Source organism: Rattus norvegicus, chromosome 7 (genome assembly GCF_021556685.1).
Source record: "Rattus norvegicus strain SHRSP/BbbUtx chromosome 7, alternate assembly SHRSP_T2T, whole genome shotgun sequence".
Classification (NCBI taxonomy): domain Eukaryota; kingdom Metazoa; phylum Chordata; class Mammalia; order Rodentia; family Muridae; genus Rattus; species Rattus norvegicus.
Window position 1 is genome coordinate 71,300,969 of NC_141540.1, and position 65,317 is coordinate 71,366,285.

General features: G+C 42.7%; 1 long non-coding RNA gene across 2 annotated transcripts; it reads right to left on the minus strand.

The window, feature by feature from the left end:
• Nucleotides 1-21,357: 21,357 nt before the first annotated feature.
• On the minus strand, nucleotides 21,358-54,465 carry LOC148004726 (uncharacterized). Of its 2 annotated transcripts, XR_015624746.1 has the most exons (5): nucleotides 54,401-54,465; nucleotides 50,553-50,708; nucleotides 47,622-47,775; nucleotides 24,916-24,966; nucleotides 21,358-24,031 (listed from the first exon to the last, which is right to left on the minus strand). It is a non-coding gene; the product is annotated as an uncharacterized LOC148004726 (long non-coding RNA). The 2 variants fall into 2 exon arrangements; XR_015624745.1 differs by lacking the exon at nucleotides 50,553-50,708 and having other exon boundaries at nucleotides 54,401-54,460.
• Between the last annotated feature and the right edge of the window lie 10,852 nt (nucleotides 54,466-65,317).

Below are 65,317 nucleotides of genomic sequence, written 5' to 3' on the forward strand. Positions count from 1 at the left end.
GATCATGGTTCGAAATTCCCTATGACAGTAGCACAGCAGATAAGACAAGCAGAGAATCTAACTAGGGATCACTGTATTTGAGCTAATAACATCCCACAAATAGCCCCCAGCTCACTGTAGGTATACACACACAGACACACACACAGACACAGACACAGACACACACACACACACACACACACACACACACACACACACACACACACACACCATCAGGAGTCAACTGATATGTAGCTGACTGAATCCAGTCAGTAACCTATTTTTGGAATGGCCCATTGGCTAAAAATTTCTTTAATTTTTATTCTTTAAGCGATTAAAAGAGTACACAAGGACAGAGATCTGTATGTCCCAAAAGATTTACAATTCAGCTATAGAAAAAATCCATTACTTTCTTCTAGAACACAAATGTTTGAGAAAATCTAATGGAATGAATGTCCCAGGAACTGAGGGCTATGTCAGTCACAGATGTTTACACAGTAGTAACATTCACCTTTGAAATCAAGAGAAAAATATTTCACTTAGGAATTTTGAGAAACAAAGAGATTCAATACTATAAAAACCTCTGTTTATTTTTACATAAAATATTGACAGAACACCAAGAATCAAGTTGTGTAATGGGTGTTTCAACAAATACTAGAGTTTAAAATTATCCTTTTATTTAAGATGATTTAATGGATTCATTGTATTTTTTTTCCTCATAAAAACCGTCAAACATTCACACATGTGAGACAGTCGATGGTTTTAATATTTTAAGTAATAAATTTTAAAATGTTGGGATATAGTGTTTTCTGTATATTGTTAGAATCCTGGGACAGATTCTGTGAATTGTTTTTACAAAATTCCACTCTAAGTATACTTTAACTTAGTAAACTGTTCAGGTTGTTTTTGAATGCATGTCTACATGTGTGCACATGTAAGTGCAGGTGCCTGTACAAGTGTATATGAGCACATGTAGAGGGTCAGAGTTGATACCCGTGTCTTCCTTCCCTGGTCATTCTCTACTGCCTTTTTGAGGTACCATCTCTCCCTGAATCCAGAACTCTGGCTGAAGGTACTCTAGCTGCCAGCCTGCTCCAGGGAGCCCCATCTCTGCTTCCCCAGGTTGAGATTGTAGGCGGCCACCAAGTGTGTGCAGCCTACATGTGGGTTCTAAGGATCTGAGCCCTTGTCTTCATGTTTCCCAGAAGCGTTTTATGCAAGGTGTTAGCTCGCGAGACCTTCCAGTTCATGATTTTATATAGCGCTCAGAAGTGCTATTTTCTTCTACTTCATGATCTTGGCTAAACTATCAGGTAACATTTACTGATAATCTTGATATTCACTTGTAATTTTCCTTTGATTCATGAAGTTGAGCCTTCACTACTATATCTGTTGGCAATTATGAATATATAAACTCATTAAATATCAAAGCAGAATTTTAATATGTGCTGCAAATTTGTTCCAAATATATTGTTTTTATTATATGTTTTACGTCTATACATTTTTATTTTAATGCTATTTAAAAATAAGCACACGTTTTTCTACTCATTTTTATTATGTGTGCTATTTTAAGATCATTTGTGATACGGATGTCTGGGGCTTAGCAGGAAATTCAGGGATATGTGTCCAAGAAAACAGCAATCAAAAATCAGTAAATGATCCAAATGCAAAAAGACAAGCACCATATGTTTGCTTTTATATGTGTGCACAAGTGTGTGTAAGTGTGTGTGCACGTGTATGTGCGCGTGTGTATACATGAGTGTGTGTTTATATATTGGGAAGGCATTGTAGGAAGAGTATCCTGAGAGGGGAGGGAGCATTCTTTGTTTTTAATTGGCTATTTTATTTATTTACATTTCAAATGTTCTTCTCCCCGGTTTCCCCTCCAAAAATCCCCCATCTCATTCCCCCTCCCCTTTGCCTCCTTAGGGTTCTCCCCCACCCATTATCCCCTCACCACCCTAGCATCCCCTTATGGTGGAGCATCAAACCCACACAGGACCAAGGTCCTCTCTTCCCATTGATGCCAGATAAGGCCATCCTCTGCAACACATGCAGCTGGAGCCATGCGTCCCTCCATGTGTACTCTTTGGTTGGTGGTTTAGTCCCTGGGAGCTCTGGAGTCCCATTAGTTGATAATGTTGTTCATCCTATGGGGTTGCAAACCCCTTCAACTGGGAGGAAGCATTCTTACGGCAGATGGGGAAAGGGGAAATGAAATATACCTGATGAGCAGGGAGAAAGAGATTAACAGAGAAGAAGGAGATGCTAGAGAGGTAGGGAGGAGGGAGCTAATGAAGACAATGTATTTATTACATACATATTTATGAAGGGGTCATGATAGAACCCACTACTTTGTATGCTAAACTAAGTAAATGATCAAAGGAACACTGAATAGTACAAGCTTGTGGTAACATTAATAAAAAAGAAAGAAGACAAATATCACCAACCACTGCATGGCACACATGCTCCTGTCCCTAAGTTATATTATGTGCACAAGCTTGTTCATTTTATCAAATTATATAATATCTAATTTATGTATCACCTAATTTACATAAATCTATTTCCTGGATGGGGGGAGATAGCTACATTTAGCTGTGGGTATGAGGACAAATGGTAATGGATTGTGTTAGGGATTGCATCCTAAACAAAGACCTGTAGGCAACTGAAGAAAGCTAGGGGAGAGAAGTAGATGAGCAAGGAATAGCACGTCAAATGTTATCCTATGTTAAGTGGTCAGTCCTGAAACATACAGACAAGCAACATTCTATGGGACTTGGTGGGTTATAAGGAGGAATACATTTCTATCTGTACACATACATGTGCATGTAATAACAGTTAATGGAAAAGGAGGCCATGAATTTGAAGAAGATTTTCAGAGGCTTTATGGGAAGTTTTAAAGAGAGGAAAAGGGAGGGGGAGATTTTGTAGTTGTAGAACAATCTAAAAAATAGCTTTCAAAAGATTATAATCAAAAAAATCCAAACAATTTAGTTTAGGACTAGAGAGGGAGTTCAGGGATTAAAAGCACTGATTAATCTTCCAGAGACTTGGGTTCAATTCCTACCACCCACATGGTGGCTCACACAGTCTGTATTTCCACTCCCACAGGTATCTTTTCTGGCCTGTGTAGGTACTGCGTGTGTGTGGTGGGAAGACATACATGCAGGCAAAGCACCCATATACATAAAATGTAACAATAAATGAAAAATTAAGTACTATAAATAAATAAAACCTTCGGGGATTACCTACACTGCCGCCTGCTGTCATTTTCATGCCTACACCATTGTGGGTGAATGATGGTGCTCACAAGATCTACACAGTGCTACTTGTTAATTAGATGTGTGAAATTCTGCGTTTTATATTTATTTTATTTATTTTATTGTGTGCCTATGGTGAACAGGGTACAACTTGCAGGAATCAGTACTCTCCTACCATACGGGTTCTGGAGATCAAACTCAGGTCATCAGGTTTGACTGAGAAAAGAGGAAGTGGCTCTTTTCCTGGGCAGCCACAATTGGCACTCATGGCTAAAGATGCCCCCCTTTTCACCCCCCCCTTCTCACCATGTGGCAGTTTGAATGACAGTGGTACCAATGGGCTTATGTATTTCAGTGTTTAGTTCTTCATTAATGGGAGAGTTGGGAGGTATGACCTGTAGAGGAATTTTCATCCAGCAACATGATTGCTCTGGCAAGTAATGGCCTCCAAAGGTATGATCCCGCTCAACTGCAGACACACCCTGGTTACAGAATGATCTGGCTGGAATATAGACATACCCTTAGTAAACACCTTTAATCCTTATCAGTGAAGGTAGGGTGAGCTTGTAGAAGGAAGCAGCCATTTTGAAAGTGACATCTAATTGAAGGACAGACAAGGTGATGAATCAGAGAAAGATTTTTACAGAGATAGAATATTCCCAACTCATACAAGAACAGCAGAGGAAGAGAGCCTACTTAAGAGCAGCAAGAGAGAAAAAATGGGTGGTTGTGTACATGTGTATATGGCAGTTTTACTGGGACAACTCTACAGTGGCAGGTTATAGAAAGAACAATCTAGACACAGGTGAAAACAGAACAAGACAGAGAATGAGAAGGAGCCAGAAGATTAGAACAAACTGCCAAAGTTAGTATGAGGCCAGGCAGAGCAATTCAATCAGAAGCTGAAAGAATACAGATTGAATCAGTCAGCTTGGAAAATTAGATTGTATGGAGGCTAGAAGCTTCCATTCCTAGGCCTAGGACAGTTATATCTGAGAAGGAAATGCTCTGGACTCAACCCAAGTCATGTATTCACACAGCTTGTGTACAATTTACATCCCATCCCTTCATCTGAGGAAATAAAAATAACATTTACAGAGACCTTGTTTGGGTAAATTTGGCCTTGTCTCTGGCACTGTGTTTTAACAGTTCGAAAACCTATGACAGGCCTAGTGTCTCTCTATCTCTCTGTCTGCCTCTATCTTGTAGATATGGTATAAACTCTCAGCTTCTCCCCCAGTGCCTGCCTGCCCCCATACCCTGTCAACCATGAAGATCACGAACTAACCCACTGAAACTGTAAACATATCCCCAACTAAATGCTCTCTTCTGAAAGCTGCCTTAATCCTGGTGTCCTTTCACAGCAATAGACAGTAACTAAGATAGTCAGGGAAGGATGCCAGTTCACCCAGTGATACCAGTACCAGTGGGGTAATGTCCTCTTCTTGATGATCTAGAACACACAGACTCCAAGGTTAAGAAAACACCCAAGCTATTCCTCCTACTAGAGGAGTAACTTCCAATGTAGTAACCATCTCCATGACCTGGGGCCTCTCTAGGGCATTGATGGACTTATCCTCAGAGTTGAGTCAATGGTCCCCCAACTTGTCTACACAATACAACCTCCAGAAGAGCTTTCCAAATCCCTATAGCTTATCCATACCCTGAATGAGGTACCCAGTCTCCAAGGCACAGCATCACTGTGCTTTGTTTTAAGATTAATTCCCAATGTACAAGCAAGCTCGAGATGAGAACCACTGACCTAGGGGTTGAGTTCAACAAAATATGCTAATTAATTGACATTATGTATTTGTCAAGACTGCAGTTAGGGAAGACTAATCATTCACTACGTTCCTGCACGACAAAAGAAACTTGTTTTCTCTTCTTACTGTTGTGTGACCTACATTTCAGATGTTGTATGAAGGCCTAGAAAGAAGACGCATTCCTTAAATTCATTTGGTGCACCTAAGAAAACTTGATCCTTTGTGGAGGCGAAAAGCGCGAACCTAACGGGTATTTTGGTTTCCCGTAGGCCGGTTGGTTTGTTTAGAATGGCTTATGGGTAGCTTCCAAGTGCTCAAATAGCTGCAGTGCTCAAAAAGTGTGAAATTCTTTTCTGCTTTTGTAAACAGTAGAGAAAATATCACCGTGGCATCCAAAGCTTTCCACCCTGGGATGAGGATCAGCCGGAGGGACACACGCATGCTCACCATCGCAAAGCGCTCTGTGTGCAGATACACAGATGCCAGGAACGCACGGCGCTGGTCCTGCAAAAGAGGATAAAATGAAATGTAAATTTTCATTTGAAACACTTGGGGAAAGCTAATTTCTGTTCACACAAACGTTTGAATGTTTGGGAAACAAGAAATCAGAATTTGAAATACCTTGATTGCATTCTCCTATATTCCGGTCCCCCAAATCAGAGAGAAATAAAGGCAGGGGATAAAGGCAGAGGATAAAGGCGAACTGCAGACTTCTTCCGTGTAAATGAGTTATTCTCCTTAATGAGCACGGCTCCTGCAAGTAATTAGCTGAGTGTGATCTCAGAATGAAGGAACAATACTAAATAAAATAAGAACTGACCTCGGTCCACAGCTGCTTATTGAAGTGAACCCGGTATGCACCTCTGTATGGCTGGGTCCTCCCATGAAAACAGCTCTGGGCTCTGCCTCGCCAATGCAAGCTGAAAATGCACTGCTTGGCTCAATTATCAGAACGTTCCAGGAGGAAATTATTTTTGGTTGTGCTTTCCATCCCATTTGCATATATAGCTTAAGATAATGTATTCACAGACACATCTCTTTTCTTTGTACTTACAGTTTTCATGGGATCTGAGTAAATATTTGGGAGGGGGATGTCCCTTGGTTAATCGACATTTTATTACTTCATTTCTTTCTGTTCAAAGGAAAATGCTGTGCGGTCTGTTTTCGTATTTTCTTAAGAGTCGTGTACATAGCGATCAATTCATTTGTTCAAAATCAGTTACTAAAATCCTGTTCTATGGTAGGCATCTGGATTACATTCAAGTACAACAAATGGAAATGGTGGGGACGTAGTGAGATGGCTTGTCTAAATAATTAGCTTAAGATTAGTCTCTCTATTTGTTCCTTTCTTCCACATAATAAGCAGTAGCCAGACCCACAGAATTTCCTTGCTCCTAGAGATTTTGCTGGTGGGAAACAGAATACTGGCTGCTGCTTCTGCAAAATAAAATGGTACTAGATCTTTGGGTTGTACTGCGTAGTTAGAACACATGACTTGGTCCAGTCAGTAGACAGAAATGACTTTGCAATTTGAGCTAATAAATTCCATTTCACAATAGATAAGCATGGTGGTACTTGTAGCAATGGAGTGACTTTGTAACGTAGAGAATTCTAAAATAGAGGCCAGTGAACTTTATTCTGTGAGAGACCGAGTAGCGTTCATAGTCTTCATGGACCATTAAGGCTTGGTTACTAGGACTCCATCCTGCCATCCCAATAAGAGCATCAGAGTCCACATGAATGAGTGCTGCTATGTTACAGGAAGTCTTCGTTTACAAAAGAAAAAAGAAAAAAAAGTCACTGGATCATAGTCAAGACCCTACAGCTCGGAGAGAGCATAGGAGGTAATGGAGGTAGAAACTGGGAAAGTGGGGCCGGACCTCAGGCTACCGGAGAAAAGGTGCTGGGGTGGATAAGTTGTCTCTCCTGTCCAGACTAGAGGAGGTTCAGTGTTGTGGGGCAAACCAAGGCACCATCTTCTCAAGGAGGCAAGAGGAGCGCGCGCTCGAGAAGGTGGGAGTGTTGGGGGTGGGGGGATGTTGACGCCCTGTTTTCCTCCCACCCCCAAGTTCCCTGGAATAATGACTTAGACTCAAAGTATATTTACAAATACCTAGGCCATATAGCTAAGCTCATTCCCTACTAGCTAATAATTGTTTAGAATAACCCATTTGTACTAATCTACATTCTGCCACGTGACTGATTGCCTCTGCTCAGGTGCCAAGTGTCTGTCCTGAGACCTTCCCCAGTCACTCTATCCCAGAATCCTTTCTGACTCCTGGATGTCCCACCTTCTATTCTCCCCTTTCCTATAGGCCATTTGTTCTTAAACTGACAGTTGATGTATCCACACAACATACAAGATATTCTCTTTACAGTGGTGTGTACTGAGTGAGGCATTGCACAGTGAGGCAGTAGTAGGTTGAAACTATGCGGTCTTGGGGTGTAGAGCCTCCCACAGGCATGAATAGTAATGAGTGCAAATGAAGCAGGAAGCAAGCACTAAGCTAATATTCCTTCTAATCTACAATGTCTCTCTAGCGCCCTCTGCTGACAAGGTCGGTGCTAATGCTGGATACAATGAAGGCGCCTGTCAGGCCCTCTGTTACAAGGGTAGATATGCAGATGACAGACGACAGATTAACGATTGCCACGCCGCATAACCACTCTATAAATGATAGTAGACAAACCTTTGAGCCGTAATTTCAGGTGGACTTTCAACAGCTGCACAATTTTGATCAGATCCTTCCTCCCCACACTGCTGGCCTGAAGAGACACTGAGGGTCATTTGCATAGTGAAACAACCTCTTCCAGTTATGATAAGCTCCCAGAAGTCTGACCTTGTGCTAAGCACTCCGTAGGGAACAAGTCCTGTGATCCTCAGTTTGCCAGTCACAAAGGTATTGAAAGACCCTCGGAGCGGGGAGACCCTCACTCAAGTCTCGGTATGATGCGACCCCCCAAGAACTCACGTGAGACCGTCCTTGCTGTAATAAACATGAGGTTTATTGATAGGAACCAGTGCACTGGGGTCGAGACTCATATCCCATGCAGGGGCAGTGGAGTTCGACCCCCAGTAACTAAGACAAGGGGAATTTAAAGGAAGGAAACTCAACCCCAGCAGGTAGGGAGGGCATCATTGGAAAATGTCGAGAATACCAGTGAAAAATCACAAGGAGGAGCTTCCTGTTTCTCAAGATTGTTTACTTTATGGTCCATCAGTTCCTGGGAGAAGCTTTCTGGTTCTCAAGATTATTCTCCAAGATTTTAATCTAACTTTATGGTCAGCTAGTACAGGTAGAGGGCAGGGTCTGGAATTTGAGCTATTTAGGGCTTTTTTAAACTTCTGACTTCTTAGCTGCATTTTTTATTCTTTCATTATCTGCTATACAACCCCAGCACTGCTCTCTTCAGAGTTTGTCACTGGTTCTGAGAGACCTTCTCATCCAGGTCCAGGATAACCCTGAATCTGTTATCAGACTTTGAAAATTCTGGATCTAAATTTGGAGGTAAATGTAAACATAGCAGCATTTACACTTACGTTTCTAAGGACCCAAGCCTCTCCAATTAATGACCAAAATAAAACTTTCTGCCTTCAGGTGAGTTATCTCGGGTGCTTGTCACAGCCGTGGAAACCCAGAGGCCTGACGGAGTTAGTGCTCGCAGTTTCAAATGGCAGTGACTGGGACCTAGGGAGCTGGGGCAAGCAGTGTTTGCTGTTATTGCTTGTATACGCAGGATGCATCTTTGTTTCTGGGAATCTGGTCTGACTCTCCATGTGGGTTTATTCCTAGAGGGAGTTCAGTAATAACACTACATATTTACAATACAGTATTGTAAACATATATAATTCAGCTATCTAGCCATTGTAAACATATATAATATAAACACATAGCATAGCTCAGGGACAGCTGCATGTTTCAGAAGACTGAAAGAGAAGCAACAAGGCTAAGCCCACCCTGGAACAATTAGGAGAGATTTGGTTGCGATTCTGAAGCATGGCCTCACTCTGCCTCACTTGCTTGCTCCCCCAAGACCATCCTGGAAGCCAAGGCTGAAGCAAGCATCTGAGCAGTCGCAGCACTTTGTGTGTCTCCCCCTGTCTAACTCATACCATGCCAGAATGGGGTAACTGAGCTCCAGACTCCCCCCAAACAAAGGGGCATCCTATGTGTGTGGAAGCCATAACAGCAAACGCTGTGTGACCCGGCTTTCCAGGTCCCAGCCACCACCATTAGAGCCTGCCAGCACTAACTCTGTCAGTCCTCTGTGTTAGTCATCTTTGTACAACTGTGACAAACACGGAGATAGCTCACCTGAAGGCAGAATGGTTTATTTTGATCATTGATTACAGAGGCCTGGGTCCTTGGTCATTTAGTTCTGTTGTTTGGAGGTCTGAAAAAAGTCAACACACCTTAGTGAAAAATCATGTGACCAAGGGTACTACTCATCCCATGGTGATTTGGAAGTAATAAGAGAGAGAAGAAAGGGACATGAGGAATATAGCTCAGTAAACTAACCTCTTTCACTTGGACCCATCTGTTATAGGTCACACCACCTCCCAATAGTCCCACAGACTGAAAACTGAACTATTCAAATGTCCCTTGGAGGACATTTAAGACCCAAACCATAGCATCCTCTTGGAATCCCCAAGACAGTTAATATTCCGACTTCAAAGAAGGTACAACTGAGTCACCCCCATTATGAGGCTTCCCCAAAATAAGAATAAATGCAACAAAGGCACCAAACTTTTAACATCTTTACCAGTGGTTCTGATAAGCAGATGGGATTGGAACTGATTTCTATTATGAAATGTATACATTAAATATTGGCTCTGTGACTATGCATTTGATTCTACTATTATTATAATTAATTCACTTTAGACTTGCAAATTTATAAAGATGGAGAAAATGCCCATGAGGGATTTTACAAAACTATTAACACTATCAGATCTTTTTTTCCGGGTGATGGTTTGAGTCTCACTATGTGCCATCGGAGGCCTTCATCTGGGCACTACTTGTACATGATTTACCTGAAGCAGAATATCTGAGAGGAATGAGGACTTAAGTTGCTGTAGGCACTCTTAATACCAACCAAAAGTAGTATCTCAGTGACTAGGATTCTATATTAATAATGATAGATGACAGATAAATAGATAATAACTAGATAGGTATAATGAGTTACATATATGTGCTATCTTATGTTATTTTTTTTATTATTAACTTGAGTATTTCTTATATACATTTCAAGTGTTATTCCCTTTCCCGGTTTCCGGGCAAACATCCCCCTCCCCCCTCCCCTTCCCTATGGGTGTTCCCCTCCCAACCCTCCCCCCATTGCCGCCCTCCCCCCAACAGTCTAGTTCACTGGGGGTTCAGTCTTAGCAGGACCCAGGGCTTCCCCTTCCACTGGTGCTCTTACTAGGATATTCATTGCTACCTATGAGGTCAAGAGTCCAGGGTCAGTCCATGTATAGTCTTTAGGTAGTGGCTTAGTCCCTGGAAGCTCTGGTTGCTTGGCATTGTTGTACATATGGGGTCTCGAGCCCCTTCAAGCTCTTCCAGTTCTTCTTATGTTATTTTTGATGCTATAACAAAACACCTTAGATAATTGTAAGAGTAGAAATGTCATCCTGGAGGTTGGAGACCTAAGATAAGATTTTGGTAGGTTCACTGTCTTGTGAGAGTTCCTCTCTGCTTCTCAAATGTTCTCTTAAACACGGTGCTTTCAAATAGCAAGAGCTGGGAAGACCAAAGAGCCTAGGGACTTCTTTTTAGTCTTTTTATACTTGTGAATCTCAATCACGAGGACTTTAATCAGCCCTAGAGGACCTACTTCTTAATTATGTAACACTGTTGATGGGCTCACATGTAAGTGCAGGACACAATGGGACCAGCATGAGTGCATGTGCACTGTGTGCTTGTGTGTGTATGTGTACATGTGTGTGCATGTACATGTGTGCTTGTGTATGTGTGCTTAGTGTGTTTGTATGTGTGTGCAAATGTGTGTGCATGTGCATGTGTACATGTGTGTGTGCTTGTGTGTTTGTGTGTGTGCTTGCATGTTTGTATGTTTGTGCTTGTGTGCATCTGTGTGCGCAAGTGTGTGTGTGCAAGTGTATGTATGCATGTGTATATGTGTGTACATGTGTGTGCAAGTATGTGTATGTGTATGTGTGCTTGTGTGTCTGTTTATGTGTATACATGTGTATGTTTGCATGTGTATGTTTGCTTGTATGTCTGTTTTTGTGGTGTGTGCATGTGTGCATTTGTGTGTGCAAGTGTGTGTGCATGTGTATGTGTGCTTGCGTATACATATGTATGTGTGTGTGTGTGTGTCTGCAGGTGTGCGTGTGTGCTTGTGTGAGGTTGTCACATACACTAAGTTTTACAGCTTGTTTCCCTCAGGAGTAAAAGTTCTTCAATATCCCCCTGTACTAGAATAAATGGATAATTGTTCGGTCGTTAATCAGTGGTTAATCTTTCCAAACAGCAACTCAGTTCTCTTCCATTATAGACACATCACTTAATGAAGATTTTCTTTCTGCTACTAAATTGAAAGGAATAATTTAGTAAGTAGAGTGCCTAGCATTTTATAATACTTAGTTATAAATGTTCAGAGTTTAAGGGAGGAGGTAGTAGCATCAGATGTTAGGAAGGTTTTGAATTTTCAAAATTATTTTATCCAGCAATGGTAACACTTGTCTGTTACCTCTGTATTCAGGAGACTGAGGAAGAGGGATCCCATGAACTTGAGGCAGTCTGGACTACATGATAAAGCCCCAAATCCAAGCAAATAAAGAAGGTACACTTTTTTTCTAAAAGGGGTACTGTTCAGGGATGAAATCATAGCTCAGGTGGTAAAGTGCTCCTTTAAGATTCATGAAGTTCTGGGTCCAATCTCCAGCATCATGCAAACCAAGGACAGAGGCGCCGGCCTGTAACCGTGCATGGGAGGCCGAAATAGGGCCACCTAGAAGGAATTAAAGGCTATCATTGGCTACCCAGGGAGTTTGAGGCCACCCTGTGATACATGTCATCTTGCCATAAACCAAACCAAACCAACAGCAAGATCAATAAAAAACAAGGCAAAACCTCTAGGACAAACAGTTGCGGAATAACTTTAGGTGTATTAACAGATTGTTTATACTCAATTGTTTCTTGAACAACATTTGTCTTCAGCCCCTCGAGAAGTCCAAGTTGGAACACTGCCTGGCTGCAGTCATCTTAAATAATGCCTTCATAATTGCCTCTGAGTAATCCTGGCCTTTGTCCTTCATATTTTCCCAGCACACTACAAATGAATGAAAGCAGAGTGCGGCCTGAAGATCTTTAGAACCAAGACTATGCCTGACATCATCGGTACTGGCTTAGGATAAAACACATGCAGCTGTGTGAAGTCCGTGTTGTCTTGATTGTTGTGTAATTCTCCTTCATCTGACTCCCATCCTGCTGCTCCCTTGACCTCGCTGTCAGTAAGTCAGCTGAGAGTCTGCTGTATACTCCTGGATCTCTCTCCCTGTTTCTTCAGTCCCAAGGAACTTGAAGTTGTCTGTTATAGCAAAATTTCACCCCAAATAACCCCAAAATCAAATCACAGGAAAACAGATCAAAATGCTGTCCTCTTAGAGTCTACAATTATGACACAGTCCCCAAAGGGGACAAATATAAAACTATGATGAAAAATGACATCAAGGTCTATGAAAAATGACATCAAGGTCTTATTCAAAACGACCACCTCCCTGCTGCAAGATCACACGGAGTCTTCGAGAACTAATATTTGACAGATTAATGGTAGAAACGCCGTGGAAAAATGTACTGCTAGGCACAAGGAAGCATGGGAATTATATACTAAGTATACACAAGTGGACCTCACAGAGGGCCACATGGTTGAGGCTTAAATATTCTCTTCATAAGGAAGAGGAAGACGGAGGCTGTGGAAGTTTTAGAGGGGCTGTAGATGTAGACAGAACTGTACTGCTAACAAGATGTTTCCAGAATCTGACCTATAGAAAGGAGTAATGAATGGTGAGTGATGTTCCCTGAGGAAGCTGAGAATAGCTCAGACACTGGCACTGGGAGCAGCACTAGCATTGATTGTAGAGCACTGTGGGCATCAGTGGGAGCATCACTAGGGACATCAATGGTAGCAGCCCTAGGGGCATCAGTGGGAGCATCTCTGGGGGCATCACTGAAACAGCACTAGGGGTATCAATGGGGGAGCTCTGGGAGCATAAATGGGAGAGCACTGGGGTAACAATAGGAGTGTAAGCATCATGTGTTTATCCTACTGCTAGATGCTAAGTCCACTAGGCAAACAATGCCATAGTGCTCTTGGTCTATATACAAACTAAAGAGCTATCCCAGGCATATATGTATCACAGACCCAATACCACCTGTCTACAGTAGTCTCTGAATGGAAGCAGGAGCTTCACATGCAAATTCCTAAACAACTCCAGCATCATATAGTCAAAGTCACAGATTGAAAGCCTCTGTCCAGTCTCTGTGGAAGCTGAGGTAACCCCCCTGAACTACCTTCCTTCTTCTCATTCATCTCCAGCAAGACACCAATACCCAGTCACCACTCAGAAATGACAAGGAAAATATATTGGTTTCTCCACTTTTACTGCCACTGTATTTCAATTCAGACCTCCATCATCTCATCCCAGGACTGTAACAGTCTTTTGCTTTGGGGATTTTTTGTTGTTTTGTTTATATTCTTCTTCTCCCTCTTATCTACAGGGAAAAAATGATCATTTTAAACTTTGGTTCAAATTTAGAAAATAAAGTTGATAATCTCACTCCACAAATTAAGTAAAGGAAACAGAAAAATCCAACCAAGAAAGTTCTGATAGTTATGATTCAGAGAGAGAGAGAGAGAGAGAGAGAGAGAGAGAGAGAGAGAGAGAGAAAGAGAGAGAGAGAGAGAGAGAGAGAGAGAGAGAGAGAGAGAGAGAGAAGGAGGGAGAGATACAAAACCTTTTTCAATGGAGGTAGCCCACCTGTCAGATCTTCCTGGACATCTCCTGCCTCATTGAGTATTTTGTAGATCATGAACACACCAGATCCTTTAACTTCACAGCCTATGAAGAAGTTCCTCCAGCCTTATGGCACACCTAAGAACTATAATTCATCTCTCAGTATCCAGATAAAATGTTTGATCCTCAGTATAACTTATGCAGTCAAAAGGGCTCTGTTCTGGTCTCTCTGGTACCCCAGAACTGCTCTTGTATCTCTGTCACAGTACTTCACCCTGATACTATAATTTATCTCTCTGACTCTTCTACTCAAAGAAGACTCTTAACCTCCTGAGAGCAGAAGAGCTACTGTATGTCCATCTCCTGACCTGTATGTCCTTTTCTGAAATGAAAAGATATTTCTCTTGAGTTGATACAAATGTTCTGAAAGGACATAAACCCCACTTGTCTCCATTTAAGGGTCAAGCCTCACTTCAAAGAGAAGACCAGAAGACACCAGCTCCAGAAACAGGATGTCTTAGTTAGGGTTTTACTGCTGTGAACAGACATCATGACCACAGCAAGTCTTATAAAGGACAACATTTAATTGGGCTTGCTTACAAGTTCAGAGGTTCAGTCCATTATCATCAATGTCTGAGAGCAGGGCAGCATCTAGGCAAGGCAGCACTGAGAGCTCTACCTTTTCATCTAAAGGAACAGATTGAGCATCCTCAGGCAGCTAGGAGGAGGGTCTCCAAGCCCATCCCCACAGTGACATAGTTCCTCCAACAAGGTCACACCTTCTAATAGTGCCATCCCCTTGGCCAAGCATGTACAAACCATCACACAATTCCCTCTCAAAGAATAGCCTGTGGATAACCACAAGAATAGAAAATATCTTATCTCAGGGTAGGGCATCTGTGCGGGGCAGACCTATCCCATCCTATGGTTAAATATTCATGACATAGGAATGCAGACCACTGACCACTTGGCACAAGTCAATCAGAAGCTGATCCCTGTGATTCCCTAGCATCTACCCATGAAATTTTAGATTGCCTAATCCTTCTAAAACAATTCCGCTAATTCCCTTTAAGAAAGCCTGCCTGCCTTTGTCTAGGGTCACCATTTCGAAGAATGGTTGACCCCCGCATGGTGGTTTTTGTGGCAGAATAAACACTCTTTGTCTTCGCATACTGAGTCTGGGGTCTTCCTTCAGTGATTTCTGGACCCTTATAGTTCCATTGTGATATAATGAAATGGACAAAAAAAAATGTAGTGTGTAGCTAAGGAAATGAAGTTTCTCTCTAGAAATATCCATGTGTTAGAAACTATCAGACTCCAAAGATAGCACATCCCTAACCATTTACCTTAATCCAAATTTCAATGGTCTAGACAACGATGGTCTATGCCCATTAGTAGATGTGGTAAACCAGACTGTCGCCCGAGTTCTTCTTGTTTTTCATCAGTATTCTTGTCTTGATGATCTGTTTCTGTTGCTCTTGAGGCTTATTTCTCAGGAGTTTCGATTTAGCCATTCTGCTTGTGGGCCAAATAGGAGAGAACTGGACTGAGGAGGAGAGGCGAGAATGATGTGCCAGCATCCAGTGCCAGGCAGTACGCCGTATCCCACTGCCCCCAGTCCTCCCATCAGAACCTCTGAGACCCAGAGGCACCAAGACTCCCTTGACCTCTCTGCTCTGCCTGTCATAGTGGCAACTCTAGTCACCTATGAAGCCATGCAGAGAGTTACAGTCATTATCTTTGAATATCCCACAGATTGTGAGATTTAAAATGAGGGTAGACCTGTTCTATGGTGTCCCAAAAGACAGAACTATGGCTGACTTTGGAAAGCTTAAAGAAAGAAAATGCCCTTACTGTTGAGACCTAGCACTAATGGGAGAGCAGGCTGTACAGAGGATTAAATTGCCTTCAGCAAAGAGTGTTATATGCAGACACACACTTGCTACAAAATTAGTCAGGGGGATTCAGATAGAAGGGATCTCTGGGGCATCTTGTGTTCAGTCTCTATTGAAAGTAAAGACTTCTCTTCGTCGTTATCTTTCTGAATTTTTTGTCTGCTTCCTTTCCAGTGTCCCAAGAGACTCGGGAAAGATGGTGAAAGCCACTCAACCTGATGCTATGGCCCTCTGTCCTTTGCCTGCACCTCATGACTTTGCCCAGTAGAAAATTAAAAGGCTCAATGTCCCCCTGAACAAGGAAAATATAAGGTATCCATTTCAATCATTAATTAAAATACTTAGATTAATTGGCATATTCTTTCCATCCATCTGGCATGAGCACCTATATTTTCTTCCAAAGTATTAAAGCACAGTCACGAAGCCCACTAGATTATTCCTACAGTGATTGGAAAATAAAAATTACAGCTCGTTCTTGGGAGAAATTAGTTTTCAAACAGATTGCCTTTCACATAGCATTTGGAATATCAGGTTTTCCAGATATTCTGATTTTGCTTCTCATTAATGCTAACCTGGTATGGCTTTGATTTCTGCCACCCAAGGAATTTAAGTAAAAATATGTGAGATGCAGCTATCTGTCCTAATAATGAAATAGTCCAGAAATTAAATGTGTGTCCCAAATTTGTCTGGGTCTCCTCAAATGGTCCAACAGGGGCCCTTTGCTTTGTTTACAGGCTACTTGCAGTGTTGTAGCATGACATGACCGTGAAAATAGTTCAGATCGTGTTTTTGAAATGGAATCACGTGTGTGGGAAATCGGGCACCAGGAGCGTTGTAGCCATGGATAAACGGTTTATTGTGCATGACTTCAAGGGGGGCCTTTAAATGACGCTGAGAAGAAGCACACATTCCTCACTTCCATTGCACAGCTGGAGCTCCCATGGGTGGTTGTGTGGAAGGGAAGGGAGAATTAAGTTCTACACCTCGAAAGATCCTGTTAAGTTTTGAGATTTCAGACCCTATAAACCAGGAAATGTTACAACTGAATGTTTGTGGCAAGGTGAGATAGGACGAGCTAAAGGAAAATTACTGGACTGAAATCTCCTTCAGTCTGGTCCTCTTTCCCTCCTAATTAGCTGTGATTCTACATAGAACCTTTGGCTTCATCTCTGGGATGATGGGAGAGAAAAAGAAACAAGGTTGCACAGGCCCCCAGCTTTCATCCTAAGTTTTATGACTGAAAAGAAGACTGGGTCTCAATCATGCACAATCATCCCGGGGCCCTTTATATTCCTTTCCTTCTTAATTCCTATTCTAATATTAATTTTCACATCAATTACAAAAATAAAATATTGCACAAATGTCAGTGTTAGCGGCCATTCAAGTACAAACGGGTAATTATTAATACATCAGGTTTGTGCTGTCAATTTTCACACTGTGAAAATGGTATGACTGCATTTAAGAGTGTTGCGTTTCATTCATTCCTCAACTTGTTCATAACATATGTAACAAATAACTGACTATTGTGTTTTAGAAAGCATTTTAAGTAGAGCATATACAGGCATGCACACAAGCATGGCCCATCCTCTCCTTGAGTCTCTATTCCATTCTGACTGACAGGAAATGAACTCCTAGGGTTTAGAAGGTGATGTAAGCCATAGAGAGCCACAGAGAGCTGTTAGTGTTTACAAGGTGAGGCAGGAGATGAGCTACTTTACACGGATGTGCTTTACATATAATTCCTTTCTCCAGGTTTTGTGAGGAGTAGCAGGGGTGTGCCCACGGCTGCAGGACATTTACAGATGCCAAAGCAGAACTGTCACCGGGTGTCTGCTGTCTTCAGAACACTACCCTCTCCAGGCTCTTCCATAGGAAACTAGGGCCTTCCTTAATTAGGAATACCTTCTGCTGCACTTTCCACTGTATGGTTGGGTCTAAAACAGCGTGCTCTAGAGGAGGGCTTCTCCAAGTCTCCCGCTCTTGATGAAGTTGTTATGTGACCCTGCATGTACGGGTGTATGACATAAGTATTTAAGAGGTATAAATTGGAAAACAGGTACATGAGAACCCTTCAAACTAAGTACCAATGCTTTGTAAGTATTTTTAAAACTCTATAGTATTGATTTTTATTAAAACGAGACTGTGCTGATGAGTTACTCTTCACCTCCAATATATGACACGGACCCTGGGTACCAGGTCCTGCCTTGCTGTGTGATGTTTCCATGAGGCCATCTTTATGTAAACAGGGACATGACAACGGTATTAAGGAAAGAAGCTCAGATCCCTGCAATTCTGTATCCAAATGGTTTTCCTACTTATCAATATTAATGGTTCCTTACACGGGGGACCTTGAAAAGCTTCCTTTCTCTGTGTGAAATTGGTGGGAGAGGCAGGTAGAGCCCCTGAGGTGTGGTAGTCCGCAGACAGCCCATGGCCTCCTCAGCCGGGTAATCAGTTATAAGGCACCTCCGTCAAAACGTCTGAAATTCTAAAGTTCCTTAGAGGGATACATGATCCATCACTCCAATTCAAAACTGGAGACACAGAAAGGCATCAGTCGTCATAAGCCACTCCAGACTAAAATAGCTCACGTGCAGTTACCTCTGCCTGCTCCCTCACAGCTGCTGTGAATTAGCCCGACTTCTGAACACTTAATGCCTCTCTCCAGATGTCTTAATCTGCATTGAATTCCTCTCCTCGAGTCTACTTTTCTCTTTTGCTCAGGTTTCGAAGTTCTTAAGGTGTAGTCAGGTAGTTTCTATGCTCCCATTAGATGCTTGCCAAGCTGCCAAATGTACTCTCATTGAAATTCCTGCTGCACCACTGTCTCCCTTTTCCGGATCACTCCATGAAAACAAACGTGGAGGCAAGAAGCAACAAGATGCCTTGTGGTAAGTAATTAACAGGGAATAAGCCTTTCTGATCTTAAAAGTCACAAATGCCTTTCCAGGTGATGGTAGACACGTCCCTCTGAGTTGACGCATGCATCTAACTCTGCTGTCCAACCACTTTCCAAAAGAAACATGGGTAAGGGCAGGTTTGCCAAATAATTCATTAGCCGGTTGTTGGTGGCACGAATTCCAGCACTCAGGATTCAGAGGCAGTCAGATCTCTGTCAGTTCGAGGCCAGCCTGGTCTACAAAGGGGGTTTGTATACAAAGAAACCTTGACTGGAAGGGAAACAAAGCAAGCAAAACACAAACAAACAGACAAACTGAAAGGTTCATTGAATTTTAATGGAATGAAAAAGCAGCAAACGGCAGCAAAGGCTAATTCTTTCCCGTTGTGGATGAAGCCTGAAAGTGTACCATGGAGATACACTCCAACACCTGACAGTGTCTGTCACTCCCTCTGACTATTGAAATAGTGTCATCTTTGCATGCAAAATGACTTGGATTCTTTTTTCTAATTGCTTACACTAAACTGGTTTAAACTAGCCACCCATGTCTCATTAATTGTTAAATACCGATACATCCAAGTAAAGACTGTTAATCCCAAAGATGCAAAGAGAAGGAAGACCTACCCAAATCATCATCATGGCCAAACTAATTAAAGCAAGGAATTCATTAATGCAAGCTTCTCTAGTCATGTGCATGGGCTGTCTCTCCCTAAAAGCATGGTTCAAGAGATCAGCATTCAATGTAAGGAAGACAAGGATTTCATAGCACCGGAGTAGAGGGTTTCCAGTTTGGGGATTTGGAGGGCAAAATGGGTGGGTTTAGCAGCAGAAAGTAAACACAACAGGTTTATCATAAGAGCCTCCTGATACAAAGACATGATTATAAGGTAGTCATAACAAGGTAACAAGGTAATAAAAGGCAGTCCGGACAACCTTTTGAAACAAAGGTAAGGCTGCAAGGCAGTTATTCTGAACCAAAGACATTGTTACCTTTTCCTTGAACAGGTTGTACAGAACCCTTTGTAGTTAAGGTTACAGGAGGGGCATGGACCAGACTTAGAGGAATAGGGGTTGAATCATAAACCTAGTTGTCTTTACTAGAAGATAGTTTTCAAGCCTGAGATGGAGACAGGCTGGCCCATCAAGATAATGTGTTTATCTTTGTAGTATTAATTTCAATTGAAGGAAAATAAATATTATATAGCACTGCATGCTATACTGAAAAAGACCCCAAGAACAACTACAAACTCAAAAAGAACAATGGCATATGAACATTTGTTTTATGTATATCACTATGCACATGTGTGTGCACATGAGTGGGAAACTGAGTTCCATAAAGAAAGGACACACACGGGTTGGGGATTTAGCTCAGTGGTAGAGCGCTTGTCTAGCAAGCTCAAGGCCCTGGGTTCGGTCCTCCGCTCCCGAAAAAAAAAAAAAAAGAAAGGACACACACACACACAAACCAAAGGAGATATGAAGATATTAATTCCTGTACATTTAAGTATTGATAAAGCAAGGGAGAGGTCATTTCAATTTGCTGTAGCAAACAGACACTATGAAGAGAAAATAAAGAAGATCCAAACAGAGCTTACTGATGGCCAAACAGCTATCATCTGCAGTTTAAAATACCCCACACCAAGGGTTGAGTTTTCAAACTGCAGAGAAAATCTGTTGCCCTAAGTCCTGTGCAAATTCCTTCACACAATAATCTTAATAGAATGGCTTTTTTTGTTCTTTGATTTCTTTTTAAAGCTCACACACACACACACACACACACACACACTTTTTTAAAAAATTAATTCTGTCTTTAGGCTAGTATATGTAATGGGCTTCTTGATGGGATTTTCAAACAAATATGAGATTTTGCTGGTCTGTGTCTTAGGGATTCTACTGCTCTGTGGAAACACCACTGCGGGGCAGTGGAATGTAAGAGGAAGCCTAGTAAGTCAAACTAAGACTTGAAGCCCTGGAGACTGGGAAGACCCTGGAGACCTGGAGAGTCCTGCTCCCCGACCCCAGGCCCCTGTCACATAACCACAGCCCCCACAGAGAGAATTGTGGCCATCAGTCATGTAGGGACAGCGCCCACAAGTCCCTCATAGAGATGAGGCATCTCAGATCAAGCCAATAGGAAGCACCTGATGTCAAACCCAACCCATCCCAAAACTGTACAGAAGATCCTATCCAGAAAAAAGTAAAGGTGTATGAATTACTCGGTAGTCTGAGAGGATCTGTCACAAGGCTGTACCACTGCCTGGGAAAAGAACACTCTCCCAAAGCTTTGGCCACTAGAAGCTCTCCTGTGTTTGGCTCCCTAATCATCACCATCTCCGCCATCACCACCACCACCATTACACACCACACACACACACACACACACACACACACACACACACACACAGTGCCAGCTCAGCTTCTGGGAGCAACAGAGGCTGCTGGGGCAGTAGCACCAGAGAAGCATTGGGGGAGGCACTTCCTCTCCCTGCTGTGTCCTTTTCCCTTCACCTGAACCCTCCCCTCCCGCCAGGCCAGGAAGAGATCTCCTTGGATAGCTTCCAGACACACCATGACCAAACCAATTCAGAGAGAAAAGGGTTTTTATTTCACTCACACTTCCATGCAAGAGTTCATCCCTGAAGGCAGTCAGGATGGAGTTCACAGGGCAGGACCTGGAGGCAGGAGCTGGGGCAGGGGCCATGATGGCTGCCGCTCACTGGCTTGTTCCCATGGCTGCTCGGCTGGCTTATTTATGGAACCCAAGACTACATGTAGCTTCACTCATAATGGGCTGGGCCCTCCCCCATCAATAACTCCTTTTAAAAAAATGTCCCGCAGGCCTGTCCTCAGCTGAATCCTACGCAGGTGTTTATTGAGATTCCCTCCTTTCGGATGCTCTACCTGTGTCCAGCTGAAAGGAAAAGGAGTCAGCCAGCAACAGGCCTGCTTCTGCACTTGCCTGTCTCATTCTCCATGATCTCCTGCCTTCTTCCTGCTGATCTCCCCCAACCCCCACCACTGCCCTCCACCTTCCACATTTACAGAGGCCCTGAAATGCCTAACTACTTTGGTTCCCAAAAGGGGCTCTCGGTACCTGTGTGGCTTTAAACTAAGATTCCCAGTGAATGAACTGGAGAGTTTTAATGGTTTGCCCGATGTGTCTCACAGCTCACACCTACAGTGCTATTCACACAGCAGACCTTCCAGTGGAACACCGCATGTTTCCTGATACCAAGAAATAATTTTTAACCTTGTTCTCTCCCAACACTCACTGACCCTCTGGGTCTCCTCTACCAGTTTCTCTTAGCATGTTCCCCCAGATAACATTTTCAGCTTTCAGAACTTTGCACTCCTGCAGGGCCCCACAGGAGTTCTTGGGCTCTAGTCTGAGAAGTAATGCATTAGGGAACTGGTCCCAGGGCTCCTGGCCATATTGCATTGCAAAACAAGACTACTGGCTGAGTCACAGCATGAGGCAAAAGCCGAAAGTGCATCATAAATAAAGAATAAGCCATTGGGAGGCTTGCTATGCCCCCTTAGCGAGGAGCAGCCTAGGAGAATAACTTTCTAGGGATCACATTCAGTTGTTTCAAAATTTCTACAAAACGAATTTATTTTTCTTATTACAGTCTTTCTTTGCTGTTGATGGGGCCTCAGCAGGCAGAGGGACTGTATACATAAATATCTCTTTGCAATCATGTAGAAACAGGAATCACAAAATGACACACCGCACGTCCGGTGTCACGGTAATCAACAGCAGAAGCAGCAGCTGATCTGCCAAGAAGTGTAACCAGAATAGCCTCAAATAACGGTAGATATAAACCTCGCAATTGCTTTCACAACAGAAATGGTTCCATTTACTACATGTAAAGGGACCCCTAGTCTTTATTAGACATTCAACAGCTATGAATTTATTCATCTATCATGGTTTATCATATGAAAATTTTGAAGCCAGGTATAGTGGTGAACACCTTTAATCCCAGAATTCTGGAGGCAGAGGCAGGCAAATCTTGGAGTTTGAGGCCAGCCTGGTCTATAGAGCTAGTTTCAGGATAGCCAGAGCTACACAGAGAATCCCTGTCTCAAAGAACCAAAAGAAAAAGAAAGAAAGAAAAGAAAGGAAGGAAGAATCAAAGGAAGAAAGAAAAGTTTGAGGGATTTTGATACATATTAGAATCAATTCCTACTCTAATGTTCTTAGCTTTAGATTAATAAAATTGCAACATAAGTAATGTTATGGTCTAAGTGAAGGATGCCATCAAGTCACATCAAGTGACAGATCTCATTTGGGAAGTTTGCTGGAGAGGGGTTATACAGAGGCTGCCGCAGGGCAGGGTGGAGGAGAAAGGAGAGCAAAAGGAGGAAGGACTGGCCTTTTATAAGGAGACAGCACATGCGTGCAGGGGGCAGGGTTTGCAGCTATGGCAACAGTAGAGAGATGTGTTACATCTTGATAACTAGTTGTGACTATCCTGCCGTCACTGGGTCCCTGGGGCAGGCGGCAAAGATGCCCTATTGCTAACAAGTTACATCATGAAATCGAACAAGAGTAAGATAATGCATAAGGCTATCCCAAGGTTAAATATCTGAAGGAATTATATATATACTCAGAAGGAAAACAATTTCCAATTGATAAAGAGCTCTAAAATTAAACAGCTAAATGGCTGCTATTTCTGCACTCTACAAACACTTCTGGATTAGTAAATTGTTGAGAGATAAACAAGAGATAAGCAATAGACAATAGGAGGGGCTTCTCTGGATGAGGTGGCCAGAGAATTCTCCACCAGACCTGATGGGCAGAGGGAGAGCTGTGAGACAAGACAGTAAGGAAGAGAGCTGAAGGAACGGTGTTGTTTGGAGACAAATTCTGGCTTCCTCCGCACCAGGTTGGTCTTAGTTACCTCAGCTGCTCACTTCAACACCTAAAATCAATGTCCCTGTCCGAAGGCCTCTAATTCGCTTGTTTGCTAAGATCTCATGCCCTTTATTCCTGGAAGACTGTATGCTTTTTTCCCGCTGGGTGTCAGTGACATTCTTTTCCATGTAATGATCACTACAGCCCAGTCCAGCCCGTGACACGCTCTTGGTTGATTAACTGTGATTTAAGATCACGGACTGTCTTCGGAGCATTTCCATCCCTGTAATCTTGCAGTTAAAGAATGGTGCAGACTTGTGGTTGTAATTCAATATCCATCCCTTTATGAAGCACTTGTTCGGGGTCCTCTTCAAGACACCCTCTCCTCTTCACTCCTGGGTTCCTATTTCATTTTGGGAAACAATGTGAAGAAGTTTACTTTAAAGGAAGCATTGAACTAACCCTGAGCTGCTCTCATATTCAGATGCCGGCATCCTGACAAAAACAGAAGAACAGGAGATGGTGGGGCACCCAGGGGAGTTGCCTGATCTGTGTGCCCCTCCATAACTTTTCAGTTTTCTTCTGAACCCACCTGCACTAGGCCTGGACTATAAAAGGAGGGGGCATTGTTCAAATGAAGAAGAAATCCAAGTGCTGGGGTCTTCCATTTCCTTATTATGGTTTGACTATGAAATGTATTTCATAAGCTCGAGTGTGGGATTCTTAGTCTCCATCTGGGGCTTCAAGAAAAGTGTGGAAATTGTAGGAGGAAGAATCTAAACGGAGGGAATAGTTCACCTAGAGAATGCCTTGGAAACTTCTATCTGCCCCGAGGCATTTCCTTCTGTCTGCTTCCCACCCCTTATGCAAAAGAACCACCTCCTACTGCGGTGATATTTAGAATCTCTTCGAATCCCTAAGCTACAGAGCCAGAGGCTGTGGACTAAAACCTGACTAACTCTGACTAAAGCAAGCCCCTCCTCTTTGAAGTGGCATATGCCAAGCACGGAGTCACAGCAATACAGAGCGACCTCACTCGTCCTAGACTGACCACAGAAGCTCCCAGATTTTTGCTTAAGAAAAGTAAAGCTTTCTCTGTGCAATGCCTGCAGTTCCCTTTCTGTCCTGTGCAACTGAAGCTGGGTTAGGGGATCTAACAGCATGGGGTTGTGCAGGGAGATATGTGGCAAAGCTCGTCAACTTTCATGGTGCCTTAGATTCAATCTCCCAAAAAGGTAAAAACAAATGCAAGCCTAAAAAAGACAGAGAGGCTGTTTATAGTCGTACCTTTGCTTTGAAAGGATCCTTAGCAAGATGCTTAGGCCTCAGTTTCTCCAACTGTAAACAAAAGACAGTAATGGCGGGCAGTGTTAAAAATGGTTCATGATGTTGTAAGCACCAAATGAGATGGGGTTTACCAAGTTCCAAGGACATTTTCTGGTGATAATAAACACTTGATAAAGGTTGGCTCTGATTGCTACTGCTAGTAAATATTTGCTCTTTGAAAGAATAAATGAGCACACATTCTATTTTATCTCTTCAGACCCTAATGAAATTATCATATTTGGAAAATAAACTAAACAAATATATTACCACAGAGGAACCAAAATCAATACATGTTTAAGTCAATGTTACTGTTTTTTTTTCCTGATACTTTAATTTAGAAAACAAACTCTTTAGAGCAGTCTACATGTTTCTAAAATAAATATCGCAAGATAACAAAGAGAGTTGTCATACCTCCTTAATCCCCACACCCAGTTTCCCCTCTTATTAGCTTTGTAATTTTTTATAAAAGTTTCATTAAGGGGGACGTTAGAGATGGCTCAGTGGTTAAGAGCTTTTATTGCTGGATTTGATTCCCTGAAGCCACATAATGGCTCACAACCATCTGTACTCCAATTCCAAGAGATCCAATGACTTTCTCTGATCTCCATGGTCACCAGGTACACAGATAATACACAAACATATATGCAGGCAAAAACTGGTACATATAAAATAAAAATAAATAAGTAAACAAATAAATTTAAAAGTTTTATTATATATGATCATTGTACATGGAACTAACTTTTCACACTTTCAGACACATGAATACTATACAGTAGACATATTCTCTTTACACATATGCAAATAATAAACATACTTTACAAATATACATATATTTATATAACTTTACATACTATATGTAAGTATTATATATGTGCACATACATATATAAAATAAGTATTATGCAATGTCCTCCTTACTCTTATGGTAATAAATCATGGTAACAAAACAGTCATTGTTTCTCTTTAGGGTCTTTCTGTCTAAGGTAATTTCTCAGATTCTCCTTGTTTTTTATGATAGTTCTAAGGAGTATTTTGTAGACTATCCCTAAGATTAGATTGGTCTTACGTTTCATTCACTACTAGACAGGGATAAAAATACTTTCAGAGATCAAGAAGTGAACTATCATTCTCATCAAACACTGTATCAAGAAAGAATGTTTCCCATGAGCACTGTTGGTGTGAAGCTAGAGCCCTGGACTGGGGAACCACTTCCCTGAACTCTTCACTCCTTTCCATTTCATGCTTCAAGGAAGGCAGCCATTATATATGATCTACATTTAATGAGTGGGAAGTTATGGCTCATCTGTGTGAGTTGACTGACGAGGTGGGCAACTTGAGTTTACTTATGAGTTTGATTATTGTCTTAGCGAGGGTTTGCACTGCTGTGAAGAATCACCATGACCAAGGCAACTCTTATAAGACAACATATTTTATGTATTTTTATTAATCATTTTATTCATTTACATTTCAAATGATAGCTCCCTTTCTGGTTACCCCTCCACAAACCCCCTCATCCCATCCTCCCTCTCCCTCCTTCCATTTGCCTCTATGAAGGTGCTCTCCCATCCACTCACCCACTCCCCCTATGCTGGAGCACCAAGCCTCCGTAGGATCAAGGGCCTCTCCTCCCATTAATGTCAGATAAAGCCATCCTCTGCTACATACGTATCTGGAGCCTTGAATCCCTCCAAGTATACTCTTTGGTTGGTGGTTTAGCCTCTGAGAGCTCTACATAGTCCAGTTGGTTGATATTGTTCTTCCTATGCTGCTATCGTTCCCTTCGGTTCTTTTAGTCCTTCCCCTAGCTCTTCCACTGGGGTCCTGGCTCAGTCCTCTGGTTGCCTGTGAGCATCTGCATCTGTATTGGTCAGGTGATGGTAGAACCTCTCAGGAAACAGCCATACCAGGCTCCTGTCATCAAATGCTTCTTGACATCAGCAATAGTGTCAGGGTTTGGTGTAAGGACAACATTTAATTAGGGTTGGCTTACAGGTTCAGAGGTGTAGTTCATTGTCATTAATGCAGGACCATGGCAGCATCTAGGCAGGCATGGTGCAGGAGGAGCTGAGAGTTCTACATCTTCATCTGGAGGTTGCCAGGAGGAGACTGGCTTCCAGGTAGCTAGGACAAGGGTACTAAAGGTCATGCCACATACCCACTCCAACAGGGCCACACTTCCTAATAGTGCCACTCCCTGGGCCAAGCACATACAAACCATCACAATTATAATAACCACAAGAAAGGTCCAGATTTCTTGCACTGAGACTACAAGAAAAATACACAGAAAAAAAGAGGGGGAAAGTACCTTTCTAAGTGTTGTTGACTGCCTCAGTCGGGAGATTTTCAGTTTTATTGCTATCAAGTTGACACAGGGGTGGGTCCTCTGGGAAATGAGAAACTCAATTAGCCAATGGGCAAATCCATGGGGGTATTTTCTTAAATAATGAGATATATGGTAGGGCTCAACCCACTCTGGCTGGTGCCAGGCCTGCCTGGGCAGATGGTCTTGAGTTACATAAAAAATAACAAACGGAGGAAGCCAGTAAGTAGCATTCTGTCATGGTTGTGCTTCAACTTCTACTTCCAGGTCATGGGTCTGCTTCAGCTTCTACTTCTGGGTAGCTCCCCTGCCTTAGTTCCTGCCTTGACTTTCTTCAACAATAGACTGTGATCAGGACTCATAAGCCAAATAAACCTTCCTCCCCGAGGTGCTCTTAGCAATGATGTTTATCACAGCGACAGAAAGCAACATGACCTATGTTCATTTTTACTCTCCAAAGATAACCTTAAAAAGTGAGAAATGGCCTCGCTACTTGAATCATGTGTATGGTTTCTAGGACAGCACAGTCTACAAGTTAAGCTTTTGGGCTCTGCCCTCAGACACACATGTTCAAATCCAAGGTCCCCTTACCTTGTGCCTGGGTCTAATCTCTACTCCCATTGCACTTACCTCAAGGGAGATCTCTGAGAAAAGCATGAAAAACACTTAGGTAGCCCCACACACAATTAAATATTTTTAAATAATTTTCACACATTTTACCACCCATCAGCCTTTATTTCAAATGTTTTAAATGTGCACAAGGAAGAGGCAATAAGAAACATATGCGGTTTTTGAAAAGCAACTACTTAGAAGTAATAATATCTATTGGTCTGTTGTATTTTGCTTCCCCTGCCTGGAGCCAGCTCCTTTAACTACGAGTATAGCTGTTATAATTCGAATTGGAATTCGTCCTTGTCTTGTTAGCTTCCTCTTCAGTTGCTTCCTGTCTCAACTTTCATAAAGCTTTCCCATGGTAAGACCTTTGAGTATGAAAGCATGGGTGTGTTCACCTGTGTATGTCAATCATGTCAAAGGGCCACCTTTGTCACGTGGGCCTGAACTGTTCAACCCTTGGTTGCTTGAGTACTATACCAGAATGCTGGCCACACTACAGATAATTTCTTGCTTAACTTCTGCCATGAGAAACTCTATAGAAATAGAGGTAGCTAAAGGTTTCTCTCTTCTCAGGACAGCACTATCCGGGAGTGGTTGAATGGAAATGGTTGAATATTTGTTGGCCTTGTTCACTTACAAATTCAACTCTAGGTTCAGCCTCATCACAAGTCATAAAAACAATAACTTTCTGGGCTAAGGTTCAGTTTGCAAAGCATCTTAATAAGTTCTGTGCCCAGATGTTCAAGAAAATAGGTCATTGTTTGTGACAGAGTGCTGGTTGGAAGACCCAGAGGGAACATTTGACAGGATTAATTTCTCTTCCAAGGATCCTGCACCCAGCTGGACATTCAGCTGAGCCATCAGTGGGCTCAGAATACAGGCATTTTAAAAGGAAAGGGCTCCTCTCCAGGCCCTACTCCACACAAAAGTGTTGTGGGTAGAAGTGGGTAAAGACGGAACATTTACTGCTTTACGTCTAGATGACAATGATTTCAGGGAGTGTGAAGTAAAGCAGAGATCTTTAAAAGACAGGAATATCACTAGATTACCACTCTCCCTGCTTCCATTTCAGTCTGACCCTTTTCTACTTGACAATAGACACTAAGATTTACACGTACTGTGAACGTTCCCAAGTGCAATATGAACGGTAACGAGGAAGCATACTCAGTGTCCTGAGTGCCGACCTCCACACACAGCACATTTTAATAGACTGGAGTTATTTAATAGAGTTGAAGGTATTTTCCTCCCCAGCTGAAGCAGTGACTTGGAGACTTTTGCATTTGAAAAAGGGTACCTGAATTGAGAAAGTGCCTCCACCAGACTGGTGGTGTGCAAGCCTGTGGCTTATTTTCTCCATTGGTGATTTTGATATGGAGAGCCACTGTGAGCCACTCTTGGGGTAGTGGTGTGGAATGCCATGGGAAGGCAGTCTGAGGAAGTCCCAGGAACAAGCCAGGAAGCAGTCCTCCTCCACAGCTTCTGCACCTCTTCCTGCCTTGGGTTCCTGCCCTGGCTCCCCTGGATATTGAAGTGTGACCTGAGAGTCCCTAGTTGAAATAAACCCTTTCCTCTCCAAGCTATTTTTTGTCGTGATTTATCACAGCAATAGAAACCATATCTAAGACAAGGCTATAAGACTGACTTCATTGAACACAACATCAAAAAGAATCCATTAGCTCACCGCATGTCATAAGAGGTTCACCTTGTCATTATTTTAATGCAATTAAAGATACAGGGACCTAATTAGTAGAGGATGCCGAGGCCACTATCCTCATGCAGAGACTCCATATGTGTTATCTTTGTGTGACTAGAAAGGACATGTTTAGGATTTGCCTCTGATTTCCAAACACTGAGCTACCATTTTTTAATCCTTGGCATTAGTGAATCACAACTGGTTTTCACACAGAGGACAGGAGATGTGCCCCTATGTGGTAGAGTGCTGTCTTTACACTCACCTCAATACCCAAAAATCAGAAAAAGAACCCCCAAAAAGTTCACACTCAGACACATACATGCAAAGGTAAGTGAAGAGGCATGCACACGCTCATGTGACACTCACGTACACGAGACCCACTTTAGTTTCAGAGTATATTGCAAACATGAAAACTTGCAAAACTATGAATGGTTGTCGCCTGTGCCCTGGACCGTCAGCTGCCAGACCCGATCTGACCTTGGGTGTTGGAGGTGAGGTCAATGACACAGACTCTGGGAGCTGCTGCAAGCTCCTTTAATACCCTCCACCCTCATCCCATTGGTCCCAAGAAAACATCTCTTCTAAATAGCAGTTCCCCATTGGCTGGCATCAGCAATCCTTATGTCTCAGACAGTCCTCAATTAGGTCCCTCCTGTAGGAGATGCCATTGCAGCCGGGCAGCCCTTCGAGTTTACGCAGATGCAACCGCACTGCTCCTCCTACCAATGGTAAATCCATGAAAAGTCTAAATCAGAATAAACACACTGAGAAGTCTTGATGGTCTTCTGCGGTGTCTTCAGAACGCTGCCTGAGAAAGGACTCTTGAATGCATAGCACACCATCCAAGGAGAGTGAGGAAGGCCTTATAAAGAAAGGGAATACAGACCACATCAGAGATGCTCTAACTGGTTCTATCTAAGGGGTCTTCTTATCCGTTCCTTCTCGAGAAGTTATTGGGGCATGAAGACATAATCTACTATATTGTTTATGAACAATTGTATGGTCTTTCTACTACATGTGACCACTTCCGTCAAGGTTCCAGTGTTTGAACAAAATATGATGCCATCTAATATATAATGCATTAGTCAACTCACGTGACCCATATAGAAAATGTTAACCATCCCCAAAGCCACGGAAATAACTGGGCCTAACTGAAACGTAAGAAGAATGACGACAACCTTAAGCACTAAATTTGATATTAAAAAAAAAAAAAAAAACAGACTAAAGAAAGCCACTTCTGCAGGGTTGTTATATCTGTGACCAGGAAATGGGGGAGGGGGGAGCATGAGCTTCTGTTTCACTAACCCCAGTAAGGACGCAATACCCAGGCAGAGCTGACAGGAGGGGGCATTGTTGCTCTGTACCATTCACTGTAGCTTTTGCTCCATCCAGATGTCCTAGGTTACCATCGATGCTAATGGAAAAGGGTCTGTGGTTTTAACTCAGGCTACAACAAAAACACTAAACTCTTACGTGCAGCAGAATAATTCTAGTAAAAGGCAGGCCGACTTCCAAGCTATTGTCTGCGGCTTTTCTCAAAGGTTTTAAGATGGCAGCCAGGCTTTCCACACCTTAAATTTGATTTGGTGGCAGGTAAACGTCCCCCTTTCCATGGGCTCAGTACCAGGGCATCTCCCCTGGGAAGTTAGTTGTCTTTTGAAACGCAAGAGCAAAGTCCCCGGAGAAGTTTGGAAAGTGAATATCTACGCACACAGGCTGTTGGCCCAGGCCGCTGCTGACACTCCTCCTTGCCCTCTCTGACCCCCGGTTTAGCAGTTTAATCAAATCTATCAGAACAGACAGCTGTGGTTTTATTTTCATTCTGGAGATAATGAGCCCAGGAGTCTGTGGGTGCTCCTCCAAGCCACCTCCCAGACACCTCGTACACTGACAGACAGGCCTCCTGGCCAGCTGCTTTTCACTATTTGAATCTCATTAGACCTGCAGCCTTTGAGGGCTAATAGCCTCTCTTAGCATTTGGAGAGGTCCACAACTTGAAATACCTCCCTGTAGTTCCTTTTGGTGGTTCCCACAGCTCTTCATTGAACCATCCAGGAAATGTAAACAGGACACTACTTCACACTCCTGAGAGCCTTCGATGTTAACTTGTTTGCCCGGACACTCACTGAGTAGCTTAATTAATTATCTGTGGGTGGCAGATTACATGAAGTCACCCCAGCCCATTAGGTATGCATTTCCTGTGTCCAAGTATATTAGGAAAACATGGCACCGTGTTTTCTTCTGGAGTTCGGAGTGTTTAGAGAGCCGTTCTTGTTCTTTAATGCCTGTTTCGTATTTATGCTTGACTGATCAACTTTCAAATGGAAAAGTAAAGATAGAACAATGTGGTACCTGAAAAAGTTAACTCCAAACCATGCATCATTTGAACAACTTTCTGACAGACACAGAGGATTTGCTCAGGCCTCTCCCCAACCCTAAGGCCACAGAGGATTCTGTGTTCAACCCTCAAGCTTCCACCACCTGGGCTCCTTGCAAAGCAAATTCTTTGTGCGTTACGAAATCTTTAGACAAGGTTCCCGTGGGCCCCACCTGTGGCTGAAAACATTTAGTTTGGGCTTTGAGTTCCTTTTAGCGACACCACAAGGCCCGGTCTCTCCTCCTGCCTCATATTTATTTTCAGTTACATCTCAAAGATTAACAAATGGAGGGCCATTAAGTTGTCCTCAATAGGTGCGTCAGTATTAGCTTCTTCCACAGAAGAAAACTTCATGCAGCCTTTCCAGGACAAAAACATCAAGAAAGCGAAAAATGTCCTTCATGCCTGCTAATAATTTTCTCTGTTCTGCACATGCGTTTCAGACCACAGGAGTGGGGTGGAATTAAGCTAGAATACCATCCTTGTTTTGGAGAGGGGAGAGATCCCAGCTAAGCTGTTCTTGTGGGAATTACCAGAGACAGACAGACAGACGGGCGGGCGGGCAGACAGACAGACAGAGACAGAGGGACACAGGACCGAGAGGTTTGGGGTGTGCTTCCAGTTTCTAACTGTACATGTATTTCTGGCTTTTTTTTTCTTTTTAAGGAAGGATAGAGGTATAGGAGATCTTGGAATCAGAACCTAATGTGACCTACATAAAAGCAACGCTCTGATTCCCTAATTAAACCAAGCTGCGGCTGCGGGCTCTGCAAATAGTTGCCAAAAATTCATCCATTCAATCTCCTCTCTATCCTCCAGGAATGCAGCGGGGCGGGGGAGAGGGCGGCGGGGAAGCGGAGGCCGGGGATTGTCCTAGCTCACGTATTTGCTCTCCAGTGAGGGGTCGGGCGTTCCAGCAGCACAGTCGCCTGGGGTTGGAAAGGATCAAGTGGGGGAGGGGGCTGGGAGGCCGGGGACCCGAAGGGGGTTTAAAGAGAAAAACAGACTAAATGTTTTAACAGCTGCTCTATTTTTCTTCACCTATTTTGCCCAGGGATCTGATTTCCTTCTGGGGAGGAGGGCTCTCCCTGGGTCCAGGCTCGCTCAGCAGGGCCTGTTTACTTGGGGAGCCAGAGTCGTCTTTCTCTCTTTGTAGAAGTCCTTACTTTTGAGGGAACGCAGAGTGGGAAGAAGAAATTGGAAAGTTTGCAGAGTTCTTGTTAAAGAAAATACAGTACATCCGAATTTTAAGTAAAAACTGGGAACAAAGTAAAATAAAATCGCCCCTCTGCTCCCCCTCCCCCTAGTGCTTCTTGGACAAGAAAAATTGTTCTTCAGCAAAGAGGGTCCCTCATTCTCTCATTCTCGCATAACTTCCTGGAGCTGGGTGTTGCAGAAGGTATGTTGATTGAGTATTAGAAAGATGATGAAGCTGTGAAAATCGGAGGCAATAACGCTATTAGCCACACTGAGGGATTCCAACACCACAAAAAGGTAAAAACGAAATGGAAAAGGGCAGTTATTTATTTTTTCTGAAGAGTTTGCTCTGTCACTTGGGGTTTGCTGTGAAGAATTTTCCCCAGACAAAACATTTGCAGGCCTTCCCTTGGTTTCATTTGCCACAGGCACGCCATCTAAACATACCTATGCATTAGCAGCTCATAGTCTAGTCTCTCAGAAACTCAAAGCTGGGGGAGGAATCCTTACAGCCAAAGCGAAGCCTTAAACTATTGCCAGTATTCTATTACACCAGAGGACTTTGCGAGACCCGGGTACCTCAAAATGGAGCTCTCAGTCCTTGTATTCACAATGTGCATTTGCTCTTCACTAGGGTCATGCTCAGGGCAAGCTGCAGTATTTGTCACGGTTTAGCCTTCCCACCGCTCTCTTCTCTATTCAGTTTCAGCCTCTCAGCTAGAGACTCCAAGCTTCTGTACCAACAGAGCTTGGCCACCTATACTCCTCAGCAAAGCCTCTGTCATAGGTTTCTTACTCCCAGGCTCATATCACTGCGTTTGCATCACGAACTTTCTGATATTAAAATAAGTAAATAAATAAATAAACAGTAGTAGTAGTAGTAGTAGTAGTAGTAGTAGTAGTAGTAGTAGTAAATATTGTGATGCTTTCATCAGTTTGTTTTTTTTTAACACTTTTGTTTCTAGAGATTGAACCCAGAGTCTCCTACATGCTGGGCAAGCAATCTACTCTGCATCTTGTAGGATGATGTCATTATGCAGAAGGCAGGTACAAGATAGAACGAGGCCTGTCATTGGATGAAAAGGAAGGATGGGCAGGAGAAAAGTTTTAGAGGAGGAGGAGAGGAGAGGAGCAGCTGGAAAACATGGAGGCGGATGTTAAGATTCCTCTCTGCACATTTACAGGTTACGAATGTTCTTAAGGGATGGACGGGTACAGGGCTTTGTATGTCTAGGCAGGCAATTATATCTTATCAATTGGATCAGGGATTATTGTGTTGTGTGTTCTTTCATGTGGCGATTTAATTGAGTTCAAGAGAGTATGTGATGGCTGGCCACACTGGGCTGCTACAGAACTGGGATGTGTATGTCTGGCATGGCGGCAACCTGCCTCGGGAACCAGATAGGTAAAGAGAGTAGCCATTGGCAGTGTGATATGGGTTGGAGCTAAGTGGGTGAGACACTTTGCTGAGATGAAACTATCCAACAGAAGCCATGAGGCACTATGGTGCCAGATCTAATGTGGGATAAAAGAAAGCATTGTTTTAATTTCACCACAACAGCATCTGTGTGTGTGTGTGTGTGTGTGTGTGTGTGTGTGTGTGTGTGTGTGTGGTGGTGGCGGCGGCAGTGTGTATATAGTGGTATATGTCTTTGGGTACACACGCATGTACACATACACATATGTGTGCAGTGCCTACAGAGACCAGGAGAAGGCACTAGACACCCCCCTGGAGCTGGAGGTATAGGCAGTTGTGAAGCTGTGAGCTGCTCAGCATAGGTTCTGAGGCCCAAACTCATCTTCTGATGCAATAGCAACTGTTCTACCCAGCCTGTCATTGTGTTCTTGAACTCCGTGTGGCTATAAGTTTCCTGGGTGTGCTTTAAGTTCCGGGACCCATTAGAAGCCTTAATAATCGCTTCCAAAATGTGAACATTATGCAGAATGTTATCCTGAAAAGTAATTCAAGCTTGTTAGACTTGGTTAATTTTTCTAGTATTATAATCAATGATTCTATGATATAATGATCATCATACCTATTTCTTCGTTCTGTAGTTTCAATAACCAATGGCTTTGTGTTCTTTTGTATTAGTTGGTATTAAACAATACATTGAAGTGGAAAATTCTTGTTTCTTTGGAAAGTTGATTATAACAAATGATGTTTTGCTGGGGCACACAGGTGAAAGGATGTTCTGCTGGAGCAGACACGGAAAGAAGGTTTTCCTGAGGAAGACACGCGTTAAAGGATGTTTTACTATAGTAAACACATGAAAGGGCCCATAATGAAGGAGTATAAATATGGCCCCACAGACAGTGGGGGATGAGAGCTCTGCCTTGCTGTTCTTCGCTAAAGATACGCATGTATTGGTTCACCTTACATAGCATTGTTGAACTCCATCTGTGGTAACACAACCATTGAGAGAAACTCACCCAAGAACCGTTCATGAGGTTCCTATTGCAGCTTCCAAGACCTCACTTCAGGCCAGTTGGTAAGCCTTATGAGAAGGCTGAACTGTAGCTCCCAGTTCTTATGTGGTATCTACTTGTCTAGAGGACTGGTCTACAGCTACTGAGTCCTATTTGGTGTTTGCTGCAGGACTGAACTGCTGCCCAAGAAGATCAAGCTCTCCCGCAAAGAACTATTGCTGAACAAGTCCACTTCCCCCATACCCTGGTAACTTTTCTCTTCTACTACCTCTGCCGGGTGGTGGGCTAAAAGAGAGGTTGAACCCTTATTTGTAGAGGGCCGCTTTAACATTCGCCACCACAAGATGGCGCTGGCTTCCACTGCGCCCCACGTGGAAGGCAGAGCTAGACAAGATGGCGCTGGCCTCCGCCGCGCCAGCCGACTTCCTTTCAGGAAGTTAACTGTGTGCGCATGTGCAAGAGTGCCTTCGTGCCAGGTCTTTGCCCACTCCGGGGTGTGCCTATTGAGATCATGGGTAAGCGACCAATCAGGTGTGGATGCGCCGCGCTAGGGTGTATATAAGCCGCGCCATGCGGGCACACGGGGCTTCTCCTTAAGATTTTAATATAAGTTTGGCTGTAGCAAGGATCCGTATGTCCCCGCGTGTTTTCTTGCCGGCGAGAGGTCGCGCGTGGGACACTTATTAAAGTAGATTGCAAAACATTTTTGCCTACATTGCACTGGCTAATATTTTTACTGTCTCAACAAGTCCTAGTTGATACGTAGGAAGCCACAGTGGAGATCTACAGGTCCACACTGAGGTAAGCTGCATCAAGCCCCTGCCATTAAGAGCTCACAAAGAGGTGGGGGTAGACCTGAACATTGCAAGGATTTTTGTATCAGGAAGGATAGAAGGTCACTTGGAAGTATGAAAAGAAACTATAGATTAATTGTGGGGAAAGTAAGAGAGCCAGTGGAAACTAAGGAAAATATATTCATAACAAAGAGAACCAAATGAATACATAGGTTAATAAATCCAAGCCACAGAAACAAGATAACAGAACCCATTTGTTCAGTGAGAGGAGACACAGTAGATGAGGATGTGTGAGGGACAGAGGAGCATCACACCAAGAGATGGAGCAGCAAAGGCCTAGAATTAGAAACCTGAAGGCAACTGATGCTGAAGGAGCTCTCCCTGGGTGGTGGATGCTTTACTATGTGGTTGGCAAAGTGTATGTCCACTAACTGTCTAGCCAGTTAACCCCTGTTCTCTAGGTGAGAAGACAGGCCTGGGGAAGAAAACGACACTGCCCACACTCACATTGTTAAAAGCTGCAGAGTAAAGACCCAACTCTGAACAACACGTCTACAAATTCAGAGAAGCAAACCCTTTGCATTTGACCCATACAGTTTGGACTCTTAAAAATGCAAGGATTTGAGAACAGGGAGGTGAAGGACAAGAAAAGTTATGGGGATTCATCATGTGAGATACAATGGCAGGTAGGGATGAACAAAACACTAAGAGGCAGGGTCTCAGTGATAGGGAGTATGGCTTGGACAGTAATAACTTCTCTCTCTCTCTCTCTCTCTCTCTCTCTCTCTCTCTCTCTCTCTCCTTTCTGCCAGCCATGATTTTTTTCTACCATGCTACAGCCATCATGACAATCATTTCCATAACACTGCAACCAGCACACCATCAATTGAACTTCTGAGACAGTGATCCAGTAAAGTCTTACCCCTTCGAATCATTGTCTCGGGCATTTTGTCATAGCGATAAAACACCCAGCCAGCAATGTGCGATAATTTATTTCTCTGCCAGTGAAATGAGCCAATTCAAACCAGATTAAGATTAGATTAAATTCATGTTTATTGGGAAGCGGCTCTTGGGAGGCCCCAAGGAAGAAGGGCAGGGAAGTTGCCGTGGGAAGGGAGAGAGAGGAGAAGGGGAAAAGAAAGAAGGAAAGAGTGCACATAGAGGGAGAAGATGGGAGAGAGGAGAAGCAAAATGTATAGATTATATAAGGAAGAGCCTCTCGGGGAAGGGCAGGAGAGAGAAGGAAAGGTTGCACAGAGAGAGAGAGAGAGAGAGAGAGAGAGAGAGAGAGAGAGAGAGAGAGAGAGAGACCAGGGAATGGCAGGATGCCCGGAAGGGACTGAGGGGTGCTGGAAGAACCTGGAAGCCAGGTCTGCCTTGACATGTAAAAGATGTACCTTAGTCCCTTGTCCTGGTGTCCAAACCAAACAAAATGGAGAAGACCAAGCTCGTAACCTAGAAAAGCAGAGCACTAAAGAGTGATTTCAGAAGGGCTCCAAGGTTAAGCAGTGAACAGACCAAAGCCATTGAGTTTATTGGGCACAAGCCATAAGTAAATGATTCCCATATCCAGAGCCTGTAAGAGCTGACATCATCTATCAAAGTCAGAGTCTGAATACCTTCCAAGGATTCGGAAAACAGCCTCTCACCGTTTTGTAGAGTTTTAAAGTACACAATCGTGGTTGGGTAAGTTACTTTGTTTCTGTTGAAAATGACATCATTATTTCTTAATTTATCAGTCACATGAACATTTACTGTACGCGAGACATAATCCAAAGTGAACCCTGATTTAGAGTTTTACCCAGAGTTATTTGGGAATTTTTTAACCTTCTGCAACCCGTAGCTAGTGAACGTGAAGAACCCAGTTGTGATTTAATTGTCAAAATGTGGAATAGCTTCTTACCTATTTTGAATACTGGAGTGGTGGGAGATCTTCTTGACCCCGGACGTGAACTCCACAATTAAGTAACATAAATGTAATTTTTAAACATTTTAAGATGGAACTGATGCAACAATAGAACCATAATTAAGAAGAATAAGGTAATACTTAATGCTAAAAAGGAAAACTCTTCTACATGGAAAACTCTTTATCCAATGGTAGAAACCTAAAGTGACTGCAAAACCATGGTTCCAACATAGGTTGGATATGCAGTGAGATCATTCCTGATTCAAACTCTATCTGACAAAGAGCAGATGGTGGAGTGGCCTCTGGTGAGTGTCTATCTCTGTCACTATACAGAGTTTACACAGAGAAATGATCATCTGTCCCAAGCTTAATAATGGGATGTTAGTCATAATGACCCCAATTAATTAGACCCCAATTTTATGCCAGGCATCGTATAGATGCAACAAGAGATATTCTCATTTGCCCACTGAACTGGTTCTGTGATGAAGATGCATTGCCTCCCTTTATAAGGTGAGAGCATGAGTTCAGGGAGCTGGAAGAACTGACCCAAGTCACCTGAGTCACTTGGTGTTACAGGAGTTCAAGCACCAGCTAGTTTGACCCCAAGAAGGCCGTCCCATTCTACCCTAACAAAGCTTTCAGCTGCATCTGCCTATTAGATTCACAGGGGGAGCCTTGGCAGAGTACCAGTGTGCAAGTCTTCCTAGGATTCTGCTTTGATTAGTTTGGGATTAGCCCAAGTGTGAGTATTGTTGAGAAGCTTCCTCAGGCAGGGAGCAGCATGCTGACAAGCCCACTGCCACATGATGCTACCATTCAGTGTTAGAGTGGCTGAAGACAGGAGTGCAGGTAGAGAAAGCATTTTTATGTCTGTTTGGGGATTCACCACCCAGAGTAGGGCATTTGATTGCTAGATTATAGTCCTCTAAAATGAAACAAGCAAACAAACACAAGCTATCTGGCTTAAACAAACTAGGATATCACAGAGAACATCAAAGCTAACTCTTGGCCTCAAAGAGAGGGCCAAAGTACAAGGTACGAGATGTTTATGCCACACATTGGTGACCTTTGTTCAGTATTGTTCAACACAGAACCCTAGACAGGGTTTCTTCTGAACAGGAAAAGTGTGGCACTTAAGTGACCGCATATCATTCATTTAATCTTAACCCATAAAAATGTGTCTTCATATATTTGAACCATCTCTCTGACTTACCCTACAAGATACTTAAAAGGAGCTTCAGGGATGCCTCGGCTGTTAGGATCACCAGCTGCTCTTCAAGCAGATCCAGCTCAGTTTCCAGCATCTCCAAGGCCACTCATGCTGTCTTTATCTGGTTTTGTGGGATCCGATGCCCTTTTCTGACCTCTGTAGGCACCAAACCTACACACATTCACACACATTCAGGCAAAACAGCCATACATATAAATGTAAATTAAAAGAAAGAATGTGCGAAAAACAAAGAGTACAAGACAGCAACTAAGAACAGTATAATCGGAACAGTTGCAAGGGACATGCGGGAAGTCTTGAACCCTAGACTCCAGGAAGATGCACCTACTCTTGCTGCCATTGTCTGATGAACGTTTCTCATGTCCCAGAGGAAAAGTCTATTGCAAAAACCTGAGTGTTGGTATACTTTGAGCATATTGAATCAGAAAGATCAAAACCACTTTGAATCCCAATATGATACCACAAATGTCCATGCGCCTTCGATAGATGGGGCGGAACATTCCCTATGCTGGAAACCGGTGGGTGGCTGGGCATATAAGACGTGTACACAATATAAATTAATTTTGTGTTTAGACTGGAGTCCCTTCCCTAAGATAACTCACTATGTACACATGAGCATTTTAAAATGTGAGAAATTTCAATTCTGAAACTATTCTGCTCCCGGGCACTTCAATTAAGGGGAGCTGGCCTGTATTGACCTTGCACGTTCACTCTTTCTCCGAGTTGTAGACATCCACTGCTTTAGTTGTTTCCCGTGTATTCAGTAGACTGCCTGTCACCGGGGAAGGGTTTGAGAGAGCTTGCTCTCTTTGTGGAAGATGTACTTTGTGGGTGATTGCAGGAGTGTTATCACATGTAGCTCTAAGTAGGTGACTACAGGGCTGGAGTGATGACTCAGCACTTCAGAATAGGCGTCCCTTCTGTTGAGGACACAAGTTCAATTCCCAGCACCGATGTCAGGTGGCTCAAACAACCTATAATTCCATTTTAGGGGATCCTGAATCCTCTCCTGACCTCCATTGGTACCCCATAATTAAAAATAAAATCTTTAAATATATGAATGTAAAAGGAGCATATATGTATATATATATATATATATATATATATATATACACACACATATATATATATATATATTCCTCACATTGAAATTGAAATGTTCTTCAAACTTTTTCCATTGTTTCCTTACTCAGACCTAAATCATAAATATACCCAGTGCAGACCCGTACGTTTCAAAGCACAAAGCACACCAAAGCAGAGGAGATGCTGAGAGATAGAGCTATGGAGGGATCACTCCATGCTGCCCTCTGGTCCTGCTTCTTTACCCCATGCAGGTGCCTCCCTGTCTATCAGGTGTTACAGGGGGCAAAGTGCTGGCCTCCTTTCCAGCATTTGAACCATCAGGCCAGAAGGGGGGGGGGGGGAGAGAGAGAGAGAGAGAGAGAGAGAGAGAGAGAGAGAGTGAGTTATGCCTCAGACTCCCACCACTGCAGGTTTATCTAACAACAGACACAGCCCGAATCCTGGTATTATCCCAACCCTGTGCCTCACTTGCACCCATACATCTTCACCACGTGAGTAGTTCTTGATGGGAATATAGGTCAGAGATTAAAAGCGTGGAGTTTGGATGCAGAATTGAACCCATGCTTTCCGGTTGACTGGCTATATGGCCCTGAGAAATTGATGTAGCTTCTCAACAGTTCATTTCCTTATCTGGGAAGCAGAGTCGAGAAGGTAGCATGCCTCTGCAGGTTGTTATAATGATTCCAAAGACGTAAGCCTACAAAATCCTCCGCATATTCCCTGTCCGTTCCCGTGACACCTGTTCCCTGAGCACTGAGCTGAGCCGGGGTGATCATACGTGCTTCCGCCCTTACAGCCATTATAGTCTGGTAAAGGGAGATGGGAGGGAACAAAGCAAACATCAAATGTACTGAGTGCTGAGCAGAGAGAAATGCATTGCCCATCTGACCTGTAGAAACCTCTGAAGGAGCGTCAATGCTTAAAAAACACGACGTCTACTGACTCAGGGTGTAGATATAACTGCTAAGTAAAAAGATCAAGATTCCCCCCTCCTAATTTCATATATCATAGAAGTTGAGAAACAGACATATAAATCTGAACTTTTAAATAACTGAGTGGGGCTGGAGAGATGGCTCAGTGGTTAAGAGCACTGACTGCTCTTCCAGAGGTCCTGGGTTCAATTCCCAGCAACCACCTGGTGGCTCACGGCCATCTGTAATGAGATCTATGCCCTCTTCTGGCCCATAGGCATTACATGCAGATAGGGCAGTCATATACCTAAAAATACTTAAATCTTTAAGAAAAAGAGAAATAATTGAGCAAAATGTGAAAGCTTCAACTCTTTAATTGACATAAAAGAAACTACAGGTACAGTCACCTGCAAGCTTCCCCCAACACTTGTATAACTCTGAAGACACTTACTCTGAGGTGTGTCTATTAGGAACCTTTCCTTGGAGTCAAGTAATGCTGTCTCAATCCTGAATATATAGAGAGATAAAAGGAGCAACACATATATGTATACATATCCTCACATCGAAACTGAAACATTCTTCAAACTTTTTCTTTTGTTTCCTTTCTCAGACCCAAACCATAAATACACCCAGTTCAAACCTGTATGTTTCAAAGCTACAGACAGATGTGAACAGTTAATATCAAGTGCACTGTGCTAAATGGAGTTTCTGCTCACTCTTACAGAGAACACACACACACACACACACACACACACACACACACACACACACACACACACGTGGAAGGCTATTAAAACTTTATTTCATCAGTGAATATTACTGGCCTGTCTCTGTCACCTCAAGAAATGGATGAAGTTTGCACCAAAACTGCTCTTCATCTTTTACATGGCTTGGAAAATTCATCTTTTTATAAGCTAATAATAGACAATATATTTTGCACACACACCCAAAAAAAATGCCAAATGTCAGTTTCCATTTAAGCATAGCTATGCAGTGGATTCCCTGCAGAACCAGAGCAATGTTTATGAAACAACCCCCAAAAGCATGGTTCAAGACGTTACGGAGACATAAGCCAGTCACATACAAATAAGCTGAGAAGTTTTCAAAAAAGCTCAACAGGAAATACTAAATGTACTGCAGCATTTCAGCAGCACCACCTGACTGGCTATGGCACGCACAGCCCTGCTGCTGCTGGCACCGGCTCTTGCTTTCTGGCTGGTCCCCGAGGAGGATGTTAGCAGCCAAACAGGTTTGAGCTGTGAAACTGTGAGTTCGTGCTGTACACAGCATTTACACGAAATGAGGCGAACAGCAGTAAATGGAGGGAATTTACCACTTTGAGGGAAGGAATGCATGTCTTAGCAGTATTCCCTCGGTACCAGCTCCCTTCACGTTTGAGCATTTTCCATGTACCTTACACAAACGCAGGCTCCTGTGCCCTGACAGCCACTATCTCAGCTCAACTCTTTATTCCGTCCCTTGTTGAGTAGACAATATCTCTGATTTTTTTTTGGGGGGGGTGGGGGCTGCTTTTTTTTTTTCATTACAACTAATTAAATCTGGGAGGAACGGCATAACAGAGCGATTTAAAAAGTGCAGTTAGAGTCCAATGACGCTCATTGCTTACTAGCTGTGAGGCTTTGGATAAATGCTCTAATAGCTTTAAATGCTTTAAATCTCAATTTCAGCATATGTAAGCTGGAGGTGTTGGTATTTGTTACGTCATGGCACTACTGATGGAATTATGAGATAATGAATGGAGCATCTAGCAGACATCTGACACAGAGATTTGAAGGGAGCTTGTGTTCTTTACGCAGTACTCAATGGATGGGTGATTTTAGAGGGATCATTCTGTGTGGTTTGAACTATATGAATAAATTTGGATAAAGAAGCATGGGTGTGTTTGCGTGTGCATGTCTATGTGTTAAGTTGAAAGTTTGTAATATCCTTGTGTTTGTCACACATTGGTTCTGAATGTCTACCCATCTCTGGGATTATAAAACCTTAGTGTGGGTATGGATAAGTATAGGTTTACCTAACACACAGAGAATATAGGGATATTCCGCAGAGCAGTCCAGACTTCCCCTGCCTGGAGTCTCTTGGAATTTTTCACCCAACATCATTGCATAGAAGTCCAAGTTAGGAATTCTATGTCTGTGCTGTGGATCCCACAGTGATCTCCTCCTTCACTTCCCTTGTTGATTTTTCAGTAACAAGCCTGTCCTTGTGCCCAGCCAGCTATTCTGTAATGTGTATCATGCCTCAAGTGACAGCTGGCTTTCCAAAGAGGAGTAGGAATCACCTCTGAATCAATGAAACACTGACCTTGCATATTTCAGAGCGTTTACAAAGTGATCAATCAGTTATCAGGACCCTCCGAATCCCTTGAAACCAACGCCTTGAACCCAGAGCTACCTATCTTTATCCTGGGTTGGTAGTTGAACAATTAAATGTATTTAAAAAAATCTCTCTGCTTCATCATAACACGTACCTTGTGGAAACACGATGAAATGTTCCACCAGGGAACGTGATAGCTAGAAGGCAGATCATTGCTCTACATCTGTATGAGCAAGAACATACATTAGTTTTAGTGAAAGAAAACCAATCCAAACTAGTTGGAGGGGTATTTTTTATTGGATTATAAAACTTAAAAGTATAGCAATATATTGCCTTCAGATATGGCCAACTTTAGGTGTCAGAGCAACAGTTCCAAAGGCAGTTATTATTCTAAATAGAAAAATACTTCTTCCTTTTTATGATTTTTTATTTTTATTTTATTCACACTGGTGTTCTGCCTACTTGCATCCTGCATGTGAGGACATCACAGCCCCTAGAACTGGAGTCATAGACAATTGTGATCTGTCGTGTAGTGCTGGGAATTGAACCTGGGTCCTTTGGGAAGATCAGTCAGTGCCCTTAACCACTGAGCCATCTCTCTAGCCCCCTAAAGGCAATTCTTCACTTACCCTACCTTTCTTCTGTATCCTTCCCATGCCCAACCCCCAGGGCAACATTTCCACTTGCTTTGTGTTGGATTTAGTGTCAGACAGCTTTTCCATCTGGTAAGAAAGATGGCCCCCCATAGTTTTACACCTTCAGAGTTATTTCAGCTTATAGATTGTGGGGATGAAAAACAAGCTCATTTCCTCCAGCTCCATATAGTTTATGGTTGTAGCTCTGAGGAATTGCTAGGCAGGCTTGGAGATGTGGGAAAATTCTGGAAGTCCCTGAGTTAGTACTGGTAGCCTTATGTCCAACAACCCTTCTGTAGTAGGGAGCCAGGCAACTCCCCAAAGTCAAAGAGCTCAGAGAGCAGACTGACTTGCTAACTGTTCATTTGTTTCGAGATAAGAATGCTGAACTAAGGCTTAGGAAGAACAGATAACTCACCCCAAGGCAAGAGCAGCTGACAATCTAGGAAACAATTTGTGCTTTATGACTTCTTTTTACGGCACTAAAGCCCTTCCTAAGAATCAGGAGGTGAGAACAGTAACAGCACAGGGAGGGTGGAGAGGGAGAGGGTGACACACAGAAAAGCCAGATGTCCTGGTTTAATCTGATGGTCACACAATGCCAGGTCTGTCCTTGGAAAGATCTCAGCCCTCCTGTGCCTCACTTTCTCCTCAGGTCAAGGATGCACAACAGTGTTTGCCTAATGAATTACATTGTTGCAATGAAGAAAGACAATGTTACACGTAAAGTACGAGTTTTTGTAATTTATTATAACTAAATGGTTAGTAGTAAGTGCTTTCATTTTAAATGTTTAATAGTAAGTTCTTTCATGACAAACTCTATTACTAAAAGCAGTTTGCACATGTAGTACACTATGTCATCTTCATAATAACTTAATGAGGTAGACAAGGTCATCCTGGGTTTCGACGACGGGGAAAAGCCAGGTGATTGAGAAACTCAACAACCCACAGAAAATAAGCTCTGAGTCAGGGTTGGAACGTCCATCTGTCGGGCATCAGACCCAAGCTTTAACAGCAAACTGAGATTCAAAGAAAGCTATGTGTAAGTATGAACTAGATGGTGATCACCCCCTTCTGAGGAGCTAAAGAAAGAAGCCACTGGCCTAGCTCCCGGTAGATTCTATTTGGATCATTCCTTTCAGCAAATATTTACTTGGTACCCATCCCACTGAAACACACAGGGACCAAAACCTATAAAGCTTGTTAACCTCAAATTTGAATTGTAAAAGAGTAATTGGGCAATTTAGGCAAAGAGCTCCAAATGGCAAGATAAGAACAAAAGAACAGGGTGTGGTGTGTGGAGAAATATAGGCTGTGGTCATAGTGTGCCTCGCCGGATGTTACACGTGAAAGTGAAATCCGGGAGCCATTGGGAGTACAGTAAGCAAGGGTAGGTATATTGTACATGGAATATTGAAAAGTGCCACCAGCCCCATAGAAAGTGACAGACACCAGAAGGAGAGATGAGGGGAAAGGGGAGATGGTTTTGACAGTGCATACACATCCATTCTAGCAGTCTCCTGTGTCCTGGAACTGGGATAGCATTGATTGATCAGCATATCAAATGACATCATTTATGGAAAGGAACACATTCAGTTGTGCTAACTGTTGTGTTCCAAGAGATTTCACTTGCAAACCACCACACACACACACAGAGTGTTTTTCACCCTGATGATTTGGCAATACTAATCTCAAGAATACCTCTCACTGGATAACACCACAATACCTACTTCTGTCCTTGTTGCTGCCACTGAAAACAAGCAATGAGTAAAGCTTGAAGTGGTAATATTTTATAATATTCTTACAGATCAACGACAGCCCGAATTCTGGGCTGGTGGAGACGGCTCAGGGGTTAAAAGGCCTGCTTTTTTCCCCTGAGTAACAGAATTTGATTCCCAGCACCCACAATGGCGTGGCTCACGACCAAACAACCTTTAACTCCCACCACAAGCAATGGGACACTGTCTGCCGGCCTCCATGACCATCTGCACTCAAATTACATTCCTCCATACAGACATAGACATATGAACATAAATAAAAATTTAACAACGACAACAACAATAATTACCAGTTCTTCTGGCTGAGAAAGAAGCCTGAGTGGATTTGCCAAAGTTCCCCACTAAAGTAGTAGGACGAGCAAATGATAGTTTGGGGTTAAAATATATTTCTTCATCCATTGGTTAAATCCAGGAATACTTTGATACGCACGTAAGATAGCTTATAGAAACTTAGATTTTCTATAATCTTTTCTAGCAACTTAGATTTTAAGATGAACACGCTTGTATCCATCTCCTCCCTTAGTAGTCAGTGTTAAGGTGCTATCAATGAGGATCTAGATCTGAGTGTGTGATACTGTCATGAGCTCACTTTCTTCCAGATGCTGGGTTCCATGAAATATTTCAGCATGGATAATTTCAGCTCATTTTGTATCGGAGAAAACTCTGATTTGCTTCAGGACACATACACAGTCTAAACCAAGACTGGAGTTCTTTCACCCGACTCTAGTTCTATCAGAAAACATTCATTTGCCACATTAATTATTCTGTTCCCATTGATGTAACTTTACTGGGAAGTCTAAAGGAGCTAACTCGCTGCCACTCAGAGCAGCCCCACCCCCTCACTGACTGGTTTGTTACCTAGCACTTCAGGAAACAATCAAGAACATCCTGGTACATAAAAGCAGTGGACACACTAACAGTGTTTAGCAACCTTGTTGATCGGTATCCTGGCCCCAACTCCTTCCCTCATCCTGAGCCGATCGCAAACAGTTCTATGACCTGAACCTGGGGGACCCTGATCTAAACTATTGTAGGGATGACCTAGAAATCAATCATTTGCAGTAACTAGGTTACGAAGAGAAAAAACTATTGAAATAGTCACTATAAATGATAATTCCAGAAGGGCACGGTATGGATTGGCACTTTCCCAATCAATGAAGTTACGGCTTTTCTTATGAGCTGAGGATACACCCATGTTCTGGGAATGAGGTCTTGGCTCCCTCCACCTGGCACCTGGTTTCTCTCGACTCCACACCTACCAGCCACTCCTGCTGCCCTGCCCTACCCTACGCTTTTCACAACTGCCTTTCCAGGCCAAAAGCGGGACTCAAGAGCAAGAGAACCATCACACCCATTCCAAATGTTACCTGTGATTTCCAGGTTGATTTCAAAATGGAAAGGCAAGGGTTGGTCCTGAATGAATCGTTCAGAGAGACTTTATCATCTCCATTTGCTGAACAATAAATGCAGAAGTTCGAGGTCATTCACCGCTGTAAACCACTCTTGAGCAGAATCGGCAAGCTGTAGGGACAAAAGGAATAGACGTGGCTGGAATAGTTAGGGATGATCCCCAACAGGAGTTGTCCACTCTGTTGTTTTCTAATGACAGAATATGTTACCAATTCAGCCTAAACACCATTTACGGTCTCCCTTGGAAGGACCCAATAGAAACAGCCTCAAGGATATTCCTAATTCCTGAGTGTCCAGCTGGAAAATCTGCCGGAATGCTATGGTAACCTCGTTAGGTCCCTTTCCACTGGGACGCATTTTCCAGAGACCGCTCCAGGAAATCCTAGGGAAGGAATGAATGCTGATAAAATGACAGATCAAGGAAGTCTTGTCCTGGATGGTCGGACACTTTGCCTTTCTCCTTGTTACCAAGATGATGTCCTGAAGGCTCAGTTTTACAGCGTTTGGAACATGTGCTTTTTCAAGGGAGTAGAAATGGGTCCTGAAATGTTAGGTGTCACAGTCACAGCTGAAAGGAGAGCCCAAAGGAGGGGGGATGGGATCCACCTCTGCTTGAGGTACTAACCATAGACCCTGGAGTCTGAGAGCCTGTGAAGTTGCTAATCCACCAGCCACCAAGGATGACGTCTACACAGAAAATCAGCTGCCATGATTATTTGTTTTATACATCTGTTTATTTAAAATTATGAACGAGTAAGACTTCTGAGATTTTTCAATCACACTTCTGAATTTCATTCATACGTCTAATAGGCTTCCCTTCTCGTTGCTCTATTTGTAATATTTTGACACCAAGAATAAAGATTTAGTCCAAGTAACAAAACTGTATTCATTTTATTGACAGTTCATATTTTAAGATTGATGTGGCAGGACTGGAGAGGCTCAGTGGTTAAGAGCATTGGCTACTTCTCCAGAAGTCATAGGTTCAATTCCCAGGAACCACATGGTGGCTCACAACTACCTATAATTGTAGCCAGTGGGATCTTACGCTCTCTTTCAGTAGCAGATGTACAAAACCCCAGATATATGAGATAGATAAATAGATGACAGATAAAAAGGTACATAGATAAATAATCTTTGAAAAAGATTGATGTGGTGGTGGTTGTTTTCTGATTTTTTTTTATACAGCTTTGTTATAATGCAGTATGTAAGTGTAAAGATGTTCATATTTGAATTACTCTGTTAATGAAATTGAATTAGATATGCATTAATAAAATTCATGTTTTCTCAGCAATATGGAGTCATATTTTTTAAAACAAATATATTTGCTTTAATAACACTTTCTAATGAATATAAATTGTATTCGGATGTAGTGGGTTTTGAAATATGAAGTCTTTATTTACTGAAACATATAAATTGGATGTGGACAGGATAGCTCAGCCGATCAAATCACCTGCCCCTCACGTCTGACAACCTGAGCTTTATCTCTGGACTCCAACAGTGGAAGGAGAGAACCAACCCCTGCAGGTTGATCTCTGACCTCTATGTGCACGCACATGTATGCCAATGAACAAAGGTAGCATGTGACTTTAAATCACCTTTAATGATAATGTTCATGTCGAGGATATTTACTTCATTCTTGCATTGTATTTAGCCCTCACTCTGAAGGCAAACTGAATATAGAAAGTAGCACCCAAACTGCCCCTTCCCCATCAGCAGAAGCCTTTTAGACACACCGCCTGAGAATCTCAGAAATCACCCACTTTACAACATTCCAGCTAAATCCAAACCTGTTTCCCTAAGCATCCTCATTAAACTGCAAAAGAGCAAGGAGAGAAACTCAAAAACCTCATTCCAGAAAACAAAGCCCATGGAGAATGTAATTATTTAGTTCTTTCTTTAAATCTCCCTGCCAAGAATCTGAACTGGATTAAGTATTCCGCACCTTGAGACTAAAACCGTGTGTCCCCGCAGCTGCCACTACACACATCTCACCTAATCATGGGGATTATCTTCCTGAGGAAGCAGATAAAAGCTTTATTTCCTTGTGGGTATCTGATACTAAAAGTCAAAGCTAAATCAAATTCTCATCTTTTGCACCTATCCTTAAGCCTCTGGTTCAAGAACGACCAGAGTATGTAAGAGATAAGGTCAGCAAGAAGACAGGGCAAAAATGGAAAGCACAAGTTCTATTTCCCTCTCAATTGCTAAAAACTGACAGGTGACTAAAGCGAAAACATCCGGGACGTCACCTGACACTGTTCAGAATATAATCATATTTAAATGAGTTTGGTAAATCGTGAGTGAGCATTAAATGACATCGAAATATGTGCTTATATAAACTATAGTTAGATCAGCTATTGCTTTTCAATTCCCCATAAATTACGACGAAGCTTTGGAATCCCCACTGATAACTTTGCAGAGAGTTCAGTGTAAGGTAGATAATACAATGTTTTTGCATTGCAGCCAGAACTAGGAAAATGACCTTCCGAACTGAAGAGCTTGGATTTCTATCAATTATAAACTGGTTCTTTATTGTAACTATTAGGGGGAAAAATGCTCAGGTCTTAAGAAAAACAGAAAAACAAACAAAAAAACATGTAACCCAGGTGTGGAGTGGAAGTTTACTTGCATCTGTATTTGCATCTGCATTTGTGCTCTGGATGCTATTTCTTCCTGGTGCTTGGGACCGATGCCCTGAGAATCGCAAGGAGCAAGGGTCTGCCTTTTGCTAAGAACCAAGGACAATAGTCAAATCAGAACCACTAAGCCACATTTGATGAATTAGCCTTCTGTTACACATTAAGGGATGACATATTTTTGAATTGTTTCGATTTCCATCCTTGAAATTCCTCTATCAGAAGCATTTACAAGCAAAGACAAAAGCTTACCGATATTGACAAGAGATGTATTCCAGGAAGAAACTTCTGGAAACAGAGTTGTTTCCTCTGGGTGTGTTTGAAGGCATCAGGTCTTGAGAAGATTTATCTCTGCATACATGAAACAGCTTGAGGTTTTAAAACAGATTCCTCTTAAAGCTCAGAGACCTGAGAGCCAATATTTATGAAATTACAAGAGCTCATGAGAAAACAGAAGTTCCTCCAAAGTCTGCTGATCCCTTAATCTGAATTTAATCAAGATATGGTTAAAAAAAAAAACCTTTCAGTGTAAGATCATTGTGCATGAAAAAGAATATCTTGTAGAAATATTACAGTTTTCCTTGACAAGGGTGCGGTTATGGTTCTTAATAACACTGGAATAGTTAGGAAACTTTCTCGCACAGATATATCTTCTCTGCGGTGCAGTTGTACAGTGCACACATGTTTTATATGTGCAAGGCCTAAGGTGAGGGTTTATATGTCTACCATACTAATCAGCATGTTATTGAAGCAATCTAAGTACATATCAAATTAATATTATAGCACATTGTTGTGTTTCTTTTCTTAAACGTATACTAAGTATTTCATGTGAATGAGGAACACACACAAATTATTTCCTTCATCAACTTTCTAAGAGGAAAAGAGTAATTATTGATCTCAAAACAAATCTACAACTTCCCACTGAGAACAATGGAAAGAAAATGTAATTAATTTGTGGCTCTAGTGACACTACTGAACTCTTGCAACACATACATGAATACACACAGTTATACACACACTCACATACATACATACATACATACATACATACATACATATAAACACAAACACACATGCACATACATGCATATTTACATATACACACACAAACATATTCACACACATATATACAACACATGCACATACACACATATACACATACACACATACATACACACAACACACAAACATATGCCCACATAAACATATATACACACAAATAGACACAAACACAACCAATTGTAGATCATGATTTCTTGAATTTCAACCCGGGGATGAATGGAGGGAGGGAACTGGGTGAGAAAGGGTGTCAGGAGAGGAACAGGAAAAATCAATCAAATGTGAGGAGGACTGAGGGAAAGAGAACTGGGATTGGAAGGATAGGAACATTTGGTCAATGAACTAGAAATCAGGGACAAGGAAAAATTCCAGGATGGTGGATATGGAGCCTGAAGTGGTCATCTTCTGTAAGCAGGCAAGACTACCAATGGAGGGACTGGGATACCAACCCACTGACAAAACCTTCAAGGCACAATTGTCCTGCCTACTTGTCGTCTGAGAAGATTCACCCAGCAGCTGAGTGAAACAGATGCCCAGACCCACAGTCAAACATTAGGCAGAGCTTGGGGAATCTAGCAGAAGAAGGGAAAGAAAGATTGAGAGAGGAGACACCATGAGAAAACCTACAGAATCAATAAATCCAGGCTTATAGGGGCTCATGGAGACTGAACTGCCAACCACAGAGCATGCAGGGGATGGATCTAGGCCCCCAACACATATATAACAGATGTATGGTTTGGTCTTCATATGGGACCCCTAACAACTAGAGCAGGGGCTGTTGTCTCTAACTCTGTTGCCTGCCTTTGGATTCCTGTCCCCTAACTGGGCTGTCTTGTCTAAGCTCAGTAGGAGAAGATGCGCCTAGTCCTTCTGTAACTTCAGATGCCAAGGTGGGTTGATATCCAGGAGAGGCCTCCCCTTCTCTGAGGACAAAGGGAGAGGGGGCGGGGGGAGTAGGAAGGTAGAAGAGAAAGGGAAGATGTAGTCAGGATGTAAAGTAAATTAATTAATACAAAAGAAAATAAAATATGATTTGAGAAAAACACAATACCAACCATCAATACTCCACCATACTTTCATATGCAATCCATACTGTCTGAGGCCATGACCAGAACTGGCTTCAGGGCTGCAACTCTTTTTCATAGAAGCTAAGCCTATGATCAAGCTAATGTCTGGGACAGTTAGTCATTCTATTTTTCAGAGCACAGAAATGAGAGGAAGTGTCTGACACTATCTAGGATTTGGTCCATATTTTATTTCTCTGCTTGCAGGCCCATGAGTGTTAACTTAGTAGAAAATAGGCCTGGGAAAAGATAGGCAATTGCTGTTCCGGTCTGGGATGGCAAATGTAATTCATGCTAGAATTCATCACTTCCGGTGTAACAAAGCCATAACAATGAAGGATCCAGGCATCAGATCAGGTGGAAGTCAGATTTCACATCAAATCCTCCTGGCAGCACCAGGGGTGTAGACACTGACTGGTGGCTCCCTCTTTCTGAGTATTTGCATGGTCCTAGGCATGGAGACTTCTCTCTCCATTCATCCATTTTATAGCTCAACGAGGCTACAGTGAAAAGTGTATAATCTCTTTGCAGTTGAGTGTGGAAAGACTTTTGCGATGTTCTCCAAATTTTACCTGTGGCAATCAGAAGCAATCACTGACTTCTGGGTTTACACTCTTACCGCTGAGCTATATTCTCTCTGAAAGTAGCCATACAGCTTCCTGCACGTACATGGGAGACAAAACAAGATTCGATGTAGATTTGATCTTGAGCATCTGCTCTAATCATTTCTTTCTAGAATTAAAAGCATCATGCACATCTACACATGCTCAGTTTTTCTGTCTTTACATGTTTGAGTATTCTTCCAGGCATGGTTAGGGTACGTCTTTGCAGAACCATGCTATAATTCGGTGCAGTGCATTTTTTTTTAATTATTTGCGGCACTTACAAAGAAAGGACTTCCAAGTCACTCTCCACATGGCCTTCTCCTATTTTCCAAATCAGCTCACCTTTGGGTACACTCTCATAACTCTGTCATTAGCAGTAACTGTGATTGATCTCTCCTTCTCTCGGCCTGTGGCCATCCGTGCAAGCAAAACTTTCAGCCCAGACATTTTAAACATTAAACCTATACTGGAACTCTGTTCAATAGATCTTTCACAAATCCCCAGCCCCCAAACCCCAGAGAGTAAGAAAAGTCAGGTCATGAGCAGGAAGTAACGGAGACAAGGCCAAGGCAGTTTCTGGGCTGAGAGTGCCTTGGTTTATTGTTGTCATGACTACAAGTTCCACATGCCTAAAGTCACTGCTTTCTGAGAAGAATGATGCAGTGTCTAGCCTTACAGCTGGACATATAAACCAAATTAGTCTGCCATGCCTCTACCTGCTTTGTGGTTATTAGTGAAAAGAGCAGTATATCATACAATCGTTCATGCAGCCGCTAAACCGTGCACACATGGCTCTCTTGTTGTAACTCATTTTTTTCCCCTAGCTCCCAAGAATAATAGGTTGAAATCTCTCTCAAAGACGGGGTTGGTTCAAAGTAATTTTGACAGAGACTTCAAATTCTTGAATTAAAGATAAACCAGAAAGCAATCTGTGGTAGTTCTGTGTAGTTATGCTATCTGTTTTTTAAGTCACACAGAAGAAAAAGGATTTTGCAGATTCTGTACAGAACAGTTCAAAACTTCATTTATGTGTGAAAGAGATGATTTTTTTTAAATTAAACAAAGAACGTGTTCCAGAGAGTAGGAGCCTGGCTTGCCTGCTCCAGATGTGAAATGAGGGTCCTCAGAAGGACTCTGGTCCTTGCTCTCCAAATGATTAATTGAATGACCTAGGGGAAGTAATTTAACCCAGCCATGTAAAAAGAAAATACTCATTTACCCACCAGAACAGAGCAGCTAAGTCAAACCCACACCTGCAGCAATGACCTCACTGTCTCCCCACAAGTGTTGCTCTGACCCAGACCTCCCTGCCTCCGGCTCCCTCTGTCTCTTCTCACCCCTACCTCCCGCTTTAAACTCTCATCAAACTCACAAAGATTTCAGATCTCTCGTTTTCTTTCCCCATGCCGTTCTTCTTCTGTCTTTGCAGCATGTACTGAAAAAGTTCAAAACGGTGACATCATTCGCTCTGCCTTCCAAAGCTCATCACTGTAATCTATTGTTGCTCCCTTTTGGGATGCTCAGTATTTTCATGATGTCCACATAACTGGCCAGAGCCTGCTTCTCTGGTGCCTGACTTGGTCCTGTCCTCACTAGCAGGCATCTGTCACCTTAAAAGGCCATACGTATGCTTTCTTTGCCAATAATCAGTTTTAATCGCATCTGTTCACTGAACAAGCTTATGTAGCTAGCCTATACAAGAAGGAATAAATATGGGGTGTACCCCATCCCTTTGTTTACACATTACTTCCCGTCTTCTTAGATGGTGGCCCTTCAGTGAGTGATTAGACAGAGGCAAGTCCTTTTTAAGCAGGGTTGCATGAAAGTGGGGAGGTGGGGAAGAGCTGCGTCATTCCATGTTGATAATAGAAGTTTCATGTTCACTTCTTACCCATTCAGAAAATGTGTATATTGTTAGGGAAACCTTCAGCTTGTTCTACAGGAGTGAACTTGGGGACACTGTGTTGATGGTAGTCAGTAACAAGGTTACTCTGAACCTCTGGAGTTGACTTTTGAGAAACTGGATTTGGTCAAATACAGGAGTATCTGACTATCTCTCATGATTCACACTGTAAAGTCTCCAATATATTAGATTCCTTGGCCAATGGGCATAGAAACACCAGACTCTGAAAATCTCTGTATGTTGAACATGTCGTGCATAAGAATATTTTGCTAGATTTGTTTTCATATTTAAAACTTCTTAATAAAACACATGGAATGACCCATCTGATTTAGAGGTATGTTTTCTTCCCCCTCAAGCAGTAAGAGACAAGTTTAATTTAAAGGAAGCTCTTACCATGCCTCCAGGCCACGCAGTGCATGGTTTCTGATACCCCAGTCAAGCTTTAGAAGGTTAGGAACCCCCTGAGAATGTGTTTGCCTCTGTACCTTTCCACACAAAATGAACGTTTTGAAAAGTGTTTGTAAACACCCAAAGTTAGGGCACCAGGCTTAGGTTTCTAAACACGTGCAGGAGACATGAAAACATTTACATGGTTAAAAAGCACAATTATATCTTAATTAAAGGTAATTTTTTTTACTAAATGGTCATTTATTGAATATGGTGGCAAAGGACATACAGCTGCACCATGAAAAAGAGTTACAAAGAATAAGTTTTTTTCTAGATTAAGTATTACTTATTTTTAACATGAATTTCTCTATGTGTTTAGACATATTTGTAGACACGATAGTAAGTGTAGCATACTTGTAAGTACCAGAGAATGTTCCAGTCCCTACTAACATTTGCAAACAAGAAACCAAATGTTCAGTGATTTGAAAACACCCTGAGCAAATAGTCAGAGAAACTTAATGGTAAGCTATTGTCACTGTGTCCTATTGGCAAAGATCTGGTTGATAGACACTCAGGGGACCACGTTTCAGTGTGGTCTCTAGCTTTCTTCCTCACGTTGGTTTTCCAGTTACGGGGATTACCTTCCAGGCCAGGATACCTCTCGGAGAGAGGGGCATTTGGAGGGTCAAAGAACCAAAAAGGAATGGATGGAGAGATCAGTAAGAGGACTGGTGCAGACATCCAGAATGTGAGCTTTCCCAAATGCCCCTCGCCCATCCCGTACTGTCCTATTGCTATAGTTTCCATGTGTTACATCTAGCATCCGGTGTCTGCTGATCTGTTTCTAGTCCTCGACACTTTGTAGAATATGTACCAGGCATTGTCACTGCCCCTGTGACTTACATGCCTCAGACCAGCTTCAGTCTTCCTGTCAGTCAAATTTCCATTCTTACAGTGAGCTTCCCGGTGGGGCCTCTACACACTTTCATCCAGAAGCTGCAAGCTCTTGGCTGTTGTTGCTATAGCAGTGGGCATCTTTCCACTGTCCTCTCTTGGATTGTCAGCATAGATTCAAAGGGAACAGGAGAAGAAATCTAGACACTTCTTCGGGGCACCCAACTGGCCTCAAGCTACATACAGTTCTTTTATAGTTAAATTACAAGACTCCAAAGGCTCCTGGTTTGATGCAACGACCCTCAGCAGCCTAGGGCTTTCATGGCTTCCTAGACAAAGCCTGGCATTTATTTTTCCCATCTAACTCTGCCAACCTTGAGATGCTTGATGTAAGCCTAAACTAGAGGCCATAATGTTCACACTTCAGTTGGAGAGTCTAATATGACAGAGAACTAATTGCCTAAGTGAAAAGAAAAGAAGGTCAGAATCAGACGCACAAAAGCCTGAGCCTTCCCAGAGAGACTGTTCAGAATCCTACACTGGGCCTGCTCCGTAATCCCAAACTGAGATATTTTGCCCAAATTGTGAACTAGATTAAATTTTAGGAAAGAAATGGATCTCTGCCTGCATGGGAAGCTTGGTGAGCACCCTGCCTGGATCCACTGTGTAAGAACAGAAAGCCTGGTGTAGCTATGGTGTGCAGCCTCCTGAGATAAAGGCGAAAAGGGTGTCAGTTAAAGTTCTGAGCTTAGATTACAGCAACAAATATGTAAGCTCCTTCAGTACATCCCAGCATGGTTACACACAGACCTGTTTCTTTTGGATTGACTATTTGAAAAGTCACCGGTAAGAGTGGATGTCTATTTTGGGGGAAAGGACATAAGAGCAGGCACCTATCTGGGGAGGGACATACAGGAGGGTGGGTGTGATGGTTTGTATATGCTCAGCCCAGGGAGTGGCACCGTTAGAAGTGTGGACCCTTTTGGATCAGGTGTGTCACTGAGGGCATGGGCTCTAAGACCCTCACCCTAGCTGCCTAGAAATCAGTCTTCCACTAGCAGCCTTCAGATGAAGATGTAGAACTCTCAGCTCCTCCTGCACCATTTCTGCCTGAATGCTGCCATGTTCCTGCTTTGATAATGGACTGAACCTCTGAACCTGTAAGCCAGCCCCAATTAAATGTTGTCCTTATAAGAGTTGCCTTGGTCATGGTGTCTATTCACAGCAGAATTTGGTACCAGGATGTGTAGAGGTCAAAGGACACCTTGTGGCAGTCAGTTCTTCCCTTCTACCAAGTGTGGTTCCCAGGATCAAACTCATCACTGGCAACAAGCATATTTGCACACCTAGCTGTCTCACTGGCCCCATTTTTCGGTATTTAAAGATTTACAGAGTTATAATACTAGATTAGTGATCTTTGTGATGGTCTCTGTTAGGAGTGTGAGTGTTTCTCCATATTTGGAAAAGTGTAACATTTCTAAAATTAGCAGTCCTACTATTTTTACTGAGAAGATGTAGACATAACATCCTTTAATACAGTTGGAGCACTTCGGAATTTCAAAGATTTTACTAGGCGTGGACTGGATACTTCTTATGTAAGTCTGAGTGAGGATGATGACTTTTAGTTTACAGACGAGAAAAGCAATATATACTTAGGTGAATTACCTGAGATCTCAACACAGCTCACTAAAAGTCAAGATCAGCATGCACTTGAAGCTGAGCTAGTCCTCTTACCACAGTCTTTAGACCTCAGTGTCTTTCCACATGGTTCATCCAGGAAAGCAGACAAGGAGTCAAATGCTGACGCTAAAATTTAACCTACTTAATTTAAATTATTCACCTAATGTTCTCTTATAGACGTTAAGATTAAAATGCTATCCAGTCTTTGGTATTCAAAAGTAAACTTTAGTGCTGAAATCATTTAAAACTTTAGAAGCAGTTGTCTTTATTCATATGGTTAGGGTACCAAACAGGAACAATATAGGAAATATATTTGAGACCTTTATATATTTTTTCATGCCTGTCATTTTGTGCTCTGGGGACAGATTTGGGGTTGTATAGTTTCCTTTTGGTTTGCTGAGCTTGAGAATGTCTCTGCTTTGCTTTGGCACAGCCCTTCTGTTCCGGCCAGTTCTCTAGGTAGTAGTTTAAGTTATTCAGTACTAGAAAATGATAAAAACAAACAAAACAAATGAAAAGCAAAAAACACCAATAGGTGTTTATTTATCTTTCTGTCCACCACCTTACAAGTGAAGACAAAAGTGGGTAATGAAAAACTTTTACTTCACTGCCCTCTGGCCCCATTTTCTGGGAGGACAGATATGAAAAAGACATCTGTTTCTAGGGATTCACTCTGGGTGTCAGGGTCAGTCAGCACAGGCTCTGGTGTGCCAGAGGGACAAATCAGTAGCTTTAATTAACAGCATGAGTTTTTGTTTGCTCTTAGGATGAGCAAAGAGAGACTCTCCCAATGGTGGTCTTCAGAGACTCGGATAAAATGACAGAGTGATGCTTTTAAGAGAAGTGGCAGAGAGAAAGAAATTAGGGAAACGACACCGTTCATGATAGACCCAAATAATATAAAGTACCTCAGTGTGACTTTAACCAAGCAAGTAAAAGATCTGTACAATAAGAACTTCAAGACACTGAAGAAGGAAATTGAAGAAGACCTCAGAAGATGGAAAGATCTCCCATGCTCATGGATTGGCAGGATTAATATAGTAAAAATGGCCATTTTACCAAAAGCAATCTACAGATTCAATGCAATCCCCATCAAAATACCAATCCAATTCTTCAAAGAGTTAGACAGAACAATTTGCAAATTCATCTGGAATAACAAAAAACCCAGGATAGCTAAAGCTATCCTCAACAATAAAAGGACTTCAGGGGGAATCACTATCCCTGAACTCAAGCAGTATTACAGAGCAATAGTGATAAAAACTGCATGGTATTGGTACAGAGACAGACAGATAGACCAATGGAATAGAATCGAAGACCCAGAAATGAACCCACACACCTATGGTCACTTGATTTTTGACAAAGGAGCCAAAACCATCAAATGGAAAAAAGATAGCATTTTCAGCAAATGGTGCTGGTTCAACTGGAGGGCAACATGTAGAAGAATGCAGATCGATCCATGCTTATCACCCTGTACAAAGCTTAAGTCCAAGTGGATCAAGGACCTCCACATCAAACCAGACACACTCAAACTAATAGAAGAAAAACTAGGGAAGCATCTGGAACACATGGGCACTGGAAAAAATTTCCTAAACAAAACACCAATGGCTTATGCTCTAAGATCAAGAATCGACAAATGGGATCTCATAAAACTGCAAAGCTTCTGTAAGGCAAAGGACACTGTGGTTAGGACAAAACGGCAACCAACAGATTGGGAAAAGATCTTTACCAATCCTACAACAGATAGAGGCCTTATATCCAAAATATACAAAGAACTCAAGAAGTTAGACCGCAGGGAGACAAATAACCCTATTAAAAATGGGGTTCAGAGCTAAACAAAGAATTCACAGCTGAGGAATGCCGAATGGCTGAGAAACACCTAAAGAAATGTTCAACATCTCTAGTCATAAGGGAAATGCAAATCAAAACAACCCTGAGATTTCACCTCACACCAGTGAGAATGGCTAAGATCAAAAACTCAGGTGACAACAGATGCTGGCGAGGATGCGGAGAAAGAGGAACACTCCTCCATTGTTGGTGGGATTGCAGACTGGTACAACCATTCTGGAAATCAGTCTGGAGGTTCCTCAGAAAATTGGACATTGAACTGCCTGAGGATCCAGCTATACCTCTCTTGGGCATATACCCAAAAGATGCCCCAACATATAAAAAAGACACGTGCTCCACTATGTTCATTGCAGCCTTATTTATAATAGCCAGAAGCTGGAAAGAACCCAGATGCCCTTCAACAGAGGAATGGATACAGAAAATGTGGTACATCTACACAATGGAATATTACTCAGCTATCAAAAACAACGACTTTATGAAATTCGTAGGCAAATGGTTGGAACTGGAAAATATCATCCTGAGTGAGCTAACCCAATCACAGAAAGACATACATGGTATGCACTCACTGATAAGTGGCTATTAGCCCAAATGCTTGAATTACCCTAGATGCCTAGAACAAATGAAACTCAAGACGGATGATCAAAATGTGAATGCTTCACTCCTTCTCTAAAAGGGGAACAAGAATACCCTTGGCAGGGAAGAGAGAGGCAAAGATTAAAACAGAGACTGAAGGAACACCCATTCAGAGCCTGCCCCACATGTGGCCCATACATATACAGCCACCCAATTAGACAAGATGGATGAAGCAAAGAAGTGCAGACCAACAGGAGCCGGATGTAGATCGCTCCTGAGAGACACAGCCAGAATACAGCAAACTCAGAGGCAAATGCCAGCAGCAAACCACTGAACTGAGAATAGGACCCCCGTTGAAGGAATCAGAGAAAGAACTGGAAGAGCTTGAAGGGGCTCGAGACCCCATATGTACAACAATGCCAAGCAACCAGAGCTTCCAGGGGCTAAGCCACTACCTAAAGACTATACATGGACTGACCCTGGACTCTGACCCCATAGGTAGCAATGAATATCCTAGTAAGAGCACCAGTGGAAGGGAAAGCCCTGGGTCCTGTTAAGACTGAACCCCCAGTGAACTAGACTGGTGGGGGGAGGGCGGCAATGGGGGGAGGGTTGGGAGGGGAACACCCATAAGGAAGAGGAGGGGGGAGGGGGATGTTTGCCCGGATATCGGGAAAGGGAATAACACTTGAAATGTATATAAGAAATACTCAAGTTAATAAAAAAAAAAAAAAAAAGAGAAGTGGCAGAGCAAAGAGAGAGCTTGGCTCTCCTCTGCCCATAGAAACCTCTCCTCACCGTCCACTGGCCTCACTGAGTTCATCAGGACAAAGGTGTCTAAGGATCCTCCAAAAAGGGCACTCACACAGATAAAGAAGATCGCAGACCATCACAAGTCTGTCTCTGTTCCCATACTGTAGGGCATCTTCTTCAGCAAGACACCCTGATCTTCTGCTACTTAGGCTACCCTATGTCCCTTTTCCACAGACTCTCACTTGGTAGCCTTTCACCTACTGTAAGAAATAATCCTAACTCAAAGCCTCTACCACAGACATTCCTCCCTTAGACATGGTTTGATTTTCCTTGAATTTAGTTGCCCATAGTCAATTGCCGTCTAAAAATATTATGTCAAAAATCCCATATTTTGAAACTGGGAAGCCACACTCATATAACACTCAATGTAGTGTTTTGTTACAACTTATCTGTTCTATTGTTGTTAACTTTCAGTGTACTTAAACTGTAAATTAAACTTCATCCCAGGTACAGAGGGGAGGGGGAAATTACATGGAATCTGGTACTCTCTGCAGTTTCAGGCACCCAGGAGGTTTAGGAATCCATCTCCTATAGGAAATATGGTCAAGGTATACTAGTGAATGCTCAGGTACCTATGGCTAGTCCTTTTAGAGAATAGCCCCCATACTCATGATATAGCAACTTTGTGTCGTGTCCGGTTCCACAGTAACAGGGAAGCAACCACCCAAAACTTTGGGAGTCACACATTGTGGTTCTTCTCTTTCCTGCTTGAAGTGTGGTGTGATCCATAATACTCCGACTGCACTGTCAAAGAAACCATCTCACCACGGCTCTCACTACTTTCTCTGGAGTTTTAAATCATTAAAGAACTGGGAGAGGGTGGGAAGAGGGCTGGTAAAAATGCCTTGAATCCCCTTGATCCTGCATAAAAAGCCAGATGCAGTGGCGTGAACACTCAACCTTGGCATTCCTAGGGTGAGAAAAGAGGTGGAGTCAGGAGAATTGTCTGCAAGCCAAAACAAAAGAGACAGGGCTTCAATTTCCCAAAGTTGTCTTCTGACCTCTCTCTATATACCAGAGTCTATCTGTCTCTCTGTCTCTCTGTCTCTTTCTGTCTCTCTCTGTCTCTCCATCTGTTTCTCCCTCTCTCTTATAACAAAGAAGGATGAGGACGGGGAGGAAAAAGAGGGGGGAGGGAGAGGGAGAGGGAGAAAAAATGTAAAAGAATTATAATGGGTTGGAAGTTTAAAAGTCTTGGAGCTGGTTCTCAGCTGTTTCCTTCCAGTTTGCTGTATGTGTCTGTTATTTACTTTGGCATCTGGTGTCTGCTCTATCTTGACTCCTTTGTCAAATTCTTCAAACCCACAAATTTCCCCCACCCCCTTATGTCCTTATCTGAGCCTCCGTGGCTCCAGGCAATTATTGCTGGTCCTATTTGAATTACAGCATGTCCCTACTCTATTTCTGGTAGAATTCCTGTGGCACCCACAGCCAGTAGGGTGGGTACTTGTCCCAGATTAGGTAGATCAAAGTTGGTGATTGCTCTGAGGTGTGTGTGTGTGTGTGTGTGTGTGTGTGTGTGTGTGTGTGTAAGAGAGAGAGAGAGAGACAGAGACAGAGAGACAGAGAGAGACAGAGAGACAGAGAGACAGAGACACAGAAAGAGAGAGACAGAGAGAGACACACACAAAGAGAGAGACAGAGAGAGAGACACAGAAAGAGAGAGACAGAAAGAGAGAGAGACACAGAAAGAGAGAGACAGAAAGAGAGAGAGACACAGAGAGAGAGAGACAGAGAGAGAGACAGAGAGAGAGAGACAGAGAGAGTAACTCCTATCCCCCATGAGAAGAGCAGATAAATGCTTCCATACCACAGGATGAATGGCTATTTAGTGTGTCAGAGCTTTGTGTTCATTATTGAGCCACATGGTGAGACTACCACACTTAAAAAGTAAATGATACATTGCTTTGCCTGGTCAAACTGCTTGTCTTAATGATCTTTAAGAAACATGTTGATCTGTTAAGAACCCTTCTTCAGTTATCAACGATTATTGGCTACAAGATCTAGAAGGGACTAAAATGCTTCCTTCTCTTTCCACCAAGACCTTTGCCAGCCAAGAGATGCCTAAGGTAGGTCTTTCAGCATCCGTGAGGCAGGAAAGGTAGGGTGGATTGGACCTGGTCTAGAGAGATAGATGCTGGGTTCTATGATTTAAGTCCAACGCAGGAGCAGGTATGTCCCATTGTGTTGGAATGTTTCTTCACACGCTGAACTCTCCTGCTTGGCAGCTGTTACAATGTAATCTTGTGTAGAACCTAGGAAGTTAGCAGGTAGGCGTGAGTAAGCAGCCCAGAAAACATAGGCACGAATAAAGCTGACCAACTAGAACTGGGAGAGAAAGCTAGGGTTTCAAAGTATGAAGCAAGATGGTGTGATGGCGCGCAGAGAAGACTCATTTGCACAATTTAAAATAAAAGCAGGCCCACCCAGAGAGAAAAATAAAAGGAAGGTCCTTAATCTCCAGGGCGTATGACCCTATTTCTCATATGCTTTCTGCCTGTGTTCCCTGCACTTAGTGGCAAGAACTGATAAGCTATTCCTATATGCTCATGATAATTTGAGCTAGACGTCGATACCAGCAACAAACAGAAAGAAAAAAAATCCCATTTAATAAAACCCTTGACTGCTGGTTACACTTGCTGCCTTCCTGGTCTGCCTACCATCTCAACAGCCCCTTCTGGGACCCAGGTCTCTGGAAATCTAGTAAGAATATTGTTTAAAGCTAAATCACACTAGGGAGGACATTGCTTTCTCTTGGCAAACGTATGCTTGCTGACATCGCCTAACCAGGACTAGAATAGAGAGGTGGAGGTGCATACCCTGGGAAAAGAGGCAGACACACACACAGCAACGACATAACTGTCAACTCATGGTTGTGGCCCTCGATTTAGGAAATAACACTTGCCCCCTATTTTTCTTCCTTTTTTCATAATTTATCTCTTGGGGAAATTTTTTTAATAAAAAATTTCTCAATGATCATGCCAACTCTTGAAGGAAGGTACAAAGGAAAGAACTTGTAACATAATGAAAGACTGCCAAGTGTCTTTCTTTACCACAGAATATTATTCAATGATACACTCAGAATGATTATTCTTTCTCAAGGTCCCAGTGTAGAATGGCAAAACTGTTAGGTTGGGAAGGACCTGAGAAACTTCAAAGTTTCTTAGCACTTTGGTATGTATCACACCCAAAACCTACAAAGGTTATGTAGCATGGGTCTTTCACGTGATTGTGATGGTTGGGGGAAAAAAATACGTAAAAACCAAAATTCACGAAACAGAAAATGTGGGAGTGAAAGACTGGGGTGGGTGGGGAGATCTTCAAGGACATAAGAATGGCTTTCAAATGGCTATTTGCATCAGGATAAGGAAGAAAATCAGTTTCTGTAGCTCTATTTTTATATTAGCAAAAGAATGCGCTATATATGAAGTATATCAACGAGATTGTGGCTACAACATGACGCTTTAGCCGACTTGTGTGAATATATTATCTAGAAGTCTCAATTGCTTTCACTTCCTCTGTACCAGGAAAAATAAATAATGTTCATATAATACATATCCAAATGGACATGTTCCCCAACCCCAGAGCTCACTCTTTGTCTCTCTTCCTTCCTTCTTCTCTCCCTCCCTCCCTCCTTCCTTCCTTCCTTTGTTCTTTCCTTCCTCCCTCCCTCCCTCCTTCCTTCCTTCTGTCCATCCTTCTTTCCATCCTTACTTTCTTTTTGGATTTTGAGTTTCTCTGTGTAGCCTGGTGTCCTAGACCTCACTCACAGAGACCATCCTGTCTCTGTCTCCCGAGTCAAAGGTGTGCGTCAGGCCCAGAGCTGTTTCCTTAAGAACCTACATTTTGTGTTCGGTCGTCAGGGTACACTGAGTAAGCTGTTCAAGGAGCGCTAGTTTTTAAAAATCTCAGCACTTTATAACTGCACTTCCCACATAAATGCTGCCACCCTAGGAAAGAATCAAGAAAGAACACTTGCACTATGCAGTGTCATGCGAGCCTGAGAAAGTAAGTCTGCCCAGTTCGTTCAGCCCTCCACATGGCCCCCATGCTAAGATCAGCAGGTGTATTTTGCAGAGGCAACAGCCCTCCTGCAATTTCCTGCCTACCTTGGATATAATGGGTCTCGGTCAACATCCTGAGCTCACATTCATTTGTAAGACCATATGCCTAATTCCAAGTCATGTGTTTTGC